At 50.1% G+C, this 60,948-nt stretch overlaps 1 long non-coding RNA gene across 2 annotated transcripts; it reads right to left on the bottom strand.

The window, feature by feature from the left end:
- Positions 1-21,767: 21,767 nt before the first annotated feature.
- LOC127484654 (uncharacterized) lies at positions 21,768-59,075 on the bottom strand. Of its 2 annotated transcripts, none has more exons than XR_007911804.2 (5): positions 58,122-59,075; positions 30,162-30,335; positions 29,939-30,060; positions 27,049-27,200; positions 21,768-22,008 (listed from the first exon to the last, which is right to left on the bottom strand). It is a non-coding gene; the product is annotated as an uncharacterized lncRNA (long non-coding RNA). The 2 variants fall into 2 exon arrangements; XR_011384859.1 differs by having other exon boundaries at positions 30,189-30,335; positions 58,122-59,073.
- Positions 59,076-60,948: the final 1,873 nt, after the last annotated feature.

The following is a 60,948-nucleotide window of genomic DNA, read 5'->3' on the forward strand; positions in this document are numbered from 1 at the left end:
GAGAGAGGAGAAAGGAGATCTTCCATCTGTCAGCTCATTCCCCTAGATGGCTGCAACATCAAGGACTGGGCCAGGCTGAAGCCAGGAACCAGAAGCTTCTTCCAGGCTTCCCATGTGGGGGCAGGGACCCAAGCACTTGGTCCGTCTTCTGCTGTTTTTCCCAGGCACATTAGCAGGAAGCTGGATTGGAAGTGGAGCGGCCAGGACTTGAACTGGTACTTACATAGGATGCTGGCATCCCAAGTGGCAGCTTAACCCACTGTGCCACAACGCAGGCCTCCCATGAGATTTTTTAAAGTTACTCTTGTGCTCTTACATGACAGGTCATGTTTCTTTCCATAGACAAACAAAACACACCAAGGGAGACACGGAGGCAGGGTCTTCTAGCTGGCAGATGCTGGTAGGGTTTGGCAGAAACATGCCAGCTGCTTGTGTCTAACTGGGCCCTTCTAAGGGCTGACAGGTGAGGGTGACAACAGTGAATTCCCTGCGATATCTTAAACAGCCACCCCTGCAGTTTTGCTCACAACGTAAAGTCCCATCATCCTTTAGGAAAAGATGTGCTTGAGAAAAGTCAGACTTGAACCATTCCCATTCCATCCAATACTCAGCAATTCTGAAATTAGTGCGATGGAACTTTGTAAGATTTGATTGTTTATCGCTCCTTAGCGGAAACCATTCTACACCATCCAAAGCTTGGTAGTACACAATTATGTTACAAAGTCGGCATTTTCTGCTCTCCCAAAAGTGTTTTTTGGCTCAGCATCAGGCAGTTGGAAGCAGGAAAATATAGACAGGCCCCTTGTAACCGTGGCCTTATCTCTGGAGAACCGGGGAGGCCCGAGATGGCTTAGATGCGAGCAAATCCACTCCCCAAGTTTCCCCAGAGATGCTATTGACCGTTCAGCTGCAGACCCCACTCCTGGGAAGAGACGAGCCTCGTAAACCTATGCAACCATTGCAGAGCGGCGCTCCCAGCCGCTGTCAGCACAGGGAACTTCAGGCACCACTGCACAATCACGGCTTGAGGTCGTCACTGGGGCCACGGAAAAGTTCCGCCCAAATGCTTGACCTCTGGCCAATGCAGGGACGCGGACCACAGAGGCTGCTTCCTTTGCCAATTAAAGGGAGGGTGGAACAAGGTGAGGGATTGCTTCTCGATCTTGCCCAGTAAAACCAACGGCCATTTGGAACGTGGCGAATGAGAGATGAAGGGCTTGTCCCAAGAGGCTTAAAACAGTCTGGAATGGGCCCCGGGTCGTTGGGAGACTCTAGTCTGGTCCCGAACCCTGGACTCTCACCGGCCAGGGGGCTCAGGCCTTGTTCATCAAGATGGTGAGACAACAGCTGGGGGCGCAGCAGAACCAGTGCCCTCCTTGGGGGCAGATCTGCTGCCCCTCTGTGACCCTGGTGACCTTTTGTCTCATCAAGCCCATCTTGAAGGAAGAACAGTGTTACTCAACTGAACTTGGTGGGTGATTGCTTTTAAACATTGTTAACTACAATGCACAGTTTATTCAGGAGCCCTTAGTTTTTCCTAAAGCTCTTTTTCGGCTCCGGATCCCATGCAGAACACCCCATTCCATTTCGTCACCAAGTCCCCCTGACCGTGACAGTTCCTCAGGCTCTCCCTGTTTCTGGTGACGTTGCCAGCTTTGGCGAGTAGCAGGCAGGTGGATGGGAAGATGTTATTGTAATTTTTCTGGTGTTCTCATGATGAGACAAATAAATAGCACAGGGTAACGTTGGCGTAACCAAGGTGAGGAGGCAAAATTAGCCACGTAAAACAAACACATGCAATAATTTCCCCTTCATATCTAGCACACACGTGCACACACACACACACACACAGATTTTGTGTCCTTTCAAACAGCCCAGTGTTGACCCTGGACATGGTGATCATCTGATACCTGGATGGATCCACTGAGTAACAGAGGTTGTTTTCTCTCTACTGCCACCAGCACTGCTATCTTCATGAAACTCTGCTACTATCATTTGAAGTCTTTCAAAGGACATTAATCAACTTTTATCACCGCACAGTAAAATTCATGTTGACAATATGAGTTTTCAATCCTGTTTTAAGTACCTCCCAGATGACCCTACAGGCCTAAATGGGCCCTACTTGTCATAACAGCCCAGGACCACTGGGATCTTAGGATTTATACAAACTCTTCTCTGAAGTTGAAGTTTACTCAACTCCCAGACAACTCCACCTGCTTATACCCACAGGGAACAGCTCTTGATCTTCAAACACTGTCTACCAGCCTATAAAGTGAATTGCTGCTATTGTGGTGTAGCAAGTAAAATTGCCATCCACGATGCCGGCATCCCATAAGGGCACCAGTTCATATCCCGGTTGCTCCACTTCTGGTCCAGCTCCCTGCTAATGGCCTGGGAAAAGCAGCAGAAGATGGCCCAAGGGTTCACACCCCTGCCACCCATATAGGAGACCAGAAGAAGCTCCTGGCCCAGCTCTGGCCATTGCAGCCATCTAGGGAGTGAACCAGCAGATGGAAGATCTCAATATTCCCTCTCTCTCTCTCTCTCTCTCTCTCTCTTTCTCTTTCCTCTTTGTAACTCTGACTTCCAAAAAAAATGCATCTCTAAAAAAGGAACTATATTTACAAAAAAATAAAAATTAAACATAACTGGAATTGATTAACCTGGAGGAGAAAGGCTGTGAATGACTGACTACAGTCTTCTAAGCTAATGGAAGACTGAAAAGAATCAGACAGACTGAGTTCTAGTCCCGGGTGTACCACAGCTCGCTGTGTGGCCATGGATGGGCAAGGCAGTAGACCCTTCTGTGCTTCAGTCTTCCATCTGGAAAATGGGTCCCTGGCGGATCGCATGGCAGCACTAAGCACCCCGGCTGTGGCTGCCTGTGCAGGCGTCTCTGCTTTTCTAACGGGTGAGCAGCTCAAGGGCAGGGGCTACCTCTTGGCACACAGAATCTGTAACAGGGGTGCACTGGTGGGCACGTCCGTAACAGGAGCATCGTGGAGAGACACGTGTGTCCTCTCTCGCACCTGTGAGCCCACTGAGGGGAAGCACTGCTCTTCCCACGCCCACTTCCTCGAGGCCTGTGCTCCCTAGTACACGTGCCCAGAGTTGAGGACTGAACCACGCTGCTTCACTGTGCACTGCATTGGGGGTGGCTTGCCGATCTGCGTGCTACGCGTTCTGCTTTGCTATTGACATTGTTGGTTGTTCCCATGTCTGTTTTCTTCCCCATAGAGTTTATTTATTTATTTTTTAAAAATGGAGCTATCTTATTTTTTAAAAAAATATTTATTTATTTATTTGAAAGCGTTACACAGAGAGAGAAGGAGAGGCAGAGAGAGAGAGAGAGGTCTTCTATCCACTGGTTCACTCCCCAATTGGCCTCAATGGCCGGAGCTGTGCCAATCTGAAGCCAGGAGCCAGGAGCTTCTTCCAGGTCTCCCATGTGGGTACAGGGGCCCAAGGACTTGGGCCATCTTCTGCTGCTTTCCCAGGCCATAGCAGAGAGCTGGAAGGGAAGTTGAGTCTCAAACAGGCACCCATATGGGATGCCAGCACTGCAGGCGACGGCTTTACCTGCTACACCACAGCACCGCCCCCTCCCGCCCCCCATAGAGTTTAGCCGGGCAAGTGCGGCCCCAGTAGAGGCAGTGGTGTCTGGACCCTCCTGAAGGTCACGAGGACAAAGGACCAGCAGCAGCTGTGATGTGTGCAACTCCGGGAGTGCACTCTGCACTTCCTGTTCGCTCTTCCTACTGCCTGGAGTGCAGGGTAAGGGGGATCTCGTCCAGGAAAGCGCAGGGAACATGCTAGAAACATGGAACAGCACAGGAGAGGATGCAGGTGCCCTCCACACTGGCCCCAGACTAGAGGCTGTGAGAGAAAAAATGTCCAACGTATTGGGCCCCTGTCCTTGGTGCGTCTATGAGAACAGGCAAACCTTTGTCCACACAATGCCTTCTTCTCAGACCCCCGTTTGCCTGCAGCCCAGCACTTGAACTTCCATCCCACTGTGTGGAGCCCTCGGGGGAGGTCTCGCGGCAGCCAGGGGGCAGTGCTGCTCCAAAGCTGCAGCTGGAGTCAGCAGCAGTCTGCGGTTTAATGAGCTGACACTGACCACTGTGCCTCCCTGGAGTGAGCGGGCCTCTCTCCTCCGCGGAGACTTATGGGAGGTCCCGGCATCTCCATCACTGCCGAGCTTGGAGGTCAAGTGGAAGAGAGGCAGCTCAGAAAGAGGCAGGGAGGCCATGGATCTGTGGAGCCCGCATTAGCTGTCCTGGACCCAAGCCTAAGTGGGGGAAAACCAGACTGAGTTCTGCTTCACTCCGGCAGGTGCCACTGAAAATGCCCCTCCAACCTTCCCTGAATTTCCCAGGACAAACCACACAGGGCACCGGAGAAGGGCTGCTTGCTTGGCCCTGGGTTGTCCTTGGCTTTTGCAGGTGCACAGGGATCCGTCAGCTCCTAGCCTATAGGCAGCCTCGGATCCCTGATGTGCTGGCTGGCATAAATGGTGTCTCACTGGGCATTGTTTCTTGGCCTGGGTTCCTGGACCCCTGCCCCACGGACTCCTGGCCCCTGGATCCCTACTCCTCAGCCTCTGCCCAGTGAGCCTTGCTCTCCAAACTCGTGCCCATCCACAGCTGCGCTGCCTGGACTAGATCCACGGACGCCCTGCGGGGATCTGGTTCTGTTGTCTAAATCCACGTGTTCAGGACAGAAGGGCACATTACTCTAACCATGTGCATGTTGGGCACCCGTTCTCACTCCTGAAGGTCGGTAGGGCCTCGGGGCTGAGTTTTTTATTTGATCTGACAGTGGTTGAGTGCTTACTGTGGGTCAGGTGCTTTGCTGAGCACTCGCCATGGAAATCGACAGTGGATTCCTGCAGCTGCTTCACGAGACTGTGTAATTATGACCCCCATTTTACCAAAGAAGAAGCCAAGGCTTAGAGAGGTTCTGTAGCCCTCCATGATGTTTCAGTTCATCCAGTTCACAGCAAATGAGCCCCAGAGCCAGGACCCCCAGCAGGGCGTCTGACCCAGGCGCCTCACCTCCTCTTTCCGGGATGCTGCAGGTGTATTTTCAGCATTCCCAAGCTTGTCATCTGGGACACAAATGCAAATGATCCTCAAGGAGGCGCGGGAAGGCCGGGACCAGATGGGCAGTCCCGAGTGTCAGACACACTGGGCAAGAGTTCAGCCAAATACAGAGGGTGAAGCCAGAGGCCAGGTTCCAAGGTGACCAGGAACAGATGCGACAAATGCAGTGCAAGGCAGGTGGGACATATGGGGCTTGGAATAAGGCTGAAGGCCAGATATTCTCTACCCTTGGGTGTGGGCCGCCTGAGCCGGGAGATGGCATGTGCCTTGCAGGTGCAGGAGGGCCCTGAGTGCGCAGGGCTGAGGGGGTGAGGTTGGCTGCTTCCCATTGCTCCTCTCCCTGCAGGAGCAGGGCTGCGGGAGTGCGGGTGATGCAGGGGCGTCCTCCAGGGAGAGGGAGTGCAGGCCTGGGGGAGGGGGCGTGACCGCAGCTTTTCCCCCTGGACCTTGCCTCGCTCAGCCCCCTCCCGGCTGCCCTGCCCTCTAGGAGAATCAGGCCTTGCCAAAGCAGCCCTCCTCGGCCCCAGCCCCACCCCATTTATGTCCAGGTTTTATGTGCTTTAAAATAGCCCTGCTGATCGGTGCCAAAACCCAGGCTTGGAAAATGCTTAGCAGGATGGAAAAACCCTGAAGGGCATCCGCTTCCCCGACCTGACTCAGGGCTGGCCCTGCATTCATTCCCATCTGACTCCTGGAACGCAGCATGGGGTGCAAAGGACCCCCAAAGACTTTCCCAGCCAGGTCTCCCAGGCCTTCCCCATTAACCCAAAGGCCTGTGAGAAGGCCAAGAACACCCGACGGAGGCTGGGCAGAAGAGCAGCCCCCACGCCTGTCATCCGGAGGTCGGATGGAGGCTCTCGGGAAGAGCCCCACTCAGTCGGGGGCCTGAGGGGCGGTGAGGGTGGCAACGCCTGGTTCCCCAGCAGCTCTGCTCCTTTCCTTTCCCTGGCTGGCCCCTCCAAAGCTTCCAGTGCCCCAGTGGGGCTGCCCAAGGGTGTTCCCGCCTGCGGAGGTCTCAGCTCAGCACACACGATGTCACAGACGCCATGCTCTGCAACTGTTCCCTTAACCAACAGGCCCTGAGGAGAGAATGAGCAAACTGTGTTGGTGAGGCAGGAGGCTCAGTGCGTTTGGAGTGGAGAATCTGAGCATGGGGGCAGGGGCATCAATGGGCTGAAAAGCCAGCAGAGGCCTGGACGCAGGTGGACCTCGGGAGCGGTTTGAAGAAGCAGGGTTCATTCTGCAAAATGCTGTATCCCCATGGCCAGACGGGTGACGCGAAAAGTAGCTGTTCACGCATGCTTGTTGTTGGGTAAGTGGTGAGCCTTGGAAGACCCGAAACAGGGACACGATCTGATGAGTTCTTCATTTTTAAAAGATTTATTTATTTATTTGAAAAGCAGAGTTACACAGAGAGAGGGACAGCAGAGAGATAGAGAGAGAGAGAGAGAGAGATCTTCCATCTGCTGGTTCACTTACTAAATGGCCACACCAGCCAGGGCTGGGCCAGGCAGAAGCCAGGAGCCAGGAGCTTCATCTGGGTCTCCCCCATAGGTGCAGGGGCCCAAGCACTTGGGCCATCCTCCACTGCTCTCCCAGGTCATTAGCAGGGAGCTGAATTGGAAGTGGAACAGCTGGGACACAAAATGGCCCCCATATTGGACGCCAGCATTGCAGGCAATGGCTAAACACACTATGTCACAATGCCAGTCCAAGCACTGCATTTTAAAATTGCCTCCTGGGCTGCAGTGTAGAGAACGGATTGCAGGGCACTGATGTGGGAAATGACAGATGTCCTAATGGCAGATGACAGCAAAGAGAGGGGAGTGGAGGCAAAAGCCACAGGCTTGGTGGCTGGTGTGGGGGCTGAGGAAGGAGGGGGTCAGGAAGAGGGGCATCAAGATGTGACCTTTGGGGCCGGCGGTGTGGTGCAGCAGGTAAAGCCCCAGCCTGCATCTATGCATCCCGTATGGGAGCCAGTGTGCATTCTGGCTGCTCCATTTCCAATCCAGCTCTCTGGTATGGCCTGGGAAAGCAGTAGAAGATGGCCCAAGTCCTTGGGCCCCTCCACTCATAGGGGAGACCCAGAAGAATCTCCTAGCTCCTGGCTTCAGGTCGGCTCAGCTCCGGCTGTTACAGCCATTTGGGGAGTGAACCAGTGGATGGAAGACCTCTCTCTCTCTCTCTTTGCCTCTGTCTCTCTGTAGCCCTGCCTTTCAAATAAATAAATAAATGTATTTTTTAAAAAGTTTAAAATAAAAAAAAGTGACCCTTTACTGAAAGTACTGGGTGGGGCTCAGCCCTCAGCCCTGGGGCAGGGCAGCTCCCTTGGGCACAGTGAAGTGTCTGTTTAACTCAGAAGAGGCTCTGGGATTGGCAGCTCCAGGAGGCTCCCAAGATGTGTGCTTACATCTCCAGGGTGGTACATTCTACCCTGCTCCAGCTCCGAGTCCCCTCACAGAAATGCCCCTGAAAACGTCCATTTGAATTCACTTGAAAATATGTGATGTGGGATATTTGACAGCCACTCTTACATGTGTGTGCACATACACGTGTGTTGGACCAAACACAGAGCTTCCAGTTTTTCAAAGATTCATGGAGCCCAAATGCTCAAGGGATGTCACATCATTTTGTTCCTTCACTGTTTAGCATCTGTCAAGCAACCGTTAATACATGCAAGGGAGAATAAACCAATGATGAACCTAAGCATTTGCAAGTGTCAAGTTTGTCTTATCACACTTAGTGACCCAATAGTCCTATGGAGTGGGACTTGGGTTTTTGATATGCTTTGCTTAAAGCCTTGTGGCTGTCAGGGTTGGATCCAAAGCACAGAATCAGGGCTGTTCTTTAGACAGGAGGTCTTTCCATCTACCTCCATCTCCTTTGTCCTATCCCACAGTGCCAGTCCTGTGTATACACCCAGAGAAGTGCCGGGATGCAGAGGGAAAATAGTGGAGGAATTTATAGACTTGGTTATGAGACAAAATCAGTTGGAGAAGGAGGCAGTACTGGGTTGTAGAAAAGATATGGATTTTCATTTATTTTATTTGAGAGAGAGAAAGAGAGAGTGCCCATCTGCTGGTTCACTCCCCAAGTGCACACAATGGCAGGAACTGGGTCAGGGCTGGAGCCAAGAGCCAGGAACTCGATCGAGGTCTTCCATGTGGGTGTCACAAACTCAATCATGTGAGCTTGTTCTTCAGGGTCTGCATTGGCAGTAAGTGGGAGTCAGAAGCCAGAGCTGAAAACTGAACCTGGCCCACTGATGTAGGATGTGGGCATCCCAACACCTAGGCTATGAGCTTGCCAAGAAAAAACATGGACAATTTTAGAACCAGAGAGATCAAAACCAAATCACGTTTTGTTTCTTGCAAGCTCAGCGGCCTTGAGTTGGTTACCTAACCTCTCTGATGCTCCAGTCCCTCATCTGCAAAACAGAGACGCTGCAGGGAAGAGAGGAGAGATTATGCACAGCACGGAGCCTGGCCACCCAAGGGCTTAGTCTAAAGGCCTCCAGGATTCCTTGGGATAGATTTTGATGGACCAGTGCCCTTCCAACAGTGGGAGATGAGGTCAATGGCGGATAATGCAGGTGGAAGGAAAAGAATGAGTGAAAAGTGTATTTGCAGGCAAGCGTGAGCGTGGTGTCACCCACCTTGACTGAGGGGTAGATAAATGTGTGCGGGAGATGGAGGTTGCCTCGGCCGGTTAGGAGAACCTTAAACGCTGGCAGCTCCTCTCCACCTGCACCTGGCTTCCGTGGCGTGGCCTCCCCTCACCCCCAGCGACATCACAGCCCTGTTGGCAGTGTGGACTCTGTTCGGCAGCCGTGAGGAGACACGCAGGTCTTGCGCAGAACAGCACCCAGGTCAGCAGTGCTGTCGCGGCGCTGTCTGAGCTGCAGGGGTGTGCAGTGAAGCAGGGCTGCCTGGGCTCCCGCCACCTACCAAGCTCAGCCTGACTCACCCGCCTGTTCCGTGAAGTTCATTACCATGCGGCCCCTGTCGCCTGCCTCCCATCTGCCACCAGCCTGCCTCATCCGACACCCTGTCCCCACACTGTATGTCAGCCAGACTTCTCTGTCTTCCCTCCAGGGTACCCCCAATGACAGAGGAGCGAGCCTAAGACCCCAGGATCCAGATCAATTGCAAAGGGCAAGACCTCAACTGCACAAATATTAGGACTCATCTGTTATTTTAAAAATTACACTGATTTTGCCTCCTCTTGCTTAACACGTGTGTTTATTTTAATTAAAATTCCTTTAACTATTTCTTATATACTTTATTTTACCCAAATATTTAGGCAAGATTAATTTCCTTGGAAGAGGTATCACATATAGTCTGTGGATTCGTTTTTGTTTTTGTTTTTCATTTGAGAAGCAGACACACACACACACACACACACACAGTGGGGGCGGGGAGAGAGAGAGAGAAAAAAAAAAGAGAGAGAGAGAAAGAGAGAGAGCTCCATTCACTGGCTGACTCCCAATGCCCGCAACAGCTAGGGCTAAGCCAGGTAGAACTCAGAAGCCATCATCACTACCTCCCAGGGTGCTCATTAGCAGGAAGCAGGAACTGGGAGCAGAGTGGGGTCTTGAACCCAGGCACTCCCATACGGAATGTGGGCAGCCCAAGCGGTGGCTGAATGGCGGGGCCAAACACTCAGCCCTTGGTCTGCGGCGTTCAGTGTACCGTGGCCCGCAGCGGGAGTCTCCCAGCCAGCCATGAGCTGTCCAGCCCGGCATGCACTTTCTTAAGCCTGAGCTTGCAGTTTTTCTTCCTGCGTAGTGTGCCGCTCCCTTTCGGGCTGCTCCTTGTATTTCAAGATCCAGCTTGAATGTTACCTCCTTTTTTTTTTTTTTTTTTTGACAGGCAGAGTGGACAGTGAGAGAGAGAGACAGAGAGAAAGGTCTTCCTTTGCGTTCGTTCACCTTCCAATGGCCGCCGTGGTTGGCGCGCTGCGCTGATCCGAAGCCAGGAGCCAGGTGCTTCCTCCTGGTCTCCCATGGGGTGCAGGGCCCAAGCACTTGGGCCATCCTCCACTGCACTCCCGGGCCACAGCAGAGAGCTGGCCTGGAAGAGGGGCAGCTGGGACAGAATCCGGCACCCCGACCGGGACTAGAACCTGGTGTGCCGGCGCCACAGGCTGAGGATTAGCCTAGTGAGCTGCGGCGCCAGCCTGAATATTACCGCTTGATTTAAACTTGATCAGTTTATTGTTTTCAGTAAAGAATCCATGGCAATCTCTTTCTGTAGCCTGCCTGGTCCTGTTTCTCCCATAGAACACACTCAGCCTTCCTTCCTGTGAGGGTACTTTGAAAGGCTTGTGGAAAATGCAGTTTAAAGAAGTTGATTTTGGTGCAAAAAGCATATGAAATCCATGCATATGAAAGGTCTTCGAAAGGTTCGTGATGGGGGTCTGCCTTGTGGCATAGTTGGTTAAGCTGCCGCCATCCCATATGGGCGCCATTTTGAGTCTCAGCTGCTTCACTTCCAATCCAGCTCCCTGCTAATGCACCTGGGAAAGTAGCAGAAGATGGCTCAAGCACTTGGAGCCCTGCTACCCCTGTGGAACAACAACTGGATGAAGCTCCTGGCTCCTGGCTTCAGCCTGGCCCGGCCCTGGCCATTGTGGACATTTGGAGAATGAACCAGCGAATGGAAGGTTCTCTCTCTCTCTCTTTCTCTTCTCTCTCTGTAACCCTGACTTTCAAATAAATAAATCTTTAAAAAAGATTTGTGAGGGACTGGCGCTGTGGTACAGTGGGTAAAGTCGTTGCCTGCAGTGCCGGCATCCCATATGGGTGCCAGTTCAAGACCCGGCTGCTCCTCTTCCGATCCAGCTCTCTGCTGTGTCCTGGGAAAGCAGTAGAAGATGGCCTGAGTCCTTGGGCCCCTGCACCCACAAGGGAGACCCAGAAGAAGCTCCTGGCTCCTGGCTTCAGATCAGCACAGCTCTGGCCGTTGTGGCCAATTGGGAAGTGAACCAGTGGACGGAAGACCTCTCTCTCTGTCTCTCCCTCTCACTGTCGGTAACTCTATCTCTCAAATAAATAAATAAAATCTTAAAAATAAAATAAAATAAAATGCATACAGGGCAGTATATGAGTGAGACGCATTCCAGGGGAGGGCTGGGGCTCCCTGCCGTTCCACGGCCTCTGCATGGGGATCCCCCCCCCAGTCTCCGATCACCCCTGGCAGGGGTTCTCCAGGCCACCCACCGAGGTCCTCAACAGGGGTTCTGGGGGCTCTGCCTGAGAAACAGAGATGCCAGCCGCAGTTCTCCAGATCAGCTCAGGGCCCCCACCTGGCCGCCTCCCTTGCCTCTCAGGACTTACCCAGGTCTGGACTCTGGAGGTCTTGGACGCCCTGGTCTCCACCCTCACAGTGGCACACAGAGGCCGGTCCATTCTGCCGCAGCTCCAAGGTCCTGGCTGTGACCTTGATTGGATTTATGGGCTCAGCTTATCCAAAAATGGATGTGCAAAGGCTACAGCGTCGTGTGCTTTTTTCTGAGCCTGACACCCCCGCTCCTGCCTCTGACTATTTATAAGTTTGAACTCTGGTTTCTGGTGGTTGCAAGCCCAGAGGGTGGCAACTTTTCCTTTACCTTCTATTTGTCTGTGTGCAGCTGCGAGAGGCTGAAATATTCTCTCCCTACCAAGCAGGCTACAGAGACTTGGGAGTACAAGAATAGTTATTTTAGCCAGAACAGTGCAGCTACAGGAATCTTTGCCCAGAAAGGAGGAAATAAATCAATGTTTGCTTAAGGAACAAAGACCAAACTGTTCTGGAAAAACAAAATGTGATTTTTTTTTTAAATGATCAAAGCCAGCTTGAGTTATCACAGGGGGAACTAAACTCCCGGAAGCTCTTAATGGGTGCCTGGTGGTAAACTTGCTACGTTAAATACCAGCTTCACTTGACCGTGAGCCTGGAGTCCTGTCTTCCTCCGGCTGCATTTTCTTCCCGGTCAATCCCTGTCACTTGCCTCTGTCTCCATCTCCTTGCTCTCCTGACATCAGCATCTGCCCCTGCATTGTCACCGACAGGTGGGTGATGTGGAGAGGACAGGAAGGGACAATGAAGCCCCGTGACACCTGCCTGTACTGCTAAAAACTGAAGAAGCTAATGAAAAGTTTATTTCAGTGCAAAACCTGTAGAAATCCATGCATAGTTTTTTTTTTTTTTCAAAGCTTGCCTTTTCCAAGAACTCTTTGAAGACCTCTCCTATTCATGGATTTCAACATTTTTTGCACCAAACTTATCTTTTAATTCCATTTTCCATGAACTTTTGGAAGTACTCAAGTGGTTTATTTCTTGCTTGAATCATTAAAACAGGCTCCCAACCAGCTCTCTTGGCTCTGAATGTGTCGTTTAACTTCGTCCTGCCCACAGCTGCTGCTCCTGATATCTGTCTAAATGTAAATGTGCCTGATGCAGACAACAGCAAGCAGCTCCATCCATCCATGCGAAGCCTCCAGGACTTAACCCTGCCTCTGGCTCCCGGGATCAACCCACCACCCAAACGTGCAACGTGAGTGGGGGCTTCCTCCCCACAACCAGGTTTCCTTGCCAGTCTCAAAGCTTCCTTCGGATCAGGCCTTTCAAAGGAGCTGAGATCAAAGCCAAAAGGTACATTAAGGAAAAGAGAAAAGAGAGAAATCTGCCAAGACAGCCCATGCATTAGGAGGTACCTGGGAAAAGAATTTTCCTTCTTCTCCGCTCCCCACCTGCACCTTGTCAGATGATAGGAGCAGAAGCAGTAGGAGAGCTAGGAGTGCTGGTACACAGACCCCCCTTTTAATTCCTCAAAGCAGTTTTTCTGGAGGTACACAGCGCACTCAGTGAGGTACACACATCACAAGTGTAGAGTCCGAGTGTTCATAAATGGAACACACTTCCATAAGCAGCTCCCAAACCAAGACCCCCGAGCATGACCACCGCCAGGAGCCCTCTGCCCTGCCATGGTTCACTTTGATTGCTGTATTATATTCAGCTGTGAGGCCAGGCCATTATTTATCTATCCTGCTGCTGATGTGGGCATTTGGTCAATTTCCACTTTGAGACTGGATGAATAATGGTGCTATGGACACCGTAGTTCCGTCCTCTGGTGAACACACATATCCATCCATGAGGAGGAGCACTGTTGGCCATGGGTTACATATATGATCCGCTGGAGTAGGGGCTGTCAGATGGATCCCCCACCTGCGGGAGCTGTACCAGTTTAGAGAGTGTGAGACTGCTGGTGACACCACGTCCTCCAGCCCAGGTCTCCCAGGTGGGCGGCTGGCGGGCTACGACGTGAGCCAGCACCTGCTGCCTCCCAGGGCGCAGGTCAGCAGAAAGCTGGGCCTCAAACCCGGGCACCTGGACTCTGAACCCAGACGTTCTGGAGGTCTGGGGTCTGACCACTACCTGACTGGGTCACTGTGTGACCTTGGGCAAATAGTTTCTCTGAGCCTTTCTCCCTCCCCGCCCTGCCAGATGGGAATCCTACTTCCTGCCACGACCACCTAGCCCGGTGATATACACGAGGAGGCAGGTGGGCTGCTCTAAAGTGCTGCAGTACAGGTGAAGCGCTGTGGCACACCAGACGTCACTCCAATGGAGCAAACACGGGCTCAGGTCTTCTGTAACCATCAGTTCCCCTTCTGCCCGGTTCGCGGGGCTCAGGCCCGACAGGGGCCCTTGGCTTGGAATTCTTTCTGTGAAAGTCACCCACCTCCCTGGCTGGGTAAACTCTGCTGCGTTGGCATTTCACCACACCGCTGTTTCCTGTGTGACCTTTCTCTTCCTTTGTTCCATCCCCAGTCCTGGGAGAGCTTCTGTCACCTGAACAGCATCTGCTTATGCCGCCTCCAAGCCACATCAGGGGATTTTAATTTTCTCCCGGCTTTGTTAGCATTTCACATTGTTACAGGTCAAAACACAAGGTTATTTACCAGGAACCAAGAAATGTCACTGACGTGAGTCACAGGAACTCCACGGTCGGAACAGCACCCGGCGCCCAGCATCCTGGACTCTCCCAGGTTCCTGGCCCAGTGTGCCTGACCAAGGTGCCAGGCTGGAAAGGCCAGTGGGCATGAGACTTGTTCTAGGAGCCCCTTCCTTCCATGGATGTCGCTTTAAAGAAAATTCTAGAAGATTCAAAACCTGTTTCCTAGCCAATGATGGAAGGGAATGATGATCTTCTTTCACTCATTCCAAAGTCACCCTTCTGTCCTTTTCCTCAGTCCGCCAAGGGTGAGTGTGTAGATCCTCGCATGAGTGACAGTTGAGAGCTGTTCATGTTTTTGCTTGTGTTTGTCAGTCTCGTCTTTTCTTTCTTTCTTTTTTTTTTTTTTTTGGACAGGCAGAGTGGACAGTGAGAGAGAGAGACAGAAAGAAAGGTCTTCCTTTTCTGTTGGTTCACCCCCCAGTGGCCGCTGCGGCCGGCGCACCACACTGATCCGAAGCCAGGAGCCAGGTGCTTCTCCTGCTCTCCCATGCAGGTGCAGGGCCCAAGCACTTGGGCCATCCTCCACTGCACTCCTGGGCCACAGCAGAGAGCTGACCTGGAAGAGGGGCAACTGGGACAAAATCCGGTGCCCCAACCAGGGCTAGAACCTGGGGTGCCGGCGCCACAAGTGGAGGATTAGCCTATTGAGCCATGGTGCCAGCCAGCCTGGTCTTTCAAGTATCCTGGAGCTTCTTCTGGGTCTCCCATGTGGGTGCAGGGGCCCAAGGAGTTGGGTCATCTTCTACTGCTTTCCCAGGCCATAGCAGACAGCTGGATCAGAAGTGGAGCAGCCGGGACTCGAACCGGCTATGCCACAGCAGCAGCCCCTCAAGCATCCTGAACACAGCAAGTATATGGGATAAGGGAGGCAGTGATGAAAAGGGGCCCCACAGATTCTCTAGGAATGTCAGTAACTGATCCAGGAATTACCAAAGATAGAACTTTCCAGAACATTCCCTTCTCTTGGCTCTTAGGGCACGGCCCTGTCTTGTTTTCTTCCTTTTCTATTTTTCCTCCCTTAAACATTGAAGACCTTCAGGGGGTCCACTGCAGGCCCCTTTGTCTTCTTCCCCGAGAAGGTCCCAGCGGTTCTCATGACTGTAGATGCCTTCCATAGGGCACCCACCGCCATCTTCCATTCCTAGCCCAGACCTCTCATCTGAGCTGCAGACATGGTCTCTGCCTGCTCACCTGGTGGCATTACGTATCTTCAGTTTTATGGGCAAAGCCAGGAATCCAGAATGTTCCCCCATTCTCCTACTCCACCTGCTTCCCATCCTGCACCTGTGCAGGCTTCCCAAAGCTGTGCCCTTCCCACCATCCCCTCTTGTGGGCACTACTGCAATGGCCTCCTAGCTAAGTCTCCTCCCTCCTGCTCCTCCTCACACCCCTTCCACTCTGCAGGGAGAATCACCAAATGTGAGCTTTGGCAGTGAGAGCTGGCGCATAGTCCCTCCATTGAAACCACCTGGGAGCTCACAGGGCGGGCAGCACCTCCCCCCACCCCCGCCCCGTCCGTCACCACTCTCGCTCAGGTATCACTCAGTGTCTTCCCTCAAGAGCGTCCAGAAGTTTCCTGGAATCCTCTCCCTCCCCCCAGCCTTCACTCATCACCTGCTAGTGTCCTTAACATGCAGGGTCTTCCAAAATGCTCCTGGACAGTGAACTCTGAACAAATTATGCATGAGTTTTGAAATTGTTTTCACACCAAAATAAGCAGATCTCAATTCCATGGTCAACCGACTCTTAAGTCCGCTCGAGGCTCAGCCCAAATGTCAAGGGACGCCCAGTCCACTTCTCTGCTGGTTATCACCGTCTTCTCTTCACTGCCTTCCAACGTGTGGTTCTCAGTGATGCAGGAATACGGGAATTTCTGCGCTCCCGGCCTCCCCTGAATAAGCCCCTGGAAGACAGGGATGACCCCTCTTTCTCCCTGTTGGGAGCACCATTGTCTCTACCCCAGTGCCTCTCACACAGCAGGAACTTGATACACACTGGTTAAATAAATAAACGCCCAAACTATGCAAATCAGCTTTTTTCAATTGTGATATTTGCACATTCTATTTATGCTTGAAGAGCACAGAAATGATCCCTTAAAAGTCACTCAAATTTGCCCTCAGACCTGGAGAAGCTTGGTCCTGACCCAGGCCTTGTGCTCTGGCGGCCTCACTCTGGTCCCCCTCTGGCTGTGGCCGGCCCAGAGGGGCGAGGCGGTCACAGGGTTGAAGGGCCCGCCCTCCCCAGAGCTGCCACCCCAGCTAGCGTGGGTAGATCTAGCAAATAAAAAGGCAGGCTATGCAGTTCAATTTGAATTTCAGATAAACAACCACTTGTTTCTTATTTATTTTTATTTTTTAAATTTATTTTTATTTGAAAGGCAGAAAGAGAGAGAGAGAGAGAAAATCCTTCATATACTGATCCATTCCTCAAATACCTGCGACAGCCAGGGCTGGGCCAGGCTGTTGCAAAGGCCAAGAACTTAATCCAGGTGTCCTACATGAGTGGCAGGGTCCCAGGTGCGCGAGCCATCACTTGCTGCCTATCAGGGTGCACATTAACAGGAAGCTGGATCAGAAGCAGGGTAATCAGGACTTGAACCAAGCACTCCAGTATGGAACACAGCCACACCCACTCACTTATGTCTTGCCGAGGGCTACTTCATGATACACATCACTGTGACAGAGACCATCTTACCCATAACACCCCAACAGTTACCACCTCACCCTTTACAGAGAAGCAGCTGACCCCTGATGCAGACCTGTCTGGGTCCCAGGGCCTCACCAGCCCCTGCACAACTGCCCCCTCCCCTGCCGCGAGCTTCCAGATCCTGCACAGGCCGCAGGGTGGCCCCATGCTGAGGGCACAGGGATATGGATGGCATTGGGAAGTTCATGTGCAAGGCCCTCGGGGCACAGGCAAGGCTGGCAGCGGTGGGAGGCTGGACGCCACCCAGTTCAGCCCACAATTGAGGAGTCTCAGAGTTCTAAATTTGCACTTGACCTACCATTGCATTAGGAAGATGTTTTGCAAGATAGGAAGCATATTCTATTGACCCTCTGTACTAGATTGATTTAACTCTTAAATAATTAAACATGTGGTACACAGGCCTCCTTAATACTCTTGACCCCATCCCTCCAGTGTCCTGTCTGTTGTCATCAAGGCAAAGAAAGGTCTTCAATAGTGCCACCTTGTGGTGAGATCTACCATTGCCATTTCCCTTCTTAGTGGTCTACCTTTAGGAACTCTGCCTGTGATGCCACTATCAAAGCTTGAAATTATACCACCAGGGGGCCGACATTGTGGTGTAGCAGGTAAAGCTGCCGCCTGCAGTGCCAGCATCCCGTATGGGCACCGGTTCAAGTCCCGGCTGCTCCACTTCTGATCCAGCTGTCTGCTATGGCCTGGGAAAACAATGGAAGATGGCCCAAGTCCTTGGGCCCCTGCACCCACGTGGGAGACCCAGAAGAAGCTCCTGGCTCCTGGCTTTGGATCAGCGCAGCTCAGGCCATTGCAGCCATCTGGGGGGAGTGAACCAGCAGATGCAAGACCTTTCTCTCCCTATGGCTCTACCTTTCTCTGTAACTCTTTCAAACAAATAAAATAAATCTTAAAAAATAATTATACCGCTAGAGATTGGGAAGTTCTACCATGTTTATGAGGCAGTAAAGAAATATGAAATGATGACCAGCAGTTTTTTTAGAAATAAGTAACTTATGGCTGGATTGCTCCTGTTTGCATGGTGCTGAGAGTTCACATGAAACTTCCTGTCTGAACCCCACAACCCGGCTGTGGGTGCCACCCAGAATAGGGACGGTCAGGGCTGTTGGCTTGCCCCAGGCTATCCAGCAAGTCATGAGCTCTGTTTGCCATAGTAGAGCCTTCCTCCTATTAATCCGATTGAAAGATGAGCAGAAAATGATCTCCCTCCCTGCGAAGGGAACAGAGGCTGCATTTCAGCAAACTGGAACCCCGATGCTCCCCTTCGGTTAGGGTTTCCAGGCCTCTGAACGGGTGCCCAAGAACAGAGATTTGTGACGATTTCTTAACTATCCCCAGCAAAGCATTTAGCAACAGAGGAGACTCCGACATTTCTGTTATTGTTTACACTACTTTGCAAGTCCCATCTCTTCTGCAGCAGGCAGGGCTGGCGGGAGCTGCCAAGGACCTTGGTTGTTGGCATTGACCTTCATGGATGCCTCCATTCCTGCACCGTCAGGGGTCTGTGCTGCCCGGACGACTTCTCGTGGCAACCTATTAAATAGCACAAGAGTTTAAACAGGAGGCTGAGTGAGAATAAGTCGAGCCGCATTGTAAAGCATGTCTTCAAAATGTACATCGTGTTGCACACTGCTTCCACTTCGCTCATGTTTCAACTCCTACATCTCCACATGTTAAGGTATTTCACCATTGTCTCAGCAGCAGTCGGGGTGAAAACTGAATTTCTAGATGTCAGGTTTGTGGATTCCGCATTTCCAGCAGAGAACACATTCATATCGGTGAGATCTGTTAGAGATTCATCTCTTGTCCAGAGATAGTGTGCAAACAGCTTTTCCCCAACAACGGGTGGGTGAGCTAAGGAGTTCACCATCACTGGGGCTGATGCAGAGTTCAGTTTCATATGACAGCCAGCAATACATAGAGGGAATCCAGGGAACAAGACAAGGCTGGGGAAGCACTTTCGTTAAATGATAGTTTTCTTCAACGCTTCAGAGGAGTGCATGGCTTTGACGAAAATGGTTCTGCCTCCCACCCGTGGGAGAGCCAAGCTGAGCCACCCAACTTGCTGGTGGTGCATGGTGTGCATTTGAGGAACACATGTCCACTTTGTCTTTCACTGTAGCCTGTGTTATGTAGTGAGCTGAGGACCGAGGGTAGCAGATCCAGGCTGGCCATGGAGCTGCAGATCCATTCATTTATCCATGCGCAAATTTAACAAATGCTGATTGGATCCCATCCAGGCCTCACACACTGTGCTCAGTATCAGATGAATAAGACTAGACCACCCCACACTGCAGGGGGCACTGCAGGGACCAGGCATGGTTGGGGGGAGTAGTACTTAAGCTGCCTTTTGAGGGCCCAGTACCAGTTAGCGAGACAGATGCGTGTGAAGGAAGGGACCTCGGGCTGGCTGACTCCACAGCCAAAGCCCTTGTCTGCCAGGCTGCACAGCCTATAGAGAAGACAGTGCCTGCTGGGGCAGAGGGGCACAGAGGCAAAATGAAAGGGATTCCGTTTCAATGCTGGGCGAGTCCCAGGAAGAGACGAATTGGTCACTCTCCACGGCCAGGGTAGTGTGCTCTTCCCTCGATCCCCTGCCCATGTTATCTTTACTATTGACTACTCCTTCCTTCCCTGGTCCCTCGGCTCTCCTCCCCTCCTCTTGCTTTCAAACCTTCGTCTCTGATTCATGGGCCTGCGTGCTTCCTCCAAGTGTGTCAGGCACCACACCTGGACAGCATCCGGGCTGAGGACAGGTGAGTGCCGTGCACCTGCTGGGCGCCAGGATGCTGCTGAGGTTCTGGCAACTAAATTAGTTTGGGAGCTGTCAAAAACCACTGCTAGCTCCGAGGAGGCAGGAAAAAACATCATGGCCCTCTTTCCATTAGGTGAGGTGAGACAAGGTCAGGAAACACTGTCTCCAAGTGTCTGTGTGGTGCTCAAGTCTAAACCGCTGTTCAGGCTGTCAGCGTCCTGGGAGAGCAGGTTGTGAACTGATGCATAAGCAGGCCCAGGCAAATGGAGCCTCGTGGAGGATGCTCGGGTCCTACCCGAATGTAACCGATGGGTCCGTGGTACCCATTTGCTGATTAAGCAAATTAATGAGACGACAGCAGGCTTGTCTGTCTAGGTAAATCTTGCGGCAGTAAGTTGCAGGTAGAAAAGCAGCCCAAGGTTCAGGTTGCCGGGAACTATTGCCTGCTTCTGCCCGAATGCTATAGATGGAAAGGATGCAAACTATCTCTCCTCCCCCTTCCTGGATGGCACGGTCCCTTCAGTGGAGCCTTACACCTTGCCCTCTAGGAGAAAGGGTGACGCTTCTACTCGACACCTGAGGGAGAACAGAAGTGCTACAAAATGGAACTCAGCTGGCGTGCGGGTGGAGGGAGGGTTTACAATCCGCTTTAAGTCTCCCTGTAACAACTTACTCATGCTCGGAATACCCTCACTTCTAAATGTACCCACGTGCCACACACATGTCACCCTTCTGTGTCATCTAAGGATCCTCCCCTCCACGTTTCTGACTCAAATATCTGAATGAAAATCAGGGGTTTTGCTGCATTCCTGCTATAAATCACGTTGAATCCATTCTCATTCATAAATATGAGGGTACTTCAAAAAGCTCATGGAAAATGGAATTAAAATAAAATTTTGTTTTGGTGCAAGATATTTTTGAAAACCATGCATCCAAGAGACCTTTAAAAAGTTCATGCAAAAGGCCTCTTATGGAAAGATTATGCATGGATACACAAACACAGGGTACTTTAAAAAGTCCATGGGAAATGGAATCAAAGCTGTGAATGTATTTTGGTGCAAAAAACTTTGGATGTAAAAATTGTTTTAGTAATATGTGGAAATGGGTATTGTGAAAAGATTATCATGGATTTCAAAAAGGTTTTGCACCAAAGTAAGTCATTCTTTCAATTTCGTTTTCCATGAACTTTCTGAAATATCTTTGTGTGTGTACTTATACAAGTGTACATATATAATGTGTGTGTAGATAGACAGGTGTTAGATATGCAGGTAGATGAGTGGAAAGATGTAGGTAGAAGGGCTGGCATTGTGGCATAGTGGGTAAAGCTCCCACATGGGACACCGACATCCCATATGGATGTCAGTGCAATTCCTGGCTGCTCCACTTCCAATCCAGCTCTCTGCTAATGGCCTGGGAAAAGCCGCGGAGGATGGCCCCGGTGCTTGGAGCTCTTCCACCCAGGTGGAAGACCTGAAAAAAGCTCCTGGTTCCTAGCTTTGGCCTGGCCCAGCTCTGGCCATTGGTGGCCATGTGGGGAGTGAACCAGCAGAGAGAAGATCTCTCTCTCTCTCTCTCTCTCTCTCTCTCTCTCTCTGTAACTCCAATATTCAAAACCAGTAATGAAATTTGTTTTGGAAGAGAGATATAGATGATAGATATAGCTAGATGATTGAGATGAATCCATTCCTAGCTCTCAAAGAGCTCTTAATTTACCTTCTAAAAGTGTCAAGTTTACATGATCTAGTTTCTGTAGGTGGAAACAGCACTTTAAAGATTTATTTATTTATTTATTTGAAAAGTGGAGTAACAGAAATGCAGAGGAGAGAGAGAGAGGTCTTCCAACCGCAGTTCACTCCCCAGATGGCCACAATGGCTGGAGCTGTGCCAATCTGAAACCAGGAACCGGGAGCTTCCACCTGACCTTCCATGCTGGTACAGGGTCCCAAGGACTTGGGCCATCCTCCACTGCTTTCACAGGTCATAGCAGAGAGCCAGACTGCAAGTGGAGCAGCCGGGACTTGAACTGGCATGCATATGGGATGCTGGCACTGCAGGCAGTAGCTTTACCCACTATGCCACAGCAGCAGCCCTGGAAATAGTACTTTATAATGATAGGTCCTTCTCTCTCATAACAGAAACCTAGATACACTCATGGAACATTAGAGAACTATTGTAGTGACTATTGTACCTGTCCTGTATCCACATAAACTTCAGCAAAGCTTGTGTGCCAGTCTCTTTGTCCTACTTCCCTGGTCTCAGGGGCGGGCTTGACTCTCCCATCTCAGAAGGTGATTGGTCTCATGGTGACCCCCTGATCCAGGCGGGACCAAATCAGAATCCAGTAACAGATCTTGCAGCAGCGAGGATTCATCTGTTTTCTATGATTGCCAGGGTTTCTTGAAGTTGCAATTGTTGCCACTTAGAGGGAGCCTGAATGAGAACAAAGCCAGGTAAGCAAATGGAGCAGCAGCGTGGTACTGGGATGAATACTGACGTGCGAATACTCCCCATCGGTCAGAGAGCAGCCTTCTTTGGGATAGTGTTACTGCAGATGTAGTTAGTTGTGATCGGGTCTTGCAGGACCCTGCCTAGTCCAGTGGAAAAGAAACGAGAGACACAGGGCACACACAGAGGGAGTTTGCCATGGGACAGATTGGAGTGACGTCTTTACAAACCAGGCAATGCCAACAAGTGCCAACGAGTCCCAGAGTTTTGGGAGAGGCAGGAAGGACCTTCCCTAGGCCTTCTGAGCGAGCACAAGGGGACTCCAAACCAGCTCATGAAAATTGAAATTAAAAGATAAGTTTATTTTGGTGCAAAACATTTTTGAAATCCGTGCATTTTTTTTCCATAATGTGTCTGTTCATGAATTTTGTGAACACCCCTCGAATGAATGGATCACAATTATTTTTTGCACCAAACTAAAACATGTCCATTTTTTCTCATCTATCAAAGGCAGCCTTCTTCACTTTTTATTTTTTTTTTACAAATATATTTATTTATTTGAAAGGCAGAGTTACAGAAAGGCAGAGGCAGAGCCAGAGAGAGGAGAGGCGGAGAGAGAGAGAGAGAGAGAGAGAGAGAGAGAGGTCTTCCATCTGCTGGTTCACTCCCTAGATGGCCACAACAGTTAGAGCTGTGTTGATCCAAAGCCAGGGGCCAGGAGCTTCTTCCAGGTCTCCCAAGTGGATGCAGGGGCCCAAGGACTTGGGCCATCTTCTACTGCTTTCCCAGGCCATAGCAAAGAGCTGGATTGGAAGTGGAGCAGTCGGGACCCGAATTGGCACCCATATGGGATGCCAGCACTGCAGGCAGCGGCTTTACCCACTACACCACAGCGCTGGCCCCTTCATTGTTTTTTTAAAGAAAGATTTTTTTATTTGAAAGACAGAGATACAGAGAGAGAGAGAGAGAGAGAGAGAGAGAGAGAGAGAGAGAAAGTGCATGCGAGAGAAAGAATTGCTCCTCCATCCACTGGCTCACTCCCCAAATGGGTGTAATGGCCGCGGCTGGCCAGATTTTTTCTGGGTCTCCCACAAAGATGTAGGGCCCAAGTGCTTGGACCATCTTCAGCTGCTTTCCCAAGTGCATTAGCAGGATTGGAAGTGGAGCAGCAGAGATTTGAATCGGCACCCCTGTGGGATGCTGGCACAGCAGGCAGAGGCTTAACCTTCGAAGCAACAGAGCCAGCCCCCATGCTCCACTTCTGACGTAGCTCCCAGCTAATGTGCCTGGGAAAGCAGCAGGTGGCCCAAGTACTTGGGCCCGCCCCGCCACCACGTGGGAGACCTGGATGAATCCCTTGGTTCCTTCAGCCCAGTGTAGCCCAAACCATTGCAGTCATTTGGGGAGTGAACCAGCAGAAGGAAACTCTCGCTCTCTTTTTCTCTCCCCCTGTCTTCGTAACTCTGCCTTACAAACAAGTAAATAGATCTTTAAAAAAACTTTGATATTAGAGGTTTTTAATAGGCATTTAAAAATTGTACTTATTTATGGGGTAGTATGTGATGTTTTGGTATATGTACACATTGTGTTGTGTATAATTATATACAATGTATACAGTGTGTGTTCAATTAGGGAAACTAATATCTTTTAAAACATTTAACAATTTTTATGGTGAAAACATTCCCAAATTCCTATATATTTTTTAGAAAAGTATACAGTAGCCTAACATTATCTGCAGTCACCCTATCATGCAGTAGAATCCACAGCTTTTTACACCTATCTCTCCATAACTTAGTACCTTGCAGCCTTCCACCCTTCTCTCTCCAGCCTGCCATAGCCACCATTATGCTTTCAACACAAAAACTCATCTTTTCATTCTGTTTTTTTTTTTCATGAACTTTTTGGAATGCCATTATACACACGATTGTGCTGACACCTTGATTTCAGACGGATAGCGTCCAAAACAGTGGGAGAACAAATGTCTATGTTTTGTGTTTTTAATTATAGCGCAATATGCCTAACACAAAATGTATCATTTTAAGTGTACAGCCCAATGGCATGAAGCAGCTCACCCTGCTGTGTAAACATTTCAATTGTTTTAAAGCACTGTGTTTGGGAACATTGTTACAGCAGTCCCTAGATACCAACGCTGAGATGTAGCGGGAGAAAGGGGTGTTCTGAGAGCAACCTTTGAATCCAGGGGTCCGACCATGCCTGATTCTCTTGGACCTAGTGAGCTGAGGAAATAGATGTCATTTATATGCTTCAATTACTTTTTTTTTCCCAGTGGATTTTGCCACTTCTGTCCCATTAGGAATTCTGACTAATATAGATGAACAGGTTGATGGCAATTGTTTTCATTATGATCCCATAACTGAAAATCCTGACACCACAAAATGAATTGCCTTGTTCTTGGTTACGCCTCTCCCCCACTTATCTCATGATTGTAATTCTCTCACTGTGTTAGCACTAGTGCCCAGGGTGGCCCTAATGAATACAAAATATTTTGGAATATGAGTCAGGTCCAAAGACAGAAATTATGCCACAGCTTGCAAAGTCACAGCCTGATTAGATGGAGCCTTGTTAAAATGCTGCATAGGGGGATGTAGAAGTGAAGTGCGAATGAGGGAGGTGAGACCATGATGTGTCTCAGAGAACCACCCAGAAAGCACCTCCATGCTCACAGCTGTTCCAAGGCAGCTCCAGGTCTTATTTCCAGGGGATGAAATTGATTATGCATAGCAAACAATTAATTTCTGTTAAATACCAGCCAGTTAATGAAAAATATTTTCAAGTCCAGGACAATCCCAAGAAGGATGTAGTGATAAATGACACTGATATTTAACCAACCAACCATGTCCGTTGCAACATTTGAATTTAATGGGACTGGTTGCTTTATATTAATTAACAGCAGATTGATTGCTACCTATATTTGTGGAGATTTCGTACAGGTGATTATCCAATAATGAGAGAGCGGTTAAAGTGTGTGCCAAGACTTTTCTAAGAGCCAAGGGATGAAAGCTATGCTAAGGCACAGTCATATGGTGTAAAGGAATTGAAGTTTGGACGAATAGGGAAGGAAGGAGAGGGCCATCACCTGCCACTGCGTCACAACACAGGTGGACAGTGAGTGGCTGAAATGGATGCTGTTCTGTTGCAGTGGATTCATTCTGAGAGGAGGAGCATGGTGGGGGCAAGAGGTGCAGAGTCACCACACAGACCTGGGAGTCGGGTGAAAGTGGACCAGAGGCGAGCAGCCCACAGACTCGTTTATTTCAGTTGGTACAGAAGCTTATATAGCCAAAACAGTCAATCCGGTCAAGGGGCGGTCTATGCCCTAACCAATCACAGCCTGTTGCCAGGCAGTTTCCAAAGCCATCCAATCACAGCCTGTTGCCAGGCAGTTTCCAAAGCCATCCAATCACAGCCTGTTGCCAGGCAGGCTCCATTGCCAGGTGGGTTTCGAAGCCATTCCTGAGTAACTGACATTTGCTTGCCAGCGGCCATCTTGCCATGGCCTTCTCATTCCACCACACTGTTCCAAGGATCATTGTGGGCCTCAGGTTGGGCTATTCCAGGTGAGACTAGAAATAAGTTAATGGCTAATTATTAGACTCCACCCACAAGACTGCCATTCAACCTGTGAGCCCAGAGTCAGGAACAGCTCCAGCTTCCATGTGGTTGGGTGGGCTAGAATCTGGTGTGAACACAACCAAGGCACAGTTTCAGCATGGGATAGGAAGGGAGGCCCAAGACTGGGCTCCACACATTAAAGGTGGAATGATCTCTCGCCAGCCTCTCATTTTTATTACCCTGTGGCTGAAAATGGGGACTAGCAGTGGATTTTCACAGGACCTGGATATTATATTGGACACCAATTGCTTTGTGAATTTTTAAGTTCTGAGCACTAGAAGTCTGTGAGCTTGTTCCTCCCTGAGGGCCGGGAGGGGTTGCTCGGAGCCAGAGGCACAGGCTGCCTCCTGCAGTCCTGCCAAAAGCTCTCAGTCTTTCCGATGCCATTAGAGAGAAAGCCATTGCAGTCGGGTCAACAGCGATCAGGTGAGATTCATCCAAGCTGCTTCTGGCTGGCACCTCCTGAGTGAGCTGCTTTCCTCCTCATTTTACCAACTCGGCTTCTCCCGCATGGTTTAGTTCGGGGTGTCCTCTCCTGGCTCCAGGCTAGTTCCATTGGCATCTGTGCCCCGGATGTGGGGTTTCTGGCTCCTTCCTCAGGTGGCTGACACAACCCTCAACTTGGATGAGGTTCAAGTCCAATGCCCAGTCTCCCACTGATAACCCAGAAGGGCCCTGGGTTCTGTTCGTGCCAAGTCCCACCCTGTGGGTGGACAAGAGCATGTGGGACGCCCAACCTGACTTTCTCCCTGCTGCTGGAGAGGTGGCCCCACGTCCATCTCCTGCTGTAGTAGCATCAGCCACTCACCATACAACAAACCACGGGGCCAGAAATGACCCCAAAAAATGCCAGAGGGGAGGGGAGGGTTGGGGAGGTGAGGGTTGAGAAGGTAAAGTGTGAGCCCCTGGCTTCCCAGGGAACTGCATGGCCACCAGCACCTCAAGGTCGGACTCACGCTGCAGGGTTGCGGATGGATTGGGAGCCCCGCCCACATCGCTTGTCCCAGCTTCCTCACTTGGTTGAATGCAGGCTCAGACCACAAAAACCATCTTCACACAGTCGTCAGTAAAGCGAGGCGGGGGGGCCTGCCCAAGCCTCCTGTGCAAGCTCTCACCATCTCGAATCCAGTCACACTGCCCGTGTCCTCGTCTCCTCCCCTGTTGCTAGGACTCTGCTCCTCCCCCCACCCCAAGGAAATGTGAATTTCCATCAGACAGGAAGGCTTGGGTCATCCACTGTGAAATTGTTCCCTAAACACCTTCAATGCCCAGTCGTATGCACTATTTAATTTACTTTAAATATTTCAGATTTTTAAAGTGCCACAAAGCTGAAACTCAGCTAAAGATGAATTTAAGTCAATGCTTGTTTAGAATGGCTTTTTGAAAAATTACCTTGAGTATTCTAGTAGTGTCCCTCCGGACAGCTGCAGATCCCTGTGTTTGGTGCTGAGAATTTTGCTGTACATTAATGCAACATTATCCTCTGCTTCAAGGCCATTCTGTGGCTGTTTGATGTTTGTATTCACTTGCAGATTTTAAGCTCCCTAAAAGGAAAGAGAGGAGATCCCACTGTGTGAGAGCAGAGATGCCACTTGTGAGATGGGTGCTGTGCAGGGCTCATCACAACTCAGAGAGGTTTTTTTTTACCCCTGGGTACAGAGGAGACCCCGAAGTCAAGCTATATTGCCTTTTTTTTTAAGATTTATTTTTATTTATTTAAAAGACAGAGTTACAGAGAAAGGTAGAGAGAGAGAGGTCTCCCATTCGCTGGTTCCCTCCCTGGTTGGCTGCAATGGCTGGAGCTGCGCTGATCTGAAGCCAGGAGCCAGGAGCTTCTCCCGGGTCTCCCACATGGGTTCAGGGGCCCAAGGACTTGGGCCATCTTCCACTGCTTTCCCAGGCCATAGCAGAGAGCTGGATGGGAAGAGGAGCAGCTGGGACTAGAACTGGCGCCCATATGGGATGCCAGTGCTTCAGGACAGGGCTTTAACCCGCTGTGCCACATTGCCAGTTCTGCTTTTTTTTTTTTAAAAAAAGATTTATTTATTTATTTGAAAGTCAGAGTTACACAGAGAGAAGGAGAGGCAGAGAGAGAGGGAGAGAGAGAGAGAGAGGTCTTCCACCCACTGGTTCACTCCCCAGATGGCCACAACGGCTGGAGTTGTGCCGATCCAAAGCCAGGAGCCAGGAGTTTCTTCTGGGTCTCCCACGTGGTGCAGAGGTCCAAGGACTTGGACCATCTTCTACTGCTTTCCCAGGCCATAGCAGAGAGCTGGATCGGAAGTGGGGCAGCCGAGTCTTGAACTGGCGCCCACATAGGATGCTGGCACTGCAGGCAGCAGCCTTACCCACTACGCCACAGCACCAGCCCCCAAGCCACATTGTTTGACTCACATGCATTATTCTTTCCACTATTTCTTAGGTTTGCATTTTGGTGACTAAACCATATTGCCACTCATTAAATGTGTGTTGAAGGAATAAATGCAACATTATCTTCACCAGGTCTGTTCAACACTCCCAACTCCCCTGTCCACAGAGCTTTCCCTTTGCCAAACACACCCACAGAACCATAAAAACCAAGGTCTTAACGAGAGTCCTGGGGGATCCCAAAGCATTTCCCAAATCCTCATCGAGAGCCAATTATTTCTGTTTGATTTGCCATATTTGAAATTTCTGGTGATTACAAATCTTATACAGGTTATTAAATAATTTTGTTCTCACTGAATTAAAAAAGGAAAAGAAAAAAAAAAACCACCCTGTAATTGCCAGCCATGTTTGAAAAGTGACACATCTGTCACTTGATTCTTACTCCGAGGGTGCCCAGACACCATTACTCAAATGGAGGGGGCCAGAGCCTCATCTGAATCTTAGAGAAATTAACTGAACCCCTGGCTGGGCAGTGGAATTGAGTCAGGACCAGGGTGAGGACCAGCACCCAGCCCGGGTTAAATTGTTGATATTGTGTGGTTTTCCTTAGTGTTCGTGTGCATACAACACACCGGCAGGGAACAAAGCATGCACGGGACACGGGTGCTGTATCTCAGGATATCTGGGTTGGTGACACATCTGAATTCACAGCGCTTCACTGGTGTAGCATATAGGAGACCTCTGCACTAGAGGCTGCACAGGGCGTGGGAGCGAGGTGAGAGGAGGCGGCTTCCACCCTGGAGTGGCTTGGAGTATTAGTGGGAGAGACGACACGCGCTAGGAAGCTCCACCAGTACACACCAGCCTCATCTCAACACGAAACCCCCTCCCTCGCCGGAGCCCGCGGTCCACCTCCGTTCTTCGGGAGAATGTGGGACTGCAGAAGTGGAGGAAAAGGCAAGGGAGGCCAATGGGAAAGACATGAGGACGCTTGGATGACCTTGGCTCCAACCTTTGCTTCAAGGGTGCTTCAAAAAGTTTGTGGAAGAAGTTTATTTTGGTGTAAAAATATTTTTGAAATCCAGGCATAGTTTTTTTTTTTTTCGTAGTGTGCATTGTCATGGGATTTTTGAAGACCTTGCCTACGTCCCACGTGGGCTGGCCAGACGCCTTCCTCTTGGCCTCTGCCCGTGGCAACTGCACCCCCAACCCATGCTCTCCATTCTGCAACCGGACGGGAGTCATCTCAGCACTTCTCTTCCCGAAGCATCCCCATTACCTACCGACTAAAGGCCAAGCCCTTCGGTCCCTTAAAAGCTCTCTGCTTCCCCTGCGGCCCCAGACCCCAGGTCACTCACCTGCCCTGCCGCCCAGCCTGGCGGCTCTTCAGGCCTCTCTGTCTCTCCTGCTTCTCCCAGAATTCCCTCCCTTCCAGTCTTGCCACCCGGCTGAACAATTCACCTTCAAAACCTTGCTCAGCTGTCACCTTCCCTAGAAAGCCTTTGTGATGGCCACCAGAGTTAACACTCCCCACTCTGTGCCCTGCGAGGTGGTGTCACCCTTCACCGCTCTCTTGGATTGTGGGCTCCTTGAAGACAGACCCTACTCACTGCTTTATCTCTAGTGCAGACTTGAGTATTCCATAAGCGCTGCGGAGCTGAATATGCTGGCTTTAAAAAAAAAATGGGATTTGTGGGCTAGCTTAGGCAATGATCACATTTGTAACATGTTTTTTTTCTGCGAGTGGAAAATATTCCAATGAACTTTCAGAACCCATTTAAAAGTTGTAAAGCAATTCATGAAAATATATGAATAGACCAGACCAGTGCCCTGAAACTTCAGAGAAAAGACAAATTATCATAGTCTTGGGTTCTTAGACATGGCTCAGCACAGCAATGGGACAGAATTCGCTTACCACTTATAGAGTGTCTATTGTGGACCAGACTTTATGACAGGTGCTTTGTTTAAAAGGCTAATAAAAGATGGTGCTAAAGGAAGATTCCACAGTCTGGAAGACCAGAGAGATGGCAAGGAGACCTGTAATTAAAATGCAATATGATAAGTGCTCTAATGGTTCACATTTAAGTTTGGAGAATTGACAGAAAACACAAAAAGGCATTGAAATTATGGAGTCAGACCTTCTGTTTAGGACAAATTCAACCTACTCTGGTTGAAATTGCTTTCCCTTCATTTCTTAACATTCATTATGATCTCAGTCCCTCGATGATATTCATTAGCTGAGGCCACCATCATTGCTTCCAGCGGACAGGCAGGATCGGTGTGATTGTGATGTTTGTGTGATTTGTGAGGGCCTACATGAAAGAGGAATAACAAGCTTAGTTCTGGGGTTCCTAATACAGCCCAGGTCCCTCCAGGCTCCCAAAGGCAGGTGCAGAAACTTGGAAGTTGCCAAGAGTTCCCCAGGAAATGACAGAATGGGACTCTGCAGGTCACTGACTGCACCTGTCTCTCCCCCACCCACTCCCTGCTGCAACCTCTTGCTGTGAGTCACCCCTCCCCTGCCTTATCTATTTGCAAACTGAACTCAAGCTTCAAGTCTCAGCTGAAGGAATTGGAATTTAACCGTATCTGCATGGGAAGTCCCAGAAGATTTCTTTTTTTTCCCTTTTCTCTTTTTAAAAATTTTATTTATTTATTTGAAAGGCAGAGATACATAGAGAGGAGGAGAGAGATCTTCCATCTGCTGCCTCACTGTCCAAATGGCCACAATGGCTGGGGCTGGGCCATGCTGAAGCCAGGAGCCAGGAGCTTCATCCAGGTCTCCCACGTGGGCATAGGGGCCCAAGCACTTGGGCCGTTTTCTGCTGCTTTCCCAGGTGCCTTATCAGGAAGCTGGATCAGAAGTGGAGCAGCCAGGGCTTGAGCTGGTGCCCATACAGGATGCTGGTGAAACAGGTGGAGGCTTTACCCACTACACCAGACTGCTGGCCCTCCAAAAGATTTCTGAATAGGAATCTGACATGGCGAAAGTAGTCTTCTGGGATGATAAATTTGCTATTTGGGAGATGCTTTAAGAAGTCTAGGGCTGGTCTGTGGCATAGTGGGTAAGGCTGTTGCCTGCAGTGCCAGCATCCTGTGTGGCGCCAGTTCGAGTCCCGGCTGCTCCACTTCTGATCCAGCTCTCTGCTGTGGCCTGGGAAAGTAGTAGAGGATGGCCCAAATGCTTGAGCCCCTGCACCCATGTGGGAGATCTGGAAGAAGCTTCTGGCTCCTGGCTTTGGATCAATGCAGCTCTGGCCATCGTGGCCAACTGGGGAGTGAACCAGAGGATGAAAGACCTCTCTCTGCCTCTCCTTCTCTCGCTGTCTAACTCTGACTTTCAAATAGAGAAAATAAATCTTTAAAAAAAAAAGAAATCTAAGGACCAAATGATGAGAAAGGAGCCCAAGGCAACACCAGAGGGGACAGATATGGTATTCATTCTTGGTTTTTAACCAAAACTTGACTGATTCTGGTTATTATTTGAGACTGGGTTCTCTTAAAGTTATCATATCTTTCTTTTTAATATAACTGCTCATTTCTTCATCTCTGCCACTGGCGTCTAAGCTCCTTGAAGGTCAGGCTGTGCAGTCTTGCTTGCTACTGGCTGTCCAGAACCCTACACTATATCTGATACCACAGATGCACCATATGTATGACTGTACTTCAAAAAGGTCATGGAAAAATGGAATTAAAAGCTAAGTTTATTTTGGTGCAAAAATCTGTTCCATCCACGTGTGGTTTTCTCCCCCACACACATTTTCCATGAAGTTTTGGAAGATTGCGTCTACGTGTTGCATGGATCCCTGACTACATTGTAAGGCAAACAGGACCCTGGAAAATGCCTCATTTGGAAACGGCTTTTAAATTGAAAAAGGCGCCCAATTTTAGGGACAGCCCTGGCTCCTTATGCTACCACCTCTCCATCAGTGACCTCCGGGCCAGGACCTCATCAACCAAAATAAAGGACAAGCCGAGACAATTTGGCTTTCGCTGTTTTAATTTTCTCTGCGATAAATTTTAACCTCTCATTCACTTGTAGATCCCAAAGCTGGACACATCATCTCTGGGATGTTCAATATATCTTTGTTTCTAATACCTTTATGATTCCCCGGGAGGCATGGGCAGGCCCTGACAAAGAGTCACAGAAGTAGGCTGGCAATCTGTATGATCATCATGACATGTTTCCTATTCACACTCGCAGAAGGCTCACCCATTCCCCAACTATAGAAAATCTCCTTACTAGGAGAAAACAAAACAAAACAAAACAACTTGGTCCACTTGGGTGTCATGTTCATAGATCTGAGGACACAGGCATTTTCAATACCACTTTCATCAGTCATTATTTCTTAGCCTCCCTTTCAAGACTCCCTCTTCTGTGGGAGCAAACGTCAGAGGAATCAGGTTCCACAGAACAGCAACCGACATGTCCTGGTTCCTCACCGCACGGCTGCTGCTGTGCGGGCGCTGGCTCATTTAATCATCAAAACAACATTAGGAGAAAGGGACTGTTGTCACTCCCATCATATGTGCTTATTGGTTTGTTTATTATTCATTTCAGCATGCAGAGAGAGAGAGAGGGAGAGAGTGAGAAATACAGAGACAGAGCTTCTATTCACAGATTCACTCTTCCAGACGACTGCAACAGCCAGGGCTGGGTCAGGCCAAAGCCCGGAGCTCTACAATGTGGGTGCCAGGACCCAGGTATACTTGAGCCACCACCTGCTACCTCCTAGGGTGCACGTTAGCAGGAAAGTGGAACAGGAAGCAGAGTCGGGGCTCGAACCCAGGCACTCCAATAGAAGATGCGGGCAGCCCAAACAGCGCCAAACAGCCACCCCTCATACTTCCATTTCAGAGTTGAGGAAACTGAGGCTTGAAAGGGTGAAGTAATTTTCCTATGAGGAGGCAGCTTGTAGGAGGTGACTCTGGGATTTTGTTTTAGGTAGTTGACTCCACCAGCGCCCTCCTTGCCTCACATCTGGGAGTTTCTCTGGGGCCATGCATTAATTGAGCAAAAATGTGAGAACCAACCTGGCTGAGGTTCCCAGGAAACTACTTAGCAGCTGGAAACACGCGCTGTAAGGTGTGTTAGTACACACATAGGCAGCTAAGGGCGCCCTTGCACATCTCCCGGCCAGGGCGGCTTGACACCTTCTAGATGATTCTGTGGGAGGCAGAAGTGCCATCTGTTCTGTGGAGTAAGCATCCAGTAGGGAGGCACATGGGTATGTGTCTCAACGGAACCACTCACTTAACTGACCTTAAGTCCAGAAACTAGAATTTGAGCTGCCAAGGCCTAACTTTAATCCTCAAGGTGCTCTGCTTTGTCCCATGTATTTGACTCACCCAAGCTCTGCACAAAGCCCTCGGGAGCTCCCTACTGCCCATTAATATGCCCGTATGCTTTCCTGAAATATACTTTAATATTTATTTTATGTATTTGAAAGGCAGAGTTACAGTGACAGAGGGAGAGACAGAGAGAGGGAGAGAGATCTTCCTTCTGCTGGTTCACTTTCCAGATAGCTGCAATGCTCAGGGCTGGGCCAGGCCAAAGCCAGGAGCCCGGAACTCCATCCATGTCTCCCACGTGGGAGCAGAGTCCCAAGTAGTTGGGCCATCTTCCTCTGCTTTCCCGACTGCATTAGTAGGGAGCCGGATTGGAAGCGGAGCAGCTGGGACTTGAACTGGCGCTCATAGGGGACACCGGCAGGCATTACAGGTGGCAGTTGAACTTGCTGACCCGCAACGCCAGCCCCTCTTTAATTTTTTTTTTTACGATGATGTAACACACAGTAGACATTTCTTGAGATATACATGTTCAGGTTATAGAATAATTTCAGAGCTACCATTTGTGTCGATGTCCCCCGGGTCAAGCCATGGATCATCGTGGCTAGGTGTTGCTTATTAGCACCTGCTGACCTCAGAGAAAGGGAGCATGAGGCATTATGGACGTCTTGATGGAAACACCCGGCCTCCCTTCCAGAGCAGCCCAGCAAAACCACTGAGCTCAAGTCTGATAAAGCTCGGGATTGAACTGCTGGCTTATACAAAGTACAGGGAGCGGAGGAACACAATGACTGTTCTAAAATGCAATCAGCAAAATCCGGACTTAGAAACTCTACAGAATGGCGCATGCAGTTTCTTCAACAACAAATTGCAAGGGAAAAACAGAGGAAGAACTAAGGGACCACAAAGCGACTTTGTATCCTCGTTGGAACAAATTAACTAGAAAAATATTTATGAAACTATTGAATACTTGATATCAAAGAACTGGCTGTAGCTATAATAACCGTTGTGCTTATATTGAAATAAAGTCTTCATCTCTTAGAGATGCACACGGACATGCATGCCAACGACATGATGACTTTCTGGAATTTGAAAGGAAACGAGTCAGTGGGGGTTGCGGCAGGAAGCGGGTGGGGTTTTACTTGTGAACCAAGTGGCCCTGTGTTGAAATCCCAGGTTGGGTGATGTACACATAGGCATCCCTTACCTCTCTCTCTCTCTCTCTCTCTCTCTCTTTCCCCTCATATGCTGGTGAGTATCCATAATTAAAAAAGAAAGCAGCTCTCCTGCGCAGTGCAATTCAAACTGTTTACTTCTCAGGCAACTCCCAGCACTTTCCAGGCTCCTAAGTCACAGCACAAGTCCTGGTATTCGCATTTCTTCACCCTCTTTTCTCCATTCCCTCCTTCCTTCCTTAAAGTTCGCCAGCGGCAAGGGGGCAAGAGCCTGGTCCCCGGCTCTCCCCTCGTGCCTCGCCTATGACCTGGCTGCTCTTTAGGAAACAGTCAGTAAACTCAATGGAAAGAGATTCCAGAATGTGTCAAATGTATCTTCAACAAAACCCGCTGGCTGTCCCAAACCCCCGACTACGCAGACAGGAATGAGCTCTGAGACCAGCGTGATCTCCCTCGTACGTAGACATGACGACACAGGTCTGGAGAGGGGGCTGGGCTGGCTGAGTGTCTGGGCTTCTAATATGGCCACAAAAATGCCCCTACCCCCCGTTCCGCTTTAAAAGTCTCCACCAGCTCCAGAGCTCGGGTTCTGATCAGGCAGCACAGCCCCAGTGGGGTTCCCACCGCCTGTGTCCCCCTCTTAGCTCTCCCCTCTGTGCGTCTGAGAAAGTCCCAAGTGCTTGAGTGGGCCCAGGATTTGTTTGCCACCCCTGAGCCACACGTCAACAAGCAACGTTAACGTCCCTGGACACTAGACAGGCTGTGAGCAGACAGGTTGTCAGAGAACAGTGCTCAGTGCTGCCCATGGCTTGCGCCCGGCTTGAGTTTCCTCTGCTGCAGCATCCGGCCAAGGATGTGTCTCTGGGGGCATTCACGCAGCCCACGAACACCAAGCACTCTCCACAGCACTACGTCATCCTTGCACTATAAGCCCCTCAGTGTTTATCGTCTATTATTTCTCAACATCATTATATACAAGGGCACTTCAAAAAGTTCATGGAAAATATAACAAAAGATAAGTTTATATGGGTGCCAAAAAAGTAAAACTCATGCTTCCTAACTTTCTCCTAACAGGCATTTTTCCTTGATGGCCTCTTGTTCGCGTGTAAATGAGCTGAGTGCCATGCGAAGAGAACAGGCATTTCTTGAAAAAAAAAAAAAAAATTCAGAATCACAGTGAAACAGCAGTGGGTTGAAGTGAAACATGGGGTTATTGGAGAGCAGACGTGGAACTGGGGGCAAAGGTGCAAAGAAACACGCCTATACCGGTGAGGGGGCCAGTGTCCTTGATCTTGAGTCACTGTATTTTGAAAAAAGGGTGCAACAGTGGCACACGGTCCTGGAAGAGACATGGAAAACAGGAGAATGGCTGCGAACCCCGAGTTTCCCAGGGTTTTTTCTCCTGGGGAGAGACGAGACCCTAGTAGGAAGACGACAAAAGGGAAGTGGGGAATCTGAACTCCTTTTCTAAGCAAGCCATTCACTAAGAAGATGAAAGAAGAAGAAATGGCCTCATCAAGAAAGAGTCAATTAGGAGATAAATGTGCCCATGATCACAGGCGAGAACAGGCTCTCAAAAGAGATAATTAAGCCTCTGTTGGCTCATATCTTTGAAAATACAACAATTCCCCAGTTCTCCTACCGATCTAAGAACAGGTGCACTCAGGGACATTTGGCTGAACCACGAGACTTCCAACGTTCACTCCCATCATGCCTAAACGCTACCTCTTGCCTGGAGCTTGCATATCGTCCAAGGTGGCACTTTCAGCCTCCCTCCCCTTCAGCTACAGGAGCGCTCAGGGAGTTATTTTTATAGGAGCAGGTGTGATTTAGCAGCTGGGTTTGCGGATGATCAGAGCCCAAGCCTGAGGCTGCTGGCTCCTGGTTCTGGCCACGGGCCAGCGCAAGAGGCTCACAGATCTGGGGGACTCGCATCACTGTTGTCCCATCATCCAAGCTGCTGTGGACGACGCTCTCTCTCAGTCTCTAAGTGCCACTAAACCCGAGGTCACTCAAGGAAGTCCCCATCGCTTCTCTCCCCATCCACTTTTCATCAAGAGTTTTAGATTGAAAATGCCCTTATAAATCACTCAATCTGACCTTTTCATTTGGCAGATAAATACACTTGGGCTCAGTGTGTTTATCTCTTGACCACATGCATTTATCTCATGACCTGCTCATGACCACATGCTGGCAGGTTCCTGGCTACCCGGGCTGCTCCATCTCCTCCTGTTTCAAGAGCCAAGGGATGGAAGATCAGCTCTTCACAAGACTGGAGAACAGCTTAACTCCAACAGCAGGCAAAGATGATAGAGTTTTGCAGAGTTCATGGTTCCAATTTTTTTCCATAAGTCTGCCAGGATTAAAAGTCAAAAGTAAAAGATCCCCTGGGAGAGAAGACAGAGCTGAGTACTTCTGGGAAAGCTGCCCCTGGAGAATCAGAGGAGTTAGGTCTACCTCATGGGGAAGAACTCAGTAATTCTTTGTTTTAGCATTCGTGGAGAAGGACCCACTAAGTGCTGGACATGGTGCCCCATTCTGCCACAAACCCAGACGTAAACAAGACCCCCATCTCAAGTAGTTCACCTTTAGAAGGGACGCATTGCTATGTAATGCAAACTTGTAGACAGCGAGGGAGCTAGATATCAAAAAATGCTGTCTTTGTCTTTGGAACCACAGGCAACCCTGGAGCAGTCAAGGATAGCCATTCGTGCACCATGGATAATCTACCTGTTCCTTCTTTCCTTTCCTTCTCAGAATCTCAACCTTAGAATGAACATTTGGGCTCACCTAGGACCAACTATCCCCAATACAAGGGTGATAGATTGAAAGAGACTGGTGGAGGTACTCCATGCAGGCCCTGCACCAAGGAAGGCCTGGGCTCAAGCACTCCCCAGGGTCAGCAGCCTTGGCCTCTCTAGGCCCAGAATGTGAGCCCCGCTGCTTCTTTCTTAGACCTTCCAGGATCAATGGCAAGAGCCAAGACTCAACACAAATCTGGTTTTTAAGAAACCCATTAAACGTGGACACACTGGGGTCATACACATTGCATTGGGTGTTTGTATCCAATTTGTAAATGCATCCACAACCCTAGAAGTTATCAGCCACCATTGGGTGCTGCCCAGAGCTAGCAGACTACCTGGCCTGGACCAGCTCCTGTCCCGGGAGATGGCTCTCCTGCAGCGTACCCTGCCTCTCCCGTCTCTGTGAGTCTGATGCTGACAGCACATGTCTGGGTTCAGAACCAGCAGCACAGCCCCAGTGGGCTCTCCGCCCCTGACTCTGCACATCGATGGATGTAGTCAACACTCGGCAGAGTTGTGTGAGGCTTGCAGTGCACCCACCATGTGCCAAGAGGCAAAAAAACGACTGCGTTGCTCCAAGACGAACTGTCTTGTGATGGTGTCTCCTGGGTCCTCTGGCCCCCTTACGCCTCTGGCCTCACTGTTTTAGTGAATCTGCCTAGATCACCTCGTTTGAGGTTGACGATTCATAGCAGAAGCATTCTCTCCAGTTGTCTTTTCACTGCTGTATAAAGTCAGGTCAGCACTGTCTAAAGTACAGGTCATTCATTACTCGAAGGTCAAGCATTGAACTTCCTAAGGGGGTGATTTGGGAAGCTGGGAGCAGATGGTCCCAGGACTAACTTCCTTGTCGTGGGGAAAGAACTCGAATGGAAGATGGGCCCCCAGAATGGGAAGAGTATTCTGTTTTTTGACTTGGTCTAAGCCAGGAGCAGGGTGTGGTTAGACAAGAAATGCTTACTGAGCATCTCTAAGGTAGGAAGACACAGAGAGAGAAGGAGGAGAGATAGGGAGGCCAAGGGTCCAGGACAAGCCCCCGAGCTTTTGTACTGGCAGCCCAGCAATCCTTTGAGGTCCCTGTCTGCACAGAAGGCCAAGATCAAGGCCAAGTTGAAGCACACACCTGAGAACGCTTGGTTGTAGCCAGGTCCCTACAGCCTACTCCAAAGAAGTACAAAGGCTCTTCTTCAATTTTTGTTGCTAGCCTCGAGGTCCAGTCTTGACCCTCAAAGTCTTATCGGTGAGGGACACGAAGCAGCTGTGCCCTTCTCTGGAAGCCGAGCGCACCTTTGAGCTCCCCCTAGGGGGAAGAGTGAGCATAACAGTGTAGAGGAGAAGAGTCTGCCTGGCGCTTTGTCCCTGAAAGACAAAGGAGTGCAGTCTAAGCTTCCAGGGCCGGGTCATGGGGACAGGAACACTCATGCTGATTGAGAGGTCTCCTGCCAGTCCCTGAAGACAGCCCATGGCCTCTCCACGCAGGCATCCCCCTGAGTGACGCCCCAGGTCCCAGATGGGGCTCCGTCAGCCTCTGGGCACCCCTGCCTGGTAGTGATGTGAAAACAATCGCGTTGTTGTGTTATTACAAGGGAGCACGGACGTGTTGATGCAAACGCTCATTTCCGACAAGACTGAGAAAATGAAATGGCTCAGAGGGGAGCGGGGAGTGTTCCGAGAGTAATAACTGTGTGCTGTTCAAGAGCTCGAACAATGGGTAACTCTGCTGGGATTCCATCAGCCCCAGACCAATTAACCTCCGTGGAGCCATCTAGCACACTGTGCGTGTAGTGGAAATGCCTCCAGCCGTCTCCTACCCTCCTATTCACCAGCTAAGCATTGTTGCTGGGTGGCTCTTTGAAAATGTGCACAAATGTGCATCCCTGGGGTCACCTCGGCCCTGCCGTAGTCCAGTATCCACCAGCTCATCCCCTCCCAAGGAGCAGAATGTGTGATGTCACCCTGCCTGGGTAAGAGGAGAGCTTTGGACAGACTGGTTCCAGGATGTCTTCAAGGCACACTTCTGCTTCTGCAGCCCCTGGTGCCTGGGGGTCTGCGGTTTACCAAGTGGTTCTGGTCCCCTGCCGGTAACTGATGGGCTCAGAAGACGGCCCCTGGCCCAGACTCAGCAAATCCAGGAACTCCCTCAGACTGATTCCTTTCCTGTTATGTTAAACTAGAGGTCAGAGCATGGACTGCCAGCAGGTGGAGCTGAGGTCACGGGTTGGCAAGGCCCTGCTGGGTCAACGCAGGGAGGAGTGGAGGAGAAGGGGCAGAGACCTTGCGCACACAGAGGGACAGAGAGAAAGACAGACTGCACAGAGGGATGCGAAGAGGAAGCAGGTGGCCTTGGGGAGTGGTGGGGACCGCAGCGGCTGCCTGATCGCTCCTCTCCTGGTTCCTGTCCCGAGTATGCCACACACCCAGCTTCTCTCCGCGTGACTTTTTGCCTCTCTCCCCTGCTTTTCTCCAGGTGGTGCTGAAGAGTCTCTGTTTCTTGCAGCCATGCGTGCCTCAGTGGGCGAATGTGGCCAGGAAAGGGAAGCAGCACATATCAAAGAAAGCCAGAGAAATCACATTCAGACATCAAGCTAAGCCCCTGGTCGTGAGTGTGGAGAGGCTGGAGTTGACAAGGACAGGGTCTGGAACAGACAACAAGGATCTAGACTAGACCTTCCCAAGCAATCCATAGTGACGACCCACTTGGAAGGAAAAGTTCTAGCCCCAACAAGCCAATTTTCTAACCCGCATAATCCAATAAAAATGTGGTGATGTCAAGTTGCTAGTAAAACTTCTGACCACTGACTGCGGAATCTCACTGCAGACTGGAACATACCCCTATCCTGGACTGGTCCTCAGGCCACACTTGGGGTGACCCTGAGCTATGAGATTGTCACCCAGAAGTGGGGAGGAGGGGGTCTAGTGGTATGGCTCATTCATGGCTATCAGTGACCACCTACTTGCTGGCAGGTGAATAGAACTGGCTCAAAGCAGTAGCTCTCAACTTGGGGTGGTAGCGGCCCCTTGCCAGGGTGGCACAGAGGGAACTGCCCTGCCCCAATGCCAGCAGCAGCCCTGCTAGCAACACTGGTTTGAAGCTTTAGGTTCAAGGTCCTTCAGTGACCCATAGACATATGGCCTGGTTTAGCCAGCACCCTGGCCCAGCAACCATGAGCACCTTGGCCCAGGACAGGGAAGACAAAAGGGCATTGCAGAGGGAGTGCCGGGCTCCGAGCCAAGCCCGGGGACAGGGAGATAATGCAACCTTTGACGGACTGCGGCAGCTCCCGTGTTGTCAGCTCAGACGGAGCTGCCTACAGCTATTTAATTAGATTTTAATTTCTCTTTACACATTTGATTTTCAAAGATCCTAAGAGTCATTATTTCCAGTATCAATTGACTAGGAGGAACGAGCCCCAACTTAGCCTAAGCAGCTTAAAGAGGTTTGTCTCATCCCTGTTTAAACACGGCCGCCTTCCTGAAGCTGATGGGCCACAGCGCAGCCCCGCTGAGACAGGAGCTGGTGGGGACAGGTGCGGGCGGGAGGAGAGCTCTCCTGCCTGTATCTCTGCTCAGAGTCTGAGGATAACAAAAGAATGGAAAACTTGTCAAAGCAGCAGCTTTAGGTGCAATGGGTTTGGGCCCTTGGGTGTAGAAATATAAGCAAGAGTGCCTCAGTCACCATTTGGTGTTCAAGAAAATGTGTGCTTGGCGGGGGTGGGAGGGGTGGAGGAGTTCCTCTCTGTCTCTGATTTACCTTTGGGAGAGTTGGTCTTCTTTATTTATTTGAAAGTCAGAGTTACACACAGAGAGAAGGAAAGGTGTCCCGTCCTGCGGGACGTCAACTAGGGCCGAGCACCTAGAAGGAGAAATGAAGGGACAGGAGACACAAAGAAGGCAGCAAGACAAGGGTCCTGATCAAGCTGCAAATTTTATTTTTCAACCACACACTTATATATCATAAAGGCAGGACATCAGGCGGGGGAAGGAGGGGCGTTTAGGAGGGCAGGACGTCGGGCGGGGGATGGGGGGGAGCTTATCTTGTAGCTGCAATGCTTGTGCAAGTAGGGGAAAGGTTACAAGGTCTTAAGGCACAAGGTCACACAAGGTTGCGTTATCAGTACTCTCCGGCCTGGGCTGTCTAGCCCTGCCTCAGTAGTTTTCCACTAAGAGGCCACATGCTAGCCGGCACTGCGGCTCACTAGGCTAATCCTCCACCTAGCGGCGCCGGCACACCGGGTTCTAGTCCCATTCGGGGCGCCGGATTCTGTCCCAGTTGCCCCTCTTCCAGGCCAGCCCTCTGCTGTGGCCAGGGAGTGCAGTGGAGGATGGCCCAAGTGCTTGGGCCCTGCACCCCATGGGAGACCAGGAGAAGTACCTGGCTCCTGCCATCAGATCAGCATGGTGTGCCGGCCACAGCGTGCTGGCCGCGGCGGCCATTGGAGGGTGAACCAACGGCAAAAAGGAAGACCTTTCTCTCTGTCTCTCTCTCTCACTGTCCACTCTGCCTGTCAAAAAAAAAAAAAAAAAAAAAAAAAAGGCCACATGCTTTGTGGTGCCTGACAGAAAGGCACACGGTGCGGGGCGGGGAGAGGGGGCCCTCCATCCAATGGTTGACTCCCCAGAGGGTCACAACAGCTGGAGCTATGCTGATCCGAAGCCAGGAACCAGGAGCTGCTTCTGGGTATAGGGGCTCAAAGACTTGGACCATCTTCTACTGCTTTCCCAGGCCACAGCAAAGAGCTGAATTGGAAATGGAGCAGCCGGGACTTGAACTGCCGCCCATAAGGGATGCCGTCATTACAGGCAGTGACTTTACCCACTACGCCCTAGCACCAGCCCTAAGAGTTGGTCTTCTTAGAATGGAATCATTCTCCCAATCCAAGGACACATCCTTAGTGACCTTACTTTGTACCCAGAACAACAGAGGTCGCATCTGATGGAACCAGTTAAAAGAGGAAAACAAGAGGCAAAGATAGACGTTCAATGCCGTTTAGCAATTGTTGCTGAGTGTGCAATTTCACAACTGTGAGTGTGGCTGTCATTGTAATTACGCCATTTAAAATTGTGTTTATTTAGGACGGCGCTGTGGTGTAGTGGGCTAAGCCTCTGCCTGCGGCACTGGTATCTCATATGGGCAAAGGTTTGAGTCCCAGCTGCTCCTCTCCTGATCCAGCTCTCTGTTATGGCCTGGGAAAGCAGCAGAAGATGGCTCAAATGCTTGGGCCGCTGCACCCACATGGGAGACCCGGAAGAAGCTCCTGGCTCCTGGCCCCTGGCTTTGGATTTGTCCAGCTCCGACAGTTGCATTCATTTGGGGAGTGAACCAACGGATGGAAGACCTCTCTGTTTCTCCCTCTCACTCTCTGTAACTCTTCCTCTTAAATAAATAAATGAGAGAGAGAGAGAGAGAGAGAGAGAAAGATAGCTTCTGTTTGCTGATTCATTTCCCCCAAATGCCTGCAACAGCCAGGGCGGAGCCAGTTCCTACACCAGGAATGGGGAACTCAGTCCAGATCTCCCACGTATGTAGCAGGAAGCCAGTTAGCTTGAGCCGCATCACTGCTGCCTCCCAGGGTCCACATTAGCAGGTCACTGGAGTGAGAAGCCCAAACTAGATCTCGAACCCAGGTGCTCCAGGATGAGACACGGGTGTCCTCACCGGAGTCTTAACCACGAGGCCTGCACCTGCCTCTAAATAAGCCACTGTAAGGTTCACTTAAAGGGACAGTACTACCCCAATGGGTTGGTAGTTTGCAAAAGTCATGACTTTATTCCCAGTCCTGGGTGAAACGGGACATGTCTGACGACCAATCAGAACAAGGTGCAGATCACTCAGAACAGAGCTAGGAGTAAACCTTGTCTCCCAGACGACAGCCAAGCCCGCCACCCATGATGCACCTGAACAAGCACCTGGCCTGATGTTACACAAACAGGGATTTTCTGGCTTGGGAAGGAATTTCTAGAGCTCATGTTGCATGTGTTTTAAATATTCTGGTGTACTCAAGCAATGGACAGCAGTACAGGTGATGTTCCTGGGTGACACCACGCAGATGACACGCGATGTGGCTCCAGCGATGTGACGACATGAATGTGGTAGGTGCAGGTGAGAACTCGGGGGGAGTTTTTCGGGGGTGAATTGTGAGAACAAAAAAGCACCATTTGGGGGCCGGCGCTGTGGAACAGCGAGTTAAGCTTCCTCCTGTTGTACCAGCATCTCATATGGGTACCAGCTCTAGTCCCACTGCTCCGCTTTCGATGCAGCTCCCTGATAATGTGCCTGGGAAAGCAACAGAGGGTGGTCCAGGTCCTGGGACCCCTGCACCCACGTGAGAGGCCAGGAGGACGCTCCCGGCTCCTGGCTTCAGCCTGACCCAGCCCTGGCTTTTGTGGCCATTTGGGGAGTGATCCAGCAGATGAAAGATCTCTGTCTGTCTGTCTGTCTCTCTGTCTATTGCCTTTTAAACAAACAAATAAAATATTTTTAAAAGGCAACACTTCTACATTAAATTACTCTGTGTAATGCATAACTTAAAATGCATAATTAAATTAATAAGTTAAATATAAGTAGATGTTTTGATTACACAAAGATACTTCAAAAGGTTAGAGGAGAGAGGAATTTAATAATAGGCTTATTTTGGTGCACAAATTTGAAATCTGTACATCCAAAGGGCCACGGAAAATGCGTATTATGAAAAACTATGCATGGATTTTAATTTTTGCACCAAAATCAGCTTATCTTTTAGTTCAATATTTTGCAAATGTTTTGAAGAGAACCTCCATATTATCTTAACTTCTAAAAGCTCATCCACCTGTCCAAGTTGGCCACAAGTCTGTGACTCCCTTTTCAGTGGGAGATTTTGCGGTTTCTTCCGGGCTGGCAATGTGACATGTGATGGGCTGAGGACTGAATGCACCTCATGGATGCCAACCCCACTCCAATCCAGGGCGTGCGGGCCCACCGGGAAGCAGCACAACCACGGACATTCAGACACCACCTGGACCCAGGGCGTCGGCGTTGCCGAGGACGGCGCCCAGCCACCGGCCTTCGGAAAGCTCCCTCACTGTTTCTCCAGCGTGGCCAGGGCCGAGCAGCCCTGCTCCGGAGCTAACTCACACACCGACCTCCGCCTCCCTGGTGAGGAGGGCACTCCGGAAGGCCAATGGTCAAGAGCAAGGGCTCCGGATGTGCCCGAGTCCTGGCTCCTCCACTAACTGGCTGTGTGGTCTTATCAAAATTACTATACCTTTCCGTGTCCCAGACTTTTTATTTGTAAAATGAGAAAGACAAACAAAGAGAGCACCAACTCAGTCAGTAATTACTGTGGACGTTACTAAGTCACTGCAGACAAAGTCGTCAGAACGTGCAACACGGGAGCTCATGCCAGGGTGAAGGAAGGCCTTTCAAAAAGCTCATGGATATGGAATTAAGATGAATTTATCCTGGGGCAAAAAATTTTTAAATCCATGCATATGAACGAGTCTTCAAAAGTTTCACGAGAAATACATTCTGTGAAAAAAACTGTGCATGAATTTCAATTCTTTTACACCAAAATTAGCTTACCTTTCAATTCCATTTTCTTTCTTTTTTTTTTTTTTTAAGATTTATTTATTTATTTGAAAGGCAGAGAGTTAGGGAGAAGCAGAGGTTAAAAAGAGAGAGAGATCTTTCAACCGCTGGTTCACTCCCCAGATGGCCCCAATGGCCGGAGCTGGGCCGATCTGAAGCCAGGAGTCTGGAGCTTCTTCTGGGTCTTCCACACGGGTGCAGGGGCCCAAGGGCTCGGGCCATCTTCTACTGCTTTCCCAGGCCCTAGCAGAGAGCTGGATTGGAAGAGGAGCAGCCAGGACTTTAACCGGCGCCCATATGAGATGCCGGCACTGCAGGTGGCGACTTTACCCACCTTTACACCACAGCCCAGCCCCTCCACTTTCTTCTGAGAAGCTCTTGAAGTACCCTTGTATGATCTGCAGGGGGAAGTAGGGCACAGGTGCTTCCCCTTGCCGGCCTGTTCATCTACCCAGGACGTCTATAACCTGTGCCTTACCAGCGTTCACCATCTAACTGGCACTGCTAATGCAGAGGAGATTCCAAGTGGGAAGCCAGAGTGAGGACAAAGCCAGAGGGCCAGAGGCATGGCTTCAGCACAATGTCCCGTCCCAGCACTGGCCGTGCCTCCAACGGGACGGGCCAGGTTGCACCAGGGGGAAAGAGAGCTGCCTAAGGCAGCCTTCTGGCCTCAAGACATGGCAGGCGCTGGTTCTTGAGCATCTTAGCGCCCTGCTCGTCACACGCTGTTCCTGCTGTGTTCATCCTCAGACCTGTGTGGCAGCATGTGACAGTGACCCTCCAAGTCCGCGTGCTGTGAAACATGAGTCTGAGGAGACCCTGGGACACCACTTGACTCATGAGGTGGCTTCTAAGCCAGAAGCATGCAAATTGTCCTGGGGCCCAGCACGGCTGCAGGGGAGGGGCTCCCTTCCTGCCCCTGTGTCCCCACAGGAGGGCAGATGATGGAGCGCCTGGAAGCCTGGGCTGGAAAGCCAGGCTGCTTGGGTCTGGCTCACTTCCTAATTAGCCGTGAGCTTGGGCAAGATGCTTCACCCTTGTGTGCCTGTTTCCTCATTAGAAAAGAGTTTCTATAACGATTGCATGAATTGATATGTGTGGAGCACTTGGAATAATATCTGGCATACAGTAAATGATATCTAAATATTGGTTCTTAGTTTTATAGTTTCATGCTGCAGAAATGTCAGTTTCCTATGAGACACTCTAATTTATTTCCTTTCCTTTCAGATCCCACTAAATCTTGAAAGGATTTATAGGATCTCAGACTCACGCCAGACCCTTTCTCCGTGTTTTAGGAATATCATTATGTCCTGGGGTGTTGCCACACCCATAGAGTGACCAAGTCCATCAAGTTGGAACAGAACCCACACTGTCCATTTATACTGTGTTTTCCACACATCTGTTATGGTGGGTAGGACGGAGTCCGGCTATGAGGACAAGACAAGGATACAAATATGGTGAATACAATCAAGCTCAAGAGAAGTACAGACCGTGGGTAGTGGGTGCGCAGAGACGGAAGTGACCCTGTCTGGCAGAAGGGGCAGGTAAAGGTGGTGATATTCAAGATGGACCTTGAAGGATGGCAGCAGGGTTTCGTCAGGTGGGGACAGAGTCATGGGAAAAAGTACCCTAGACTTTGTCGGGAGGGAGACTAGCATGGGCAGAAATACGAGGATGGAGAAGTGCCAGAAGTCATCTCATTTGATTGATGTGCAAGGTGCAGTGGGGAATATTTGGGAGATAAGACAGAGAAGGGCTCTGTCATAAAAGACCTTAAGTGCTAGGGTGAGCAATTTATACTTAATTTGTCAGTCAGCAGGGACTCACGGAAGGTTTGGTGAAGGCATGTCTGATCACAGCTGTACTTGGGGAAGAGTAATAATTCTCGTAAGATGACTCAGAGAGGAGAGAGATGGGAGGCAGGGAGACGGGCGGGGAAGTTGCTAGACTATTTCCGACAAGGATTAATGTGGGTTTAAGCGAGGGTGGGTTACAGAGGGACAGGATAATGGCAGACTCTAAGGGAGACTCAAAGATGAACCCAAGGCCACCAGCCTGGGCGAGTAGAAGACGGTGGAGTAATTCACCAGAATGGTAAAACAGCTGGAGGGACAGGCGGGGGCGGGGGCGGGGGTGGGGGAGGCTGGCCAACTGGGATTGTTGGTAGCACCTAACTACGTGTAACACACAGTAGGTACTCAATAAGTGAATGAGTTCCTTAGACAGTCATCGCTGGGAGCGTTGCAGCTGACCTAAGACAGCACAAAGGAGCAGAGTTTGAGAGCAGAACTCAACAAGGAGTGTGTGTACACACTGGGAGTGAGAAGTCTAGGGGCTGAGCCAGACCGAAGAGACGAGCAGCAGAAAAGTGAGGGCATTCTGGGTTGAGGAGGCTAAGGAAAAAAATAGGACAGTTTTGGCATTTGGTGGAGTGGTGGCAGATGGAAAAGGCTACAAAAGACAAAGACTGGTAATTCCCTGTGGCTGCCATAATACAGTCCCACGGATTAGGTGATCTGGAATAATAGAAATGCTTTCACTCATAGTTCTGGCAGCTAGAAGTCCGAAATCAAGGTGCTCAAGCTTCCTCCAATAGGGCACCTGGCTGTTTGCACACCTGTTTGTACGTGCCTTTCTTTCATCTTTGGACCCCAGGCTTTCAAATGTGGGCAGATCATCTGTCTGACTTGGTCCCATTAAGAACTTTTGGTAAAAAGGTATTGGAGAATATAATAACCACAAAAATGTGATACCGTATGACTTTTCACAAGATGACCAACACATGCCTTAATTCATTCAAAAACATCAGCAGTTGGACATTATGGTCGCAATTGGACCTTACGGTCCACGAGGAGAAGGCATTTGGCCTAGAGGTTAAGACAAGAGCTAAGATGTCTGTTTTCCATCTTGGAGTTCCTTGGTTCAAGTCTCAGCTCCGACTCCTCATTCCAGCTTCCTGCTAATGCAGACCCTGGAAAGGAGCAGGTGAAGGCTCAAGTGGTAAGGTCCCTTACAGCCACACAGGAGCCCCAGGTTGAGTTGGCAGCTCCTGGCATTGGCCCAGCCCAGCCCCAGGCATTTGGGAAGTGAAACAGTGAATGAAAGTGCACTCTCTCTCTTTCCCTCTGTGTCTCCCTCTATCTCTCTGTCTCTAAATGAAAAAAAAAAAAAAAATCCTGATCCACTCAAGACAACAATGTTGCCGTGTTGGCAACACAGTCATTCCTCCGTTTCAGTTCTCTGTGTGTATCCCGGCTCCAACCATGTGACAAATAGTGGGATTAAGTCGGAATCATTTTAGTCTACTGAATTAGTCTCAAGAAACTTCAGCAGTCGTCCACTTTAGATCCTAAATACCTAATTTTAACTTTTCAGCAAACTTTAATTGCCTGCTTGATATGTTACCAATAACTAACTCACATTTGTACACAAAAATTAAAGTCTAAGGAACTGGGCATCGCTTCTCATCAGAACTGCATGGAACATTCGTATCTTCATAACACTCTGCCATCCTCATGGGCCAACACTGGAGTAACTGGGACACATTCTTTGAAAAACATGACTCTAGAGTACAAGCCACGTGTGATTAGGAAATCCCTCCATAACGTCCCGCAAAAGGTTCTTATTCATATTTCAAACTGACATGATTTTAAGAGAGTAGGCTGGGAGACAAGACCAAGCAGTTAGCTACGGGAAGGACTCAGAGGCTTCTCTGATCACCAAGGTTTCCTTACAGAATTCAGTAGTCATTCCTCACTCTTCTGTTCCTTACAAGGAATAATCTCCTAGCACACTTCTTTTATTAAAGATTTGTTTATTTGAAAGGTAGGGTTACAGAGAGAGGGGGAGAGGCAGAGAGACGGGGGGAGGAATATTCCATCTACTGGTTCATTCTTCAAATGGCTGCAGCAGCCAGGGTTTGGCCAGGCTGAAGCCAGGAGCCAGAAATCCCATCTGGATCATCCATGTGGGTGGTAGGGACCCAAGTACTTGGACCATCTTCTACTGCTTTCCCAGATGCATTAGCAGGGAGCTGGATTGGAGGTGGTGCATCTGGGACTTAAATGGGATGCTGGCATTGTGGGCAGTGGCTTAACCCACTGCTCCACAATGCTGGCCCCATCCTAGCACACTTCTTAATAGATGTTTGCCCTACAAGTCAGACAGGGTATTGACTCAGACTTTGGACTCAGCAGGGCCCTTGCATTCCAGCTATGTTCCTAATGGATCGAGACTCTTTTGCAGGGTGGGTGTAGACATAGGATGGGTGGGAGGGGGAAAGGGGCACACAAGAATCTGCTGCCTCAGCAAATGCTAAACAGCCCTGCATATGAGAGGTCTCCCCCTACTTGGCACAAGTGCCTTCCCTAAGAGAAGCCACACAGGGAGCCATCTTGATTAACTGGGTGCGATCGAGTGAGACAGCTGTTTTTGGGGGGCTAGCCACTCATTAGAGCAAAGAGAAGGTTAGACTTGGAACACATTCTCTGGTGGCTCTTTTGGAAGACAAAGAGTTGCTGAACTTTTAGCCTAAAGAAAAACTCCATTGCTATCTGAAAGATCCCTCCATTTTTTTCCCTTTCTTCTCCTTATCTCCTGGGCCCTTTTATGTCAATTATGAAGGCAGCAATGAAGAACTCATCCCAGGGCTTAGCAGGGAGACTGATGCATTATCTATGACCCAAGCATGACAGCCCAGGTTCCAGGTGGACCTATTCCAACCCTCTTTTCCTTCTCCTGAAACTGAACTCATTCACCAAGGCTGCACAAGATGTGTGGAAGACAAACAAGGTTCTTCAACTCAACTGGAAGTATGCAGGAACTATCTTGTTACTGCTGAGTTTGAGTGAGCCAGCCAGCAGCCAATGCAAATGCTTTCTCTGCCTCCAACTTGTTTAGTTTGCATCTGGATCTGTTTCATTGCATCAGAAAGAGCTCCTCAGGCAACATATCTTTGTCCTCTCATCTGGACTAAGGGACCAGGCGAAATACAAGAATCATCAGATGATCACTCATTTTCAACTGTTACGTGGTCAGTTGGCTTCATAGATCTCACACACAAATTATCTGGGTGTTTCCTCTTGCACTGTCAAAAGACTTTGGGCTTTTAGTTTGTCTTGCCCTGTTGTGATGAGTTCTTTGGAGCCATTTCTGTTCTGCTGTATTTGTGGGCCCTGAGCCATTCCTGGAATATGACAGCTCCTTCACGGAGGTGTTGTCTGTGGACATTGCAAAGCATCAGTGTAATGGAGCCATACTTGATGCAAGCCTGTGACACTGGCCTAGAATCCTACAGCCACTGCAGCAGAGGTTGAATATCCATATGCTGTTCCACACTGTCCCATACTTTTGCAGTTGGACAGAATCAGTGGTCATTGGACAGTGAATGAGAGTGATACATGGTACACCTGGGCCAGAGCACCCATGGTGCACCTGGGCTGGTGTTTGACTTTTAATTATCTCTTATGCTTGCTGCAAAGACCTTGGAGCAACTACAACATGATGGAGCCTTTGCCATCTGCAGAGTGAACCAACAGATGGAAGACCTCTCTCTCTCTCTCTCTCTCTCTCTCTCTCTCTGCCTCTCTCTGTAACTGTGTCTTTCAAATAAATAAAAAGATATGCTGGTGCAGAAAAATTTGAAATCCATGCATAGTTCTTTCCATAGTATGCACTTCCACAAACCTTTTGGAGACCCTGCATGTGAATGGATTTCAAAAATTTTGCATGAAAATAATATCTGTTAGTTTCAGTTTCCAAGTATTTTGTGAAGTCCCCTAGATATGCCTGTCAATTCCAAGTTCTCTGGCACTTCCTCTAGCCGGTCTGTACTGGTTTTGTGCAGAGGTGGGTGGATTCTGAGACTGACTGATGCTGCACACACCACAAGCGTGTGAAAAGGGATGGACTATGTAACTGACAATGCACTTAGCAGGTGTGACATGGTTTGAGGGAGTCAGGAGAGGAGACTGGCTCAGGCTTGTACTGTGTTGAGGGGGTGAGTTCTCACGCGGCCTGGTATTGCTTGGTTGGAGTCTCCTGCCTTCACTAACCGAGGGAATGCCCAGGCTTTCTCATTAGCTTGTCCACACGTAGGACCATGGGGGACCAGCATGAGGTGGCTGCCAGCAAACCTCAGAAACTGGGGTTAGACTCCTGATGACCCTTTCCTCTGCCGTAACACTGGCCTCTCCACCCAGTGTGAGGTCTTCCTTCCTCTTTGCCATCCCACCCCAGTGCCCCAGTGCCCCAGTGCCCCCCAGTGCTCAAGGCTGACCCCTAGAGGTCTTCTCCCCAAGTTCACCGTGATTCTCATTACTGCCTGCTGGGTCCTGCCCAGCCTCTACTGTAGATGCCTCAGTAATGTGGTACCAACGTGCTGAGACAGCAATATAGTTGGAGGAGAATCTTTCTTTTAAGTCTTAAGATTAGTAATATTTTGAGTATTGTAGAAATACATAGAAAAGTAGGGAAAGAATGAGAAGTGCACGGGGTGGGGGGTAAGTGGCTCTATAACTGGAGAAGAATTCGGCTGTGTCCTGTATTTCTGATTGCTCTGAGCCATCAGATGCCTTTTACAGGTACCAGGAGAGTTCTGTGTTCCTGGGGCCATTCTATCTGGTGCCCTCGTGACAGGAGCCTGGAGAAAGACGGCAGAGGATGAGCTGGCGGATGTGAAATTCCAACTGACTCTTCAGTTCCCGTATCCCTGGGACTCTGATTTGGCTCCTTGTCTGCAGGAAGCTGGTTGACAGCCAGGCTTTTTGTCTGGGACAGAAACAAACTCTCCCCTATTGAGGGCTGTAATTGGTCTTGTGTTCTGTGTGTATGTGTGCGGACACGTCTTCTTTGTAAATGCTTTCCTTTTCTCTAGAGTAGAGAGATGGCCCCAAGCTTTATAGTGGGTTTGACACGCAGAGAAGGGAAAGAAAAACGATTTTGCAAGACTCTTCCCTCTGGTAGCTTGAGAAACAAAGAAATATTCTTCTCAGCTGGAGTGTCTGCCAAGCTAAAATTGCTTGCTCCATCAAATGAAGAAGTAAGAGACCTAAGTCATTAGGTCCTGAACTGATTTTCTGACTTTAATGCTTTCCCTTTCTTTTTTTTTTTTAAATCGTATTTATTTTTTTGTTTGAAAGAGAGGAGGGAGAAGGAGGGAGAGAGAGAGACAGAGAGAGAGACAGAGACAGAGACCCTATCTTTCGGTTCGCTCTCCATATGTCCACAATGATCTAGCTGAAGCCAGGAGCCAGAAACTTAAGCCAGGCTCTCATTACTTAAGGAACCCAATCACTTAAGCCATTATCTGCTGCCTCCCTAGGGCGTCCATAAACAGACCGCTGGAATCGAGGCAGAACCAGGTAGCTAAGCCCAGACACTCTGAGGTGGGACATGGATGCTCTAACTTGTGTTTTAACCACTACACCAAAAGCCCACCCACAGAGCACGTGTCTTCAAAAATCCATGTTTTTCCCATGAATGGAATCCTTCCCAAACTAGGAACTCTGTGAAGGAGGCTTCTTCCTTGTTCTTTTAAAACAGGTTCTATGCATTGCATATATTTAGTCTTGCTAAACAGTATACCATAAACTAAGGGAGACATAAATGCAAGCAGGTTTCTTTTTAAAAAAATTTTTTAAAGATGTATGTATTTTATTGTTTGAAGAGCAGAGTTGGAGAGAGAGAGAGGAGGGAGAGAGAGAGAGAGAGAGAGATCTTCCATCCTGGAGCCACGTTGGCAGGATATGGAGTGGTGACTGACACCCGTCCTCTCTAGTGAAAAGGAACACATTTGGAATGCAGAATCTACATCTGGGACTCTCCTCTTAGCAGGATGCATAGACAAGCTGTTGCAAGTAGGAAGATATATTGTGATGGTGAAAGAATAAATTTAAGCAATTGGTGAAAATTTAATCTAGAGGGGTTACAGAAGTCTGTCTACAGAAATGCCGGAAGGACTTTGTTAAGGAATATGAATTCATACCAATTTAGATTCGGTATAAATTGTATCAGGGTGACAAGCTTTGACTTGACTAGAGAAAATTTTCTGTCGCTTAGAGCTATTCACAGACAGGAAGGACTTTCCTGGGAGGCAATGATTTTCCTGTTTGTATTGACAGGGTCAGGCTGAAAAGAGGCAACCACATGTGTTTTGGACGGCATATTTGTCCATGTTTGTGGAAACCCTAACGCTTGACGGGGTGACAGGAACCGAGGCCTTTGGGAGGTAATTACAATTAGATTAGATCACCATGATGGGTGTCTTCATGATGGATTAATGTCCTCATAAAAAAGGAGGCACAGGAGACTTGGGGACATGACCAGGAAGAAGGCTCTTGCAAGACTGGCCATGCTGGTGCCCCAGTCTCCAATTCCCCAGTCTCTAGCAGGCAGACTGGTGAGATGATATGTCAGGGAGGCAGCAATGTCAACCTGGACTGAAGACACGACGCGGGTGATCTGCGTAGGTTTAGTCCAACCAGAAGAGGGAGGCACTCTGCCATCTTCTATGACTTCTCTATGCCTAAATTCACCTGCTCCTGATGTCTAATGCCTGGAGCATTCTAGCAACCTCTCTCCATGACGCCCATCTCCCTGCTTCCCCCCTCCTCCAAGAGCATATTCTAGGAGCAGTTTTGATTAAAAAAAAAATGACCCTTCTCACCATGACCTTACATAATATGGTGTAGACTGTGGGAAAGAGCATGGGGTGTTTAGAGGGCAAGAAGCAGAAGGAATGGAAGGGGAATGGAAGGAATCAAAGGCTCCAAACGCACCCAGCCCTACTTCCCCTGGGGATTGCAATGGGGAGAGTCACTCCACTGCAGGCATCTGGGTGCCAGGCGCCTGCACTCCCCTCTGTAAGGGATTCCAGTGACTTTCATTCCAAGCCACTCCTCAAATTCCAACCAGCGTTCAGATCTCCTTGCAGATCTCCTCCTGGCCTCTACCCTGTGTTGTTTTACCCTGCTTCCCCGTCTCCCATCTACCATCCCTTGTGCCCTTTTCCAAACCTGAGTAAGATGGGAGAGTCTAGTGGCTTCAGCCTCTCTCTGACAACAGCTCCTCCCTCTTCTTGCGTGCCTTGGCATCCGCAAGTACCTTGAGAGAGATGTGCACCCCAGCCAGAGAGGGGAGAGGGAGACGCAGTTGGATGGAGAAACGTAAACAAAAAGCAGGGAAGACAGCACAGAGCAAGGGGCACAGGCAAGAAGGGACACAAAAATGCGGATTCGTGAGCAGTGAGGGCTCAGAGGAGAGGAATGGCTCAGAGGAGAGGATGGGGTCTCTGCCCCAGTTCCCATCCCCATCTTATCTACTGCTGGGCTCTGTGTATGAGAGATGGGGCAAGAGTCTGAGGGGCTTTCCTGGAACCCCACTCCCAGTAGTCCTGATTCCCAGGAGATTAACTCTGGCAACTTCCGAGTAAGCTTCCTGTGCCTTTGAATGCTGCAAGATCTGTAGTGCAAGTCTGAACTCCAGCACCTGTGTAGAAGTGGAACTCCCAACCCGGCATGAGCCCTGCCTGCTCCCCCTGAGCCCTCCTTGGTCATGTCCTCCCTGGGTTATCACTGGACCACGTGGGTTAGCCTCCTGGTTTACACGCTGGCACGAGGCAGGTGTGACTTTCTGCATGTTTCAAATCCTTCTCTGGGCCTGCAGGCCTTTGATCAGTAAAACAGAACCTCCATCATAGGACTGTCCTGAAGACAGGCTGAGTTAAGTGGGAAGCATTTTAGGATGTGCCTGGCTTGGAGCAATCGATCTGAAATCTGCTCTTTTCCCCATTTATTTCACCTGCTCCACACTCCTGCTGAAGACCTCCTCCCACACGTCTTTAATTCCCCCTGTAATTCCAAGCCCACTCCCCTTGCCCCTTTCACTCTCCTGCCACTCTCTCTCTTTGGTACTGCTTCTGATATTCCCAAGTGACCTGTGAGGGTTTGTAGGGGCCCAGCCAGCTTTCTCAGCTACAGACTCTACACTCGCACACCCACGTGCCTTCTGTCTCCCGAGAGAGCAGGCACCAACTGCCTTGGCACCTTCACTGTCTGGCTTCCAGTCCACGCTTATTCAGTGTCTCCTCTGGGTCAGGTCTTGTGCTGGTGAGAAGGCGTGTGGAGTCAAGGGGGAATTTTTTTCGGGAAGATAAGCATTTCCAAATTCTTAGGATGCTCAGCGAGAACTGCACTAAGTGCTGGGGCTCTGAAGAGTTAGCAGCCCCGTTTTCCCAGGAGACTGACGTTTGGGTTGAGCCTGTAGGGTGCTGTGAAATATTCCATATGGGGAGAGGTCAGAATCTTAAACACAGGCAAGCAAGGTCTAGGTGATGTCAGTACGTGCGGTGTGTTTGGAGAACAGAATAACGCCATGGGGCTATCTGAGAGTGCGTGTCTGAGATGGAATTAGGAGAGAAGCTGGGAAGAGAAGGCTGGACTGCTTTATCAAGGCTCCTTAAGCCACGACAGGAATCCAGGACTCCACCCTGGGCAGTGTGGGGCTCCTAGAGCACTTCATGCGGGGAGATGAAATAGCACTTTAAGGTTGGTGTAGGGGGGGAGAAACCAGAGAGGAACTCTTATGAATAATGACACCAGGAAAGAGAAAGCTCAGAACTGTAAACATTTTTCACTGTCACAACTGGTGGGGGAGAGGTCAGAGGAAAGACTGTTATTGGCACCAGGTGGGTAGAAGCCAGAGCTGCTGTTAGACACACAACAGTGCAGGAGACAGCACAGTGCACAACGACAGACAACGAATTCTCTAGCCCCCAATGTCACTATCGCCAAGACTGAGCAGCTCAGAACCACAGACACATGGGTTCAGATTTCGCTCCCGAAGTCAGAGATCTACCCACATACGGTAGAATGGGTCTGCCTTGGCTCTCTGGGGCAACCTAGGGTGGACTATCCATGCCTGCGAGGTTGAAGGCCAAGCCACAGCCTGGTTCCATGACGCGTAATTTATAACAGGCGTGCCCTTTGTGAGCGACAATGCTTTCACTTGTGAAGGCGTGAGTACAGGCTTGAAGAGACGTCTCTGATGAGCCTTTCCAGAGTGCTGCTAGCTGAAGCAGAAGAGTGAGATAGGACTCCTACTCTCAGGGGGCTCACGCATGTCGCCAACACGCGTAGTCAATACAGTGTAAAGATAGCATTTCACGGCCATAAAACTCAATGTGCCTAATGAAACAATAACGGAGCTCAAAACAGAGATTGAAAAGTTCGTGAAATAGATGCTGTGATTGAAATACATGATGTGTGGGGCTGGTGCTGTGGCGTAGTAGGTAAAGCCAGCGCCTTCAGTACCAGCATCCCATATGGGCACTGGTTCGAGTCCCGGCTGCTCCCCTTCCCATCCAGCTCTCTGTTATGGCCTGGGAAAGCAGTAGAAGATGGTTCAAGCACTTGGGCCCCTGCACCCGCGTGGAGACCTGGAAGAAGCTCCTGGCTCCTGGCTTCAGATTGGCACAGCTCCAGTCATTGCGGCCATCGAGGGGAGTGAACCAGCAGCGGATGGAAGACCTCTCTCTCTCTGTCTCTCTATGCCTTTCCTTCTCTCTCTCTCTGTGTAACTCTGACTTTCAAATAAATAAATAAAATCTTTAAAAAAATCATTACCACAAAATTTAAAAAAAAATACATGATGTGACAATACCAGGAAATGATATACGAGCTGACAGAACTCTAGAAAGATATGTAAGAAAAATATAAAATAGGCCAGACATTGCTAAAACCGTATCAACAGACAAGGAAGTTATAATGAAAAATTAAGCAATTGAAATGCAAATGAACAAAGAATTTGGAAGAATGATAAAGAAATGACAGATGTGCAGCACAAAGACCAATACAAGCAATCAATTTGCATCTTTGGGGACTAAACTGAATGTATGCAAGAAACATTAATATTCCAAAAAGTAGTGAACAAGGTAAAAAAAAGAACAAACAAGCATTAACTTTAAGGATTGAAAGGTGATACAACTCAACGTGTTAGTAAACACTGATATAGGAGATCAACAAAGAGGTCTGTGCTATTAAGTATAAATAAAAAATAATCATACTGTTCAATCTCCTTTGAAGGGTCCAAAGAAAAATCTCCTATAAAGGAAAAATATCACGTTGGCCTCAGACTTTTTCAGAGGGTACAATGGGACAATCCATCCCAAGAGATCTCAGCGGAGAAGAAAGTATGCCCCAAGAACGTGATATCTAATCAAAGCGGTTTTGGCTATGAGAACTTGAGAGAGCACCACAGTCCAAATCCAGCCCCTGAGCACCCACCCTGCCAGCTGTGACGATTCAAGTTGAGTCAGGCAACAAACCAGGGGACCCCGGGAGTCACAGGTGAGCTCCACAAAGGACACTCTGCGGGACCGCTCTTGCCCCGGGCCATCGGAGGCGCCTTGCTGCTCGCCAGCCCTCTGGGCCCCTCTGTACTTCCTCTCGTGGGTCCCCCTCCTTTCCGCCCAAGATCTAATCCCACCACCTTGCCACCCACTGCCCGCCTATAGCAGTTCTCTGTGTGGTCAGCAGTGTCCCCCCCTCCTTGGTAAAATGGCCATCCATCGCCTCTCTTCCTTTGTATTCACGCAGTGATGCAAATGACACTAAAGAACTTTGGCAAGAGACCAAGACGTTGCCCTTGACTTCTCCAATTCCTGCTGCACAACCGCTCTCCTGGGCCCCCGCCCCCAGCTCCATCCCAGCCCTTTGGTCCACCCTCCCCTACTGAGGAGCAAGACTCCACATTATCCCAAGGACAGGGGCTGATGTCAAAGCCTCCTAGCTTCTCTCCATTCTTCAACCCAGACACCTGGACCACGGCCCTGGAGGGTGGGGTCCGCAGGCACTCCGCAGGGGAGGGGCATGTGCGCATCACAATGAGCGCTCAGTGATGCAATGATGGGGCGGGGTCTTCGAGATAAAAGCGGGTGTAGGCCTGCGGCCTGCCCACTTGCTCTCGTTGACTCGCTTTGGCAAGCTGAGTGACCAGAAGCATCCTTCAGAAAAAATGACAAGAAAGCTACCTCCGATTTTCCCACCTCAACCTCAGCACCCCCGTCCTCCTGGTCCCCCTCCCCAGCCCCAGCCCCCGCCTGCTCCTTCTGTTCCTTCAAGATCTCCAGGTTCTCCTCGTCATCCAACCCACCTTCCTCCACTCGCTCCTGCTGGGAGCAGCCCTGAGCCCCCTCTCCAGCAGAAGCAACCCCGGTCAGCTTTCCGCCCCACCCACCTCCCGCCTCTGCGCGGGGATGGCCCTGCTCACCAGCCAGCCTCCAAGGCCTCCAGAGCCGCTGCTCCCTCCAGAGCTGCTGCCAGGCGCCCAGTCCGGTTCGCTCGCCTCTTCTGCTACTCCACTCTCTTGGCCCCCACTCCTCCTCCCAGCCCTTCGAACTAGTCCCCTGTTCTCCAGTCCTGGCCCCCAGGCAGCCTCCCGAAGCCAGGCCCGAGGACTCACAGGCATCACCCAGCTGGGATGCTTTCCCGCCTACTGGGACAGTCCTGGCAGAGCTCAGAAGCGGATGGACTGGGAGTCCAGCAGCCGGGCCCGGTGAGTGTGGGGAGCGCCGGACGGTGGCAGGCTGACTGGGCCCCAGGTGTGGCCTGGCTTGCTTACAGGACCACCTTCCAGACCCCGCCTCTCTCATTGCTATCTGTGCTTTGCCTTCATCCTTGTCTTGCGAATCCTCTTCAGCTGCCTAGGACCATGTCCTTGTCCCAGACAGGCTGTCCGTCTCCCCAGACTGCCTGAGCCCCCACATTCCTAACTGGCTTCTCGGTGGAGTTCCGTGGGTAACCGCGGAGCAGCGGTGCCCGCGACGCAGACGGGAAAGAAGGCAGAGGTGCGACAGCCACCTTCTCTGGTCTCTAACAGTGTGAGTCCCGTTGGTCTTCCCTGGGCTAGAGTGAGTGCAAGAGGGGTACCTCTGAGAATCCACACAAGGCACAAGGACCCTGCTACAGAGAGAGTCCAAGGCTGGTGGTCTTCTTTCTCCTCCATCTCTCTCTCTCTCTCTTCCCTCCTTCATCTTTTCCTCCCTGCCTTCTTTTCTCTCTGACCCATCCCCAACTCCAAGGTCTTTCTTCTTTTCTTTCCTTTTTTTCTTTTTAAAGATTTATTTATTTGAAAGGCAGAGTTGCAGAGAGGTAGAGGCAGAGAAAGACAGAGAGGTCCTCCATCTACTGGTTCACTCCCCAGATGGCCGCAACGGCCAGAGCTGAGCTGATCTGAAGCCAGGAGCCAGGAGCTTCTCTCGGGTCTCCCACATGGGTGCAGGGGCCCAAGGACTTGGGCCATCTTCTACTGCTTTCCCAGCAGAGAGCTGGATCGGAAGTGGAGCAGCAGGGATATAAACCGGCGCGCACATGGGATGTCGGCACTGCTGGTGGTGGCTTACCTGCTATGCCACAGCACTGGCCCCTTGAAGGGGAACACACCCTGTATTCGTTCTCATCTAAGCTCTGAAGGTTGAACCTCCCTCTTCCCCAAGAATGTTGTCAGAGGCAGCGGAGTTTGGGAGGCAACATGTCCAGGTCCTACCCCGGTGATAGCGTCAGGTGAACAGATGACGTATTTTTGAATGCTTTCCTCAAACTGGTAGATAGACTGAATACAATCTTTTTTGTTTTGTTTTGTTTTTCAGGTTTTTTTTTTTTTAATTTTTTTGACAGAGTTAGACAGTGAGAGAGAGAGAGAGACAGAGAGAAAGGTCTTCCTTCCGTTGGTTCACCCCCCAAATGGCCACTACGGCCGGAGCTACGCTGATCCGAAGCCAGGAGCCAGGTGCTTCCTCCTGGTCTCCCATGCGGGTGCAGGACCCACACACTTGGGCCATCCTCCACTGCCTTCCCAGGCCACAGCAGAGAGCTGGACCGGAAGAGGGGCAGCTGGGACTAGAACCGGTGCCCATATGGGATGCCGGCGCCGCAGGCGAAGGATTAACCAAGTGAGCCACGGTGCCGGAGCCTGAATACAATCTTTTTTTTTTTTTTTTTTTTTTTTGACAGGCAGAGTGGACAGTGAGAGAGAGAGAGAGAGAGACAGAGAAAAAGGTCTTCCTTTGCCGTTGGTTCACCCTCCAATGGCCGCTGCGGCCGGCACACTGCGCTGATCCAATGGCAGGAGCCAGGTGCTTCTCCTGGTCTCCCATGCGGGTGCAGGGCCCAAGCACTTGGGCCATCCTCCACTGCACTCCCTGGCCACAGCAGAGAGCTGGCCTGGAAGAGGGGCAACTGGGACAGAATCCGGCGCCCTGACTGGGACTAGAAGCCGGTGTGCCGGCGCCGCAAGGCGGAGGATTAGCCTAGTGAGCCGCGGTGCCGGACTGAATACAATCTTAATCAAAATCCCAACAGATCTTTCCTGGGAACTTGACAAGCTAATTATAATTTTTATGGAAATGCAAGAATAGCCAAGACTCCCTTAAGGGGAAATTATTCCCTTCTAGGTGTCAAAACATAATATAAAAATTACAGTAGCTAAGATGGTGTGGAAGTGGTTCAAGCGCTGACAGACCAGTGGCGTGGACAGGGTCCTGAGGCAGACTCGCCCATCAGACCAAGGCAGCACCGCAGCAGGAGCAGAGGACTTTCTTTGCGAGAGATGGTGCCGGCTTGATCGGATGCTTAGTTGGACTCCTATCCCACACTGCAATCATAAATCAGTTTCCAGTGGAACGTACCTCTAAATGTGAAAGGATAAAAACAATAAACCTGGAATTGCTCTGCCTGCGCGTGGCTGTTGAGCACTAAAGATGTGCTATTAAGTATAAAAATGTGCACTGGATTTTAAACACTTAGCGTGAGTAAACAATGTGGGATATCTCAGTAATTTTTATATTGAAATGTTAAAGTGAACATGTTTTCCATGAACTTTTTGAAGCCCTCTCGTAGCTTGAGCCAGGTTCCCTGATGGTACCATTCACATTGTTTCTTTTTCTTTCTTTCTTTCTTTTTTTAAGATTTATTTTATTTACCTGAAAGACAGAGTTACAGAGAGAGGTAGAGCCAGAGAGAGAGGTCTTTCTTCTGCTGGTTCACTCCCCAGATGGCCGCAACGGCCAGAGCTGTGCCGATCCGAAGCCAGGAGCCAG

Source organism: Oryctolagus cuniculus, chromosome 20, assembly GCF_964237555.1.
Source record: "Oryctolagus cuniculus chromosome 20, mOryCun1.1, whole genome shotgun sequence".
NCBI lineage: Eukaryota > Metazoa > Chordata > Mammalia > Lagomorpha > Leporidae > Oryctolagus > Oryctolagus cuniculus.